Genomic DNA, 72,089 nt, shown 5'->3' on the forward strand with positions numbered 1-72,089 from the left:
CCGCGGGTTCGGATCCTATATAGGGATGGCTGGTGCGCTCACTGGCTGAGCACGGTGTGGGCAACACCAAGCCAAGGGTTCCGATCCCCTTACTGGTCACAAAAAAAAAAAAATTAGTATTCTTTGAAACTCTGCAGTTGATTTCAGTGTTCAGCTAAGGTTGAGAATTACTGGGATAGAGGCTCCTGGAGGCCATTACCAGTTCTAAAATACCATGATTGCTCATGTAAATGTTTCTTAGTCTGACCAAGGAGTTTCAGAAATATATTTGGAGAATGATTGATGAGGGCCCCTTTCAAATCAGAAAAATATTCATTGAACTTAAATGTTCTGTTTAGGAGGTAATAGCTGCTGGTAGTGGCATTGACTGTTGCTTTGGAAGGACAGGGAGCATAAGCTAAGGTAGGGTGGGGCGTATCCTTGACTCACGATATATTATATAACCTGACTACATAATACGTGAGGAAAATGGAGTTAGTTTAGGCAGGCCCTCTCACCTCATATCCGGCTGGGTATGATTCAGCATATCCATGGTAAATAAGTTATGTAAGAGTAGTGTTACTACACATGTGTGCCCATTTACCCCTTGGCTCATTGCCACTATTGTGTAGGTTGGTATATAAGACAATAGCTTTGGACCATTGGCGGTGGAGCTCGCACCTGAAATAAAGCATGTCTACTCTGCACGCGGCTACTCGGTTTTTCTTTCGCTTACCTGATCACGGCCTGTGCAAGACTGGGTATTGGGGTCTGTGACCCAGTCCAACAATGTACAAAGTCATCTAGCCCCACTCCATTTTCCAGATGTGTAATTTGAGGCCCTGAACCTGACTCTAGATTGATTCCCCCCTTAGTTTCTAAATAAATGTTTGAGTTTAGTACACTAGTCAAAGTGATTATCGGTATTTTAAGTATGTAAGCTAACATCAGGACAAGTCATGCCAAAAAAATAAAAATAAAAACCACCAATCTGCTGCTAGTTGTTTCCATCATCTGGGCCAAACCTGCTCTGCTCGACAGAATGAGCCAGAAAGCAGGCTGCTCTGGGCCAGTTGTTTTCCAAGGGCCCAGGTGAGAGGGATTTTTATTAACTGCTGAATCAGTGTTATGTGAACTAACAAAGCAAGAAATCTGTAGGCTGCACTCGTCAAGTAAAGAGACTGATTTTTTTCTCTCTTAAAGGTAACATCAAGACAGTAGAAATCTACCGATGGTTACCTGGGAGCACCGTGCACTTATTCCATAAATGCTATTACCCTAAACATGCCAGGAGTCATTTCTTCAGAGAAATGTCTTTCAGAGCTGGATTACTTTCTATATTTCTACCCAGCCAGAAGCTCTCTCACTCAGGCTCATTTTTTTTTTTCATTCATTCAATAACTGTTTGCTTTGATCTGTCTCCCAGGGCCCCTCATGCTGGTAGATATTAAAGTTTTAAAATAAACCTGTTCCAATTGAGGAGGATATTATCATGAATTATATTTACAGAAACTTACTGGAGTGTCTTACTGTCACACCAATGTACTGTCCCTGGTTGATTGTCCTTCTCATTCACATTTTGTTCCTATGAACTCTTAGCTGTTTCCAAAATCACTTCCAAAATTCCAAACAGGAATTAAGATGTAGCACTAAGGTCACCTCTAAAGATACTCAAATGTTAACAGAAAATAATAGAAAATGTAGGAGTTTGGGAAGTGAGTCAAAATTATGGTGTGATCCTGTGTCCTTCCCTGCATTATTAATGAATGAACTCAGAATGCTGGGCATAAAAGAGAAACACACATACGAAATGAAGGCAATGAGGGTAGTGAAGGGACCAGAACTCATGTCCCAGAAGCAGGGCAATTTAGAGAAACAGGTGGTTCTCCTTCCAGTATCTGGAGCTACCAGGTAGAAGAGAGATTAGACATGTTCTTGGAAGCACGAGTTCAGCTAGGACCAACAGGCAGATGCTCTCTGAAGACAGATTTTGTCTTAAATATTTCTTCATCTCAGAACTGCCCTGAGATGAATGGACTCACTTGGGTATGGTAGCAAGTTCTCCTCCACTAAAAGAGTTCAAAGACAGTGTGAAAGATCACTTAGCAACAATTCTACAGAGATGATTAAAGCATGAGGCAGAGAAGGTGTGGTCTCTAAAGAAACTTGTGCTTGTGAAACCAAAAACAAGACTGGATCAATGACACCAATGGAATAGGTGATATTTTTTTTTAAATATAAAAACTAAAATATTGCCAGACTTATTCTGACACTCCAAGTGTCATGCCCCCGTCCTCAGTCGTAGAAAAAGTAGCATGTTAGAGCGTAAAAAGGCCATCTTCATCTTCCCTTTCGTGTTGCATATCATTAAGGACATTTTTACTTTCTCCAACATTTTCTAGCCTGTTAAGAGAAAAGAGAGGCTGTCAGTGGGAAACACCAAGACCAGAAAAAATGCTGCTGAATTACAGTGTAACTACCCAAAGGCTGTTAGAGTTAAAAGAGCTCAGAGTCCACCCAGTTCAAGTTTCTGATTTTACAGGTGGGAAAACTGAGATTACAGGGAATAAAAGGCTTTTGCCAATCTATTATAGTAAGGAGATTTAACGTTTCTTAGCAAAATATAAAATCATAATCTAAATGTTTATTTATTAAGAGGATCTCCAAGTATGACCCTGGAAGGCCACCTTGTTGGGCCTCAGTTTTCCTACTTTTTAAAAAATATTGTGGTATTGATGCAATTAATTAGTGGAGGCAAAGAGTTCAACAGTTTACACCAAATCTTCTCATTCATTTCCCAAAAAGCTATAGAACAGGACAGATATTCAAAATCTCTTACCAGAGATTCTTCAAACACTATTTTTAAAAAATCATAAAAAAAAATAAAATAAAAAACTGCTCACATTGTCTAACTGGGCAGAGAAACTAAATCCCAGGAATAATATTCTACACACTATTTTCATTCTGCATAATGCCAACTCTCCTTTCAGTGAACTCCAATTTAACAATGTTCTTTTAAAGTGAATCACCTGGAATTGAAGAAAGAATTTCAAGCGCAGAGTGACACGTCACCTTTCTTTTGCATGCCATGCTTCTATTATTGCAGACCTGCCTTTGTATTTGCATTTTGGACAAACATACAATGTTAACTAAGACAGAGGTTAACGTGAGCCATATCCTCACATCTTTCCATCTCTAATGCCACATCTCTCCAACTAACTGTGTTTAATAAGAACACAAGCTCAAGTCATTAAAACACTGAGTGGTATCTAATCATCTGTAACAACTTGTACAATCGTTACAACAATCATTCATGCAAGATGAATTACCTCGTGTGTTTCTGCAAACAATTGGTTTTCATGATTTTCCCTGAAAAGACAAGGCCACAGTGTGAGGACAGTCGTTGTGGTAGAATATGTGAAAAGCTGGGGGAAGCCCAGTGCTACCTTACAGAGAGCAAAGACGGGACAAAGGAGAGAAGTGAGGGACTAGCTGTGGCAGAGAAAGCCATTCCATTTCCCAGGTCAGAATGTTTGCTTTTTTAGGCTCCTAGTCAGAGCCCATCAATGACAAAATTGTTCCAATGTTGTGGGCAATGGTGTTAAGCTGTTCCATTTCTGAGTCATTCGCCTACCTAGAATTCAAGTACTCACTTGGGTTTTAAAATACTTCTTTATGAGACATCTCCAGAATTTTCCAAAACAGTAACCATGAGTTTGTATGCAGGCTAATAGCAGGCTTCCAGTAAGTTCTAAATTTCTTTTTGCAGTATTCACCTGGGACAGGTATTGAAATATACAAGTTTCACTTCTGTTGTTCAAACCACCTGAGATGGTTATTAGTCTCATCTCCTGACTTACTGCCCTGAAACAGCTTTTATTAATGACCACAGAACAATTTCTCTCCACTTTACAATAGTACCAAGTGCCATGTGCCTAAACTTTGCATGAAAACCATAAACTCTATTTTATGGCTCCTTTTTGCAGACTTTTAAAACTTTGGGGGAGGGGGTGGAAGGGGGACAGGGAAGAACTGCAAGTTTATGAACCAGCTTGGGAATTTAATAAAATACTATGGACCCTGTCCCCTAACAATTACAGGCATGAGCATATAAATGCTTTTGTATATGATGTCCAGGGTTTCACATCTCCCCTGAAGTCCATCTATAGCCCCTCAGCTAAGAAAGTTTGCTTTAAGTAAACACGTAAGAAAACCAGGACCATCGAGAGTTTTCTCCCTGGGTCAATCCTAGCCAAAGTAAGGGGCAGGGCGGGGTTTCTGCAACTTTGGACAGTGATAATAATAGTACTTTCCACCTAAGGCAGTAATGAGGATCAAATGAATTAGTCACATCAAGAGTGTAGCATCAGCGCTGGCACTAAATAAGGAACTGTCCAATAAATGAAGGTGCTTTTATTCTATTTTTCTTTTTCCAGAAGGATTATACACAAGGCCATTGGCACCTAATGGAGAATGATTTTACCTGTTATCTCCCTGGCTGAGATGGGGATGGTGACAGACGGAGCCTCTCTGGAGAGGGGAGAAAGGGGAAGGAAGCAGAAACAACCCATTCCCAGCTCCTCCTGGAGTCGCCATATCCTTACCTCGCAGGAGAAAAGCCACGAGAAAGGCAAACAGCACAAATCCCAAGGAGGGAGCAATGATTATCAGCAGGTCAGAGTTGTTGGCCATGCTTAGCTGCTGAGACACAGGGAAGAGGATGGGTCACCCACACCTGAAGGCCATCATCACAGGAGCATGTCCCATCCCGATATCACCTGCCCATCACCAGCAGCCTGACTGCACTCCGTCACCTTTTGCCCAATGTATCCCAAAATGAAAATAAAGCTAGCCTTACAAATCAGATTTTAAAAAAAAATAAAACCCTGAGAACCTAAAATATTTACCCATATTCCAAAATTTTCCTAAGTTTTAGACCTCAGGCATATGGAGCTCTGGGGCTCAGGGACCTGAAGATAAAAAAATAATAATAATAACTGTGTCGTTAGCTGTGTTTTCCACTGTCAGATCTCTTTCTTGGCCACTGCCTAAGTCCTTTTAGCCTTGTGCAGTTCTTTTCATGGCTGACTTAGGCTTCTAAAGGAAACAGGATTAAAGAGAAGATAGAGCTCAATTTCAAATTCTCTACAGCAGGGGTTCTCAAAGTGTAGTCAGGGAGCCCATGAAATCAAAATGGTTTTCATGAGACATTTTTGCCATTTTCTTTGTCGTTCTTTCATGAGATGTACAGTGGAGTTTCCAAGAGGTTATGATATGTGATGATGTCTCACACAGAACATGTAAAGCAGATAGGAGAATCCCTCTGTCTCGTATTAAACCAAACATTAATGAGATTTGCAAAAATGTAAAACAATGCCACTTTTCTCACTAATTTTGGGGGGGCTTGGGGAAATATACATTTGCTTTAAAAAAAACTAATTTTATTAATTTTTTTTCATTCTAGGATGTTGTTGTGGAGCAGTTGGGAGGGAGGGGAAAGAGAAAAGGGGAAGGAAATGGGATGGAAGAAGGAGGAAGGAGGAGAGGTGGGATTAAGATGTGTGGCACCCCCCTCATTCCCGCAGGGGAGACCAGGGGGCTTCCAGTGGTGACTTGGTCATTGCCAGGCTGGGTGCAGAAGTCAGGGGGCTGTGGCAAAAGCCCTCGCTCCCCACCGTCCCAGTTTGGGAACCCAAGGCCCTTCTTGCCGTGGCTTGGTGGTGGTCACTGGGCTTGTTGCACATGTCAGGGGGACATGGCCGACGCCCCTCACTGCCCTGGTTTTAGAGAGCCCAGGGCACTTCCTGCAGCAGCTCTGGCTGCGGGTGTCAGGGGTGTGTGGCCAAGGCCCAAGGCCCCCCTAATTAGTTTTCATAAAAGGTATTTATGTTAACTCGTACTGGGCTTGTTATTGTTTTTTAAATAAATTAATGGATATTTTTGGAATGTCTCAGTTTTAATCAAAAGTTTGAGAAGTGCTGATCTGCAGGCAGTCATTGAGGCATTTTGCAAGGGCTGGACCATCTCCCAATGCCAGGCCATGCTCTGTTTCCTCCCTTCCTGTCCCCTGCTCCAACACACAGAATCCCAGAGGCAGTGGGGACAGCACCCAGGGTAGGACAACAGACTGCCTGTGAGGCGAGAGATGTGCAGAAGAAAGAGGGGATGGAGAACCTCCACTTTGCCTTTATAGACCTCTGTAGTGCCTGAACTTTTTACTTAAAGCAACTTTAATCATTTTTGCAATAATAAGTAGGAATGAAGGGTACCCTCAGAAAATAAGAGGAACACTGGTGGCAGCTGTTAAAGCTGCAGTATGTCATTAATTCTGGGCCACGCAGAAGGAACACATAATGATTTTGCATGTTTTTGGTGTTTTTTTTTTCTTTTCAAAGCACCTGCACCTATAGAAGTAATGATCAACGTCGTTTTTACCAAGAGTACAAGTTTACAAATTCTTTAGTGATTTCGTCATAGTTATGATGCATTTTGCCACTTAACAATATTCTGCTCTCCCTAGTTCATCTTTGTCAAACCTCTACTGTGGATTTTTATAATCTAAGACATATACTTCAAATACTTCACAGATTTTTTACCTGTTCTGATTCAACTTCATTTTGCACAGAAATTGTCATCTTAGATGCTGGGAAGGAAAAAAAGAAGAAAACGGTTATATTTTCTGTAGGAGAATAAAATACCATATCCTGAAATAGGTATTTCGAAGCTCATGTAGAATTTTAGCTGATGTCTTTAATTATTTTTTAAAAAAGGAAAGTTGGTATTAAAAGAATTTATTTATGCATATTTGTTTTGGTATGGCTTTAATATAAAGTTTATCTGCTGTCTATCCAACATTATCCCTCCTGAATATCTCCATTTTATAGATTGGTAGAGAGAGTCATTGGGCCAACAGACAGTCAGGTCTAATTTTTCTGTGGGCCCTAGAAATCCATTCAGGATTTTTATCCAAGAAGAAAATCTGTCAGTTTTTCAGTTAACAAACATTTATTGGGAACTTACTATAGGACATGCACTGCACTAGCTGTACCATGGACCTCATGGAATTTACGACTTAGTGCAGAAAACACAATTTAAATAATGTAAATAGTTGAAAAAATAATTAGCTACAACTGTGCAAAAGTCTGGGAAGAAATAGTATAGGATATCATAAGGGCATATCATGAACATGACTGATCTATTCTGGAGCGTCAAGCAAAGCTTCCTTGAGAATGTGACGTTTAATATATAATTAACAATGACTTACTGCATGTTTTCAAACGACTAGAATAAAGGAGATGAAATGTTCACATCACAAAGAAATGATTAAGTTTTGCAATGATGAATATGCTAATTACCCTGAATAGATTGTCATATTTCAATAAAGTATAAAATGTGTAACTGCACCCCATAAATACAATCAGTATGTTTCAATAAAACATTTTTAAAAATGAAAAAACAGGGGAAACATAGTGAGGATCTACCAAGAGCTAAGCACTATTCCAGGGCAAAGAATGCTGAGATGGAGAGCATGGCCCCTACCCTCAAGAAATTTTTTTTTTTTTTTGTCTTTTTTTGTGACCAGTAAGGGGATTGCAACCCTTGGCTTGGTGTCGCCCACACCGCAGGAGCGCACCGGCCATCCCTATATTGGATCCGAACCCGTGGTGGGAGCACCGCTGTGCTCCCAAGCACTGCACTCTCCCGAGTGCGCCACGGGGCCGGCTCTACCCTCAAGAAATTTATAGTACTTTAGGGAAGAGAGACAAAAAGATTATTTCAGCCTAATAGGCCAAGGATAATGAGGAAGTATGCACAGGCTGCTGGGGAGGGCGGGCAGAGGGAGAGGCATTTAGCTCAACATCCTAATTCAGTGAAAGTTTTATTAGACTAAAGCTCCATGAGGGAAGAGTTCCTGTCTGCCTGGTCAATACTGGGACCCCAACACTGCCTGGCACATACTCGGAGCTCAATAAATGTTTGTTGAATGAGTAACACCTGAGTTAAAGTCGTGTAAGAATTAGCCAGGTAAAGAATGGTGGCCAAGTCATTTCAAGTAGACAGAACCTCATCAGCAGAGCTATGGAAATGTGAAACAATATGGCACCCACGCCAAATGGCAAGCAGCTGTTCAGGTGTAAAATGAGGGGCGGGAGTGGCAGGAGATAAGACTGAGAGGGCAGACCAGTCATGCAGGGCCTTTTGTTTAATGCTGGTAATTCTCCATCTGATTCTATAGGCAGTGGGAAACCACAGAAACATTTTAACAGGATGTGATGCAGCTAGGAGGAGAAGGGAACAGCCCAGATGACAGTTATCATCTGATTCCAGATCTGAAATTCAGAGCTTGTAGAAATGATGGGAGAGAGACAGATTTCAGAAATGCTTAGAAGAGAGATCAACAGGATACTGACAAGAGTCTTAGATAACTCCACAAGCTCCTACTTGAGACACCATAACATTGCCTGAACTGTTGACTAAGATTGGGAGCGGGAAAAAGCAGAAGTGTGAGTCTGGGGGAGATAGGTGATGAGCTCACACTGGAGCCGCCGCACATTAGGTGACTGTGGGACACATGCAAACACTGTTCGCCTGACAAGCATTTGAATCTGAATCAAACTCAGGAAAAGGTACGGTTGGAGATACTGACTTGAGAGTCAGCAGCATCCAGAGAGCAGTGAAAATCCTCAGAGTGTATAAGAAATCCAAGGGCTGCATGTCCAGAGAGAAGAGCAGGAATCCTGGGAAACATCAGCATTAAAAGGTGGGCAGATGAGGTGGAGGAGGAAAAACAGAATAAACGGTCAGAGAGATCAGAAATTAGGAGCAATGTCAGAAGTCGGGGCAGGGCAAAACATCCAGGAAGGATGTAAGATCATATGTACAACAAAATCTTAAGACAGAACAGAACATAAAAACCACAGAGAGAGAGGGACTGGATATAGTAAATATCTAGACTGACAATTACTAAAATTGATCATTAAACCCTCCCCCCACTCCCCCAGCTTTATTATACTTCGGGCAAAACAAGAAAAGTGACAGTTTTTGTAAGGCTCTTAATTTGGCACCAGAGAGCTTATTTGTTCATCAAGTGATTTGTTGAATGCCTAGGAGCATAACATCCAAGGGGGAAAATGCAACATGTTTTCATATTCTACAACCAAGTCATTGTTGTTGTTTTTCTCTCTGCTATTGTCCCCTAGAGCTGGAAATTGCAGGTAAGAATTCAAAATTCCTACCCCTGTTCTGTCAAAATCCTGTTGAATTACAATCATTTGCGATGGATAAGCCTGAAACTGAAACCATCAAAGGGAAAAGCCAGCCTGGGTTAGTTTTGTCAGAGCTAATCTGTATTTTAAATTGGAATCATCTAAAGGGAAGGACATTTTGCAAATACAAACACTGCTGCATGATACCAAACAGCACCTTTTCCCATTCTTCTTCAGAAAATGCCAAAAGCTCCAATAGGAAGCACTCCATGGACGACTGTGTTGTGCACAGACGAGCCACACGAAACAAGTTGAAGGCAATTTTTCTTCCTTGTGAAAAGTAGTTACAGGACCGAGGTCAGACAACTCAAGAGTACTGGTTGCCGTGTGGTCTCTGTTCCCCCAGCCCTTAGATTCTCAAGGCCCTGAGTTCTGACACAAGTATATTCAGACAAAGGCAGGTGTCCAAGTCCTCATCTTTGGAAACTGTGAATTTGTTACCTTACACGGCAAAAGAAACTTTACGATGTAATTATGTTAAAGATCTTGAGATGGGAAGATTATCCTGGATTATCTAGTGAGCTCAAGGTAATCACAAATGTCTTTGTCAAGGTAATTACAAGAGGGAGGCAAGAAGATCAAAATCAGAGAGGAGTTGTGATAAAGGAAGAAGTCAGAGAGAGAAAGAGAAAGAGAAAGGAGAGAGATTTAATGATGCTATGCTACTGGCTTCGAAGATGGAGGAAGGGACCACAAGCCAAGGAATGCTTCTAGAAGCTGGAAAAGGTAAGGAAACAGATTCTCCCCTAAAGCATCCAGTAGAAATGTAGCCCTGCCAACACGTTGATTTCAGGACTTCTGATCTCCAGAACTGTAAGATAATAATCTGTGTTGTTATAAGCCGCCAAGTTTGTCACAATTTGTTATAGCAGCAACAAGAAACTAACACAGAGACACTAAGATCTTCCAAGAGAACAGTGGCTCTGAGTCTGGGCACAAGAGATAAAAGGAAGACTGACATCTCATTTAAAAAATTTTTGTATCCTTTGTACCTTTACCATGTAATGTGTATTATCTATTTTAAATTAATTAAAATGTAATAACAACAAAAGAATCTTAACACTTATGCCATTTTCCCCAGGTCCATGTAGTCACCAAAACTTCTGATTAAAATCAGATCTTCCCACAGGATGAGAATGTATTTCCATGAGAAATACTAACATGTGGATTCCTTGATAGCTAGAATTCTCACTGTAAATTAGTAAACTGGCTTTCTGACTTATATTTTGGTCTCTTGAGTTCTTGGTAGGCATGGGTACTCTGGCAAAATGGAATTCCAGTAACAGTCAACCCCAGATCTTAGAGCACCATCAATAAGTATTTATCCAGCTTTCCTTGCTGTGTGAATTTGGGCAAGACACTTGCCCTCTCTGAGCCAGTTTCTTTGTCTGAAAATGCTGATATTTCACCAAATAATCTTCTATGTCCTTTTTAACCTTTATAATTCTGGATGCCTTTTTACAAAGAATTTGAATGACCTGAGAAACTTACCATTACATAGTAATTTTTTATAAGGATATAAAACTATACTTAGCATAGGAAATGAGTATGTAAATTTTTAAAAATATATACAGAAAAACATGCATACCTCTTGTTCCTCAAAGAAAACTAAAAAAGAAATACTAAGACTATATACATCTCACCTTGGAAGGAAATACTGTAGGCAATTAAAAATTTTTTTATTGGTACTTCTGTATAATTTCTAAATTTTCTCAAATGTGAAATTTTTAACTGTAGAATATTCTTTGTATTGTGTGTTAATTACTAGAAATTCTCCAGGATGCCTGAGTCAAAAGCAAACTTTTAAAGTGTGTGTCATTTCTCTGAAGCAATGCCACAGTGACCTTCTAAAGTGAAACTTCCAAGATAGCTGTTAGAAACCCAGTGCCCCACAGCCAAAAAAGGGTTGGGGTGCTATTAGGAAAGAATACCCCGAGATCTAAATGTACTGGCATGGAAAGATACATATACACATCAGATATATATTACATATATAAGTTATACAACATATATATTTGTTGTTCTTACAGGTAAAAAAATGTTTAATAATGAATACATATAAAAACTGACAAAATCCGAGTAGGGTTTATGTATGTGTTAATTGTATTGTGCCAACATCAGTTTCCTGGTCTTGACAATGTACTATAGTTATATAAGATGTTACTACTGAAGGACTCTGGAGGAATATATGAGACCTCTCTGACTATTTTTGCAAGTTCCTGTGAGTCTAAAATTATTCCAGATAAGAAGCTTTTACATTTGGGAAATGCATATTAAAACCACTTTGAGATACCATCTCACTCCAGTTAAGAGGGCTCAATCCAAAAGACCAAGACTGATAAATGCTGGCGAGGATGCAGAGAAAAAGGAACCCTCCTACACTGTTGATAGGACTGTAAAATGGTACATACAGTCTTTATGGAAAGTGGAGTGGAAGTTCCTCAAACAATTACAGATAGATCTACCATATGATCCAGTTATCCCACGGCTGGGTATGTACCCAGAGGAATGGAAATCATCATGTTGATGGAATACCTGTACTCCCGTATTTATTACAGCACTATTTGCAATAGCCAAGAGTTAGAACCAACCTAAATGTCCATCATTAGATTAGTGGATAAGGAAAATGTGGTGTATATACATATATAAACACACACACAATGGAATACTTCTCTGCTGTAAAAAAGAATGAAATACTGCCATTCATGGCAACAAGGATGGACTTAGAGAAAATTATATTAAGTGAAGCAAGTCAGGCACAGAAAGAGAAATACTGCACATTCTTACTTATTTGTGGGAGCTAATAAAAATAACTAAATAAATATACAAATAAATGAGGTTGCGGGGGAAGAAGACACAACAATCACAATTCCTTGAACTTGTTAAGACAAGTGAACAGATAAGATGTTGATAATGGGAGGGAGAGAGGGAGGGGGGAAAAGGAAGAATTGGTAAAAGGACACGAAAATCAACTACACCGTATATTGATAAAATACAATTTTAAAAAAAGCTTTTTAAAAATTGGCTTAAATATCAGCCATTTCATACTGTTCAATTGAATATATGCATGGTGTATAGTCACTTTGCAGTAAAGATTTGTTGAACAAAATTGTTGAATAAATTTTAAAGTGATTTTAAAAGGACATAGAATAATTTGGGAGAAAAAAAATCTCTCGTAAAAAGTAATGATATATGTTACTATGTTATTAGGAAAATAAAAAAAGATCTAAGAGAATATAGCCCAAACTACAGGCTAGGGTAATTATCTCTTAATCCTGTTCTTGAGTGGGAGCAGTGCTGGGAATACAAGGAATTTCACTTTATGTTTTAACTTTTTCTTTTACAAGAGCATGTATTTATTCTGTAACCCGAAAAATAAAATTTAAAAGTTAAAACTATAGCATAAAAACATCACTTTACCTTCAAAAGAATTAAAATCGAGTAGGGTAGGAGACAATGTTCAGTGCATGTTCTGGAAGAGCCCTGTGGAAATAGTTTTACATCTGGCCTTTCTAAAAACCCTGTCTTATGTCTGGATGGTATAGATCAAGGGTGCGCAAACTGCAGCCTGAGGGCCAAATCCAGTCCACCATCTGTTTTTGTACAGCCTGAGAGCTAAGAATAGTTTTTACATTATTAAATGTTTGGGGAGAAATCAAAAAAGAATAATAACTCATGACACAAGAAAACTATATAAAATTCAAATTTCAGTGTTCATCAATAAACTTTTACTGACGCACAGTGGCACCCTTTTGTTTATATATTGTCTATGGCTGCTTCTGCCCCACAATGGCAGAGTTGAGTAATTGCAACAGAGATGAGACATGATGGCCTGCAAGGCTTAAACTAGGTACTTTCTGACCCTTTACAGAAAAAGTTTGCTGACCCCTGTTGCACAAATAAGCTCCATGGTGTCGAGACATTAAATGTATTATATCTGAGCACAATTTCAGTCTCAAGAGCCTCCAGACCTTCAGACCTTAGAGTGATGACAGACTTCCCCTTCAACGTGGTTATGCCTAAGGTGGTAGATCAGAACCTGCTCTCTCATCCAACTAAAACTATGTGCTACGTGCAGTTCTGAAATGGCCCTGAAATGTTAGACTAGAAGATCTTTTAAGAATCCATTTTTAATATCATTCATGTTCCCATCCTGTTAGTAGAAATTTGCTTTAGAATTACTAGAGACTCCCTCTCAGAATCAATGTATTGAGCACTTACTATGTGCCTGGCACACTGACAAGCACTTCACGTAAATTATCACATTTAATGCTTATAAAATCCATTTTACAGATGTGTCAACTGAGGCTGAAATAAGTTAAATTGATTGCTCAAGATGACACAGACAATAAAAGGAAATTTGAACCTAACTCCAAATGACTCAAGAAAAGTCACCACTCTCTCAGAAAAGAAAAATCCTATTTGAAAACACAAATTCTCTAACAAGTACACTTCCGGACAGAATTCAGCTAGATATAAAAGCACTCTATCTTCTCAGTGGGTGCATTTTAAAACAGATATTTCTTATGTTGACTCATCACTGAATTCATAGACACTGGGACTCACCTGTCTCTACTTTAAAAAAAAAAAATTAGTTCTGAAATAAGTCAAGTCTATGATACAATCTTAAACCAACCCTAGAATTTTATTTATTTTTTGGTGGCTCTCTGGTATGGGGATCTGACACCTTGGTGTCACCAGCACCACGTTCTCCCAAGTGAGCTAACCAGCCAGCCCCAAATCTAGAATTTTAAAAGTGACAACTGCAAGCCTCTGTAGTTTCTTTTCTTTCATGGGTAGCCTCAAGCTTATGCTGCCCCCTCTTGGTCACTGGTGTTATGGTCTTTAAAAATCCAAAAGCTAGCAAAAGGATCCAAAAATCACAATCTGAATATTTTACTCATAGAGTTGGAAAGAATTCAAAATTACCTCCTCCAACACCCTTTTCTTGTTGTTTTTGGCCAAAAGAGAAATTGAAATCTAGAGTGAAAGTTTTGTTTGCTTAAGTTTTCACAGTGATGAGTGAAAAGGAAATGACGAGAACCTGTATTTGCTGACCTCTACTCAGAATCCATATTTTCTTAATTTGCCTGGAAGCACTAACACAGATCTGGAATTTCAAAACTTCTTTTGAAAGTGGAAACACACATTAATTGAATTCACATACTTCCTTTAAATTCTGCAAGCCTCTACAAGTTTTTAATACATGGAATTTTCAAAAAGAGCACACTTACAGAGCATTACACATGTGAGCTAGGAGTTCCTTAGGTCCTGGAGCAAAATTGGGTGGGGTCCATTTTTATAACTTTGAAAGGGAACAGAGAGCAAGTTGTGTTGGCACCAATGTGGTTCATAAAGAGGAAGGAATAGAGATGCTGTCATTTCACGCAGATGAGGTAGACAGAAGGAAACCAGAGACTCTAGAACACCATTGTTCAAGAAGTCTCCCAGGAATGAACTTTGCCTCAACCTTCCACTGCTCCTGAGACACCCCAGCAACAAAATTTCATCATCTCTGTGACAGCCCAGAGTCACCACCTCAGGCTTGTGCTCTCATGTGCCAATATCTGAGGGTCTGGGTGAAGCGCAGATAAGATCTTATTCCTAATCCTTCCCCACTGGACTGCTCTCTGAAGGCAACGTTTAGCACTCTGCTCTGCCCACACCAGCTGATCAATAAATTTTGACTGAGGGAGATGGAAAGGTTCACATTTTACCAAGATCCCTCAGCATTATTGATAACAACAATAAATGACTACTGTATACTGAGCGCTTACTCCATGCCAAGCACAGTATGAAGTACTTTCCATGTTTCTGCTTGGCATGTAGTAACTGCTTAGTATAAGATAGCCATTTATCTCACTTAACCCTTAGAAGACACTTTGCAGGAGGCACTACCATTCTCCTAACCTCACAGTGGGGAGCCCGCAGCCTGGAAAGGTCAGGTCACTTACTCAAATCACACAGATAAGAAGGGACAGAGCAAATCTCAGAGCCAGGATTATTAACCTGCAGAGCCCAAGCTCTTATCCTCTGGGCTCTGTGGACTTTAGAAAATGTAGCAAGAGCTCACATACACTTGCTCTGAAAAGATCAGTGCTGGAGAGCAAATACAAGCGGAGGAGATCCATTGAGAATGGAACATCGGTCCTCCACTGAAGTTTCTGGAAAAGACATCCTAATAACTATTATTATTGATGATGATTATTATGAACACAATGTAAGCACCTGAAAGTGCACAAAGCACTTCCACATACGTTATCTCATTCAAGTTCAAAATCATTCTGTGAGCTAAGTAAACTTGGGCAAAACTGTTGAAAGAGGAGGAAACGAAAGCTCTGAGAGGTCCTGTATCTCACCCAGGGCTGCATAGCTAATAATGATTGCAGGTAAAAGGGAGGACAATGACATGTGATTCCAAATTCCACTCCTTTTCCCTCTACCATGCTGCTGAGCAGCACAGGGTTCAGCAGGCCCTAAGTGCAGGTGGTAGGCTCTTGCCGAAAGACAGTTTTACCTTTATTTGTCGCCCTGTTTACAGTGGGGAGAAAAGAGACCACATCACAGAACTTGCTGAATTTTACCCATTTATCCTCCCCCTATGAAATCAGAGACTTCTCCAATGCCTGGGAGCTTCTTCCTAGCTCAGGATCAAAGGGATGTTTTGGCCTGCGGAGTGGGCACCTGGCTCAGTTTCTTAACCATGGAGGAGGCCCTGTCTCAAGTCTGGCTCTGTGTTCGATTTCAACAGTTCACACCTTGTTTGCCTTACTGTGGACTCAGCTTGTCTAAAGCTTGCCAACTCTCTTTCATCTTATCTGGTTGACCTTTTTGAATGTGAGCTGTTAGATGCTAGAATTACATGGATTCAATTCTACCTTTACTAATAAAAAAAAAAATGTCATTTGCACGGTTGACAGAATATAATGCTATCGTGAGAAGAATCATAAGAATTCATTTTTGGTCCTTTTCCTTTATCCCCCAGACTGTCAGCCTACTAACCGATTCCAGGCTGTGAACAGTACTGAGCGTGAGAGATGAAACACATCTGCTAATGCCTCACGAAGATGTTGACTTTGAAATCAACTGCATCCCATTTCTTTCTTTAGAACAACAGCATTTGTGAGTAAAAACAAGTGTTGCTTCATTCCCCTGCCTTTCTCTGTTCCTTCTCAACTCGTACTGAGAATGGCAGTTCCTCCAACAACTTTTTCATGCCTTCGATCAACTAAGGACTCAGAAAAGTGTCAAGTTCTAACAAAGCTCAATTTTATCTTTACTTTAATAAAAGAGTGCAGCATAGGGAAAAGAGCTCTGATCTGGAGCCAGAAGAGTTCTACCTAGGTCTTAGTGCTCACTCCTCTTTGGACTTTTCTAATGCCTCTGTGCCTCTGTTTCCTCCTTTGTAAAATAAGGATAGTGTACCATACCAGCAGTTCGTAACTGCCTTCTTAGGACCAGGGTTGGACTGGCTTTGAAAGAATCTCTTGAGGAAGTTTGTTAAACATACGATTTCTTGGGCCCATCCCTGGAGGTTCTAAATTTTCAAGTCTTGGGTTTAGTAGGATGATCTATATTTTTACTAAGAACCCTGTGACTCCAGCCCATGGCTAGAACTTGTATTCCCTGACTGGATGGTCTCTAACTTCAAGAGTCTTATCCTACCTCTGGCAAATTTCCTAACCTCTCCAAACCTCAGTTTCTTTTAGTTATAACAATAGAATCTTCCTTACAGTTCCAACAATGCCTCACAATGAGACAATGCACTGAAAGTATTGAGCCCAGCCCTGGCATACAATAAGTGCTCAGTAAGTGTCATTTATGAGCAAGGACTTCCAAAATTATATCTTTACTCTTAACTACCCCTTTTGAGATACTACACATGAAAGAAAGCATTGGTATATTGGCAAGTCCTTATTCAGCACTTACAGTGTGAATCATCATAGTAATTATTTTGACCAGAGATGAGTGCCAGTTATCAATGACACCCACCTGGGCATCCATGAGTCACTGCAGACCCACACTTCCAACTGCCTGTTAGACATTTCTCAGAGGCATTTCAAACTCAAGATCTCCCAAACAAATTTCACTGTTCCTCTTGGGGTTCCTGTACCAGGTTAACCCACCGCATTGACCTAATCTCCCAAGTGTGGAGAACCAGTCATCCTTCATTAGTACTTTGGCTACCACGGGCTCTGAATTCTAACTCCTAAATGGCTTTGACTGTGTCCCCTCTCTATTATTACTGCTGCCATCATTCTAGAACAGACACTCATCTTTTACCTAAAGTGTTGCTGGAGGCTCCTGGGCAGCTCCCCACCCTCCTGCCACCTCTAGACTTGCTCCCCTCTATATTCTGCTTCCACACTCTTGCCAGAGCAATTTTTCTTAAAACAGAACTAAAAATGTCATTTCTTACTCAGAAAACATGAATGGTTCTTCATGACTCTGGAATGAAATCTAAATTCTTTAGCCCATTATTCAAGTCACTTAAGAACCTAGACCATTCCCAGCTTCCTGTCTCTATTAGATTAATCAGACTAGCACACAATCTCAAAAAATAACATGCTCTTATCAAGTTTCACTGTCTTTGCTCATGCTATTCTCCCTGCCTGTCTATACCTTCCTCCTCAATAAAATTTTCTCATCATTGAAGAACAAATTCAGAGGTCACTGACTGAATCATCTCTGACTCTGGCCCTCCTTTCCAAGATAGAATTCATCTCTCTCTTCTTTGACCCTATAGGAATACTGGTCAGAACTCACTCCATCCTGGTGGCCTTCAGAGCTCTGGATTCAATAGTTATGATCTTTACCCAGTACAGGTTGCTTAGCAACTAAGGAAGGGAAAGGAAAAGAATGCTATGCTTATGTAAGATAAGGAGCATAACAAGAGCAACCCCAAGGATAAGCAACAAGAAGCTGTGAGGTGCCTGGGAATCCTCCACTTCCACGACCTTTCTCTCTTTGGCATAGCTCCACTTTTGAGTCTTTTGTAATCTTCAAATCCTGCCCCACGAGGGTTGTGGAGAAAGCAACTGTGAAGCAGTTGATATTCAGCCTGATCTCTTTAAGTAATTCACCCATTAATAGTAATAGTAGTAGTAGTAGTAGTAGTAATAATAATAATAATAAACAACTCCTTGTAACCCATGTGGAGTTGCCTGCTTTGTTCATGGTCTCAGGATACCTTGTCAGTTTGGTGGTCATTATACTGTTAGCCCACTCACACTCAAACAGGCCCCCAGTGTACTGCTTTATACCTCTTTCCCAAAACAGAGTACACTGGATGATGGTTTATTAGTCACAAGCCTGTCTATCCCACTAAAGTGTGACCCCTGTAAGGACAGAGGCCTTGACTTAACTCATTTTTATATGTTCTATGCCATTTGCAGAGCATCAGATTTATCACTCATTTCCATGTGCCTAAACCAAATACCAGAGTTAAAAAATAAAGATATAAAATTCCATCTCCAACCACATTTCCCTCTGAGAATCTTTTGACTCCATGGAAAGGCCAGTTTGCTTTGGGCCATGAAACGTGGGCTGGCTTTGCAAAATATAAAGATACAGTAATAATAAAAAAAAAATGCAAAAGCATTTCTACCGAACTCTATAATTATCCTGCCCCTGGGACCAAGAAACAGTTACCATAAGAATTGCAAGCAAAGAAAAATAATATTAATTAGAGCAATGTTCATTTTCTCTCATTTTACTGGATTGACAGTGAAGTCCTCATGAGTAGTTGGGTACATTAAATTCTACTTTATCCTACAGTTTTTACTTCATGCTGGTGATGGATATAAAGATCCATTTGGGGGCTAAGAAAAAGTGAATCCTAATACTTTAGGAGTAAATATGGAACTCTATCCTTAAGGAAGCTCTATTGAGAGATAATGGCTGCCAGTCCTGGAACAAAGGCCAAATAATGCGTGGGGTCAGGAGAACTGGTCTCTCGTCTTAGCTCTCTTCCTAATTCACTGCAAGCCCTCTCTCAACTCAATGGCCTTCTCTGACCCTCAGTTTCCCATCTTCTCAGTTTCCCATCTTCTCAGTTTCCCAGTATTCCACAGACAACACTTCCCCTCAGACCCCTCAGGAGTCCATGGACACAAGTTTAAAATCCCTGAAACCTGAGTGTGAGTCCCAGTTCTCCTTTTGTCAAGCTGTGTAATCTTGGGCAAGTCACTCTACATCTCTGAGCTCCATGTCTTTGCATCCAGACAGTGCAGGTGTGGATTTTCCACTCTGGGTAGGGCTTCTTTGGATGATATCTTCAGACCAAAATTTTTTAAGTTGGAGGAGGGCATTGAACTAGAAGATATGTACATGGAGTTGCCTAATAAAATAAATAACGTGAACCTGAAAGCCCTTGGATGGCAAATTAGTCCATAGCTATTTTTCAGCCATAAGTTGATTTTCAAGCCTCAATTATAGAGTGGAGACTCCATAGACTGAGCAATGTGAGAAGGACAGGACAGGTGAGAGGAGCAGAAGATTAAAGATTAACATCCACAGGAATAAAACTGACGATTGAGCGTTCTACAGGGCCATCTAACAAGGAATCAGTGGAAAACTCACAGAATCTCAGAGTTATTCTAATAGTTAGGAGAGAATTACTACTATGAGATTTTAAAAGCTTTTGTAACTTCCCCAAGTTTGTAATTGTGTCAGTCATTTGCCATTTCCCTAGTGTGATTAGCAGATTTAAAAAATCATAAAACCAAAAAGTGTCTATGTGCTTATCAGGAACAGGAGTCAGTGAGGAGCTGGTGGAAATGGTCTCTTGTTACACCACTGCACTAACGTGAAAATGAAGGTGTGTGTGTGGGAAGAGCAGCAGAAAGGTAGAAAAGAGAGGAGATAGGAACCTGGCATGATGACTGTCATTTACGAGCCAGTAGTCATGTCCTGGGCATTTCTCTCATGCATTTCCTCACTTAATAGCCCTATGAGATAAGTCCTACTAGTATCCCCATTTTACATAGTGAGGAGACTGAAATGTAGAAAAGAACAGAATGAGTAATTAACCTGAGACTCTAAAAGAAGAAAAAAACCACCACGGAATTGCAAGATAATCCCAAACCTTCCGGCTTCCCCAGTGATCTCCCCTAACCCCACCCAGTGCTTCCCAGAAGGCTGTGAGAAGAAAGGAAGGATTTGAGATGTTATTAAGGTGTAAAAGTGAGCCTGAGATGTAATCAGCAGGGGACTTAATCCCAGGCCATTTGACTTCATTTAGGAAATGGCATAGTGATGAGGCTCTACATACCTGGCTTCATAGTCCCTACATAATAGAGACTGGGGTCTAGGGAGCAATTTGGGACCATTTCACACATTAATCCCCATGGAGGGGTGACAGGGGAGAGAGAGAGGAAACCTATGCAATATTTTCATGAGAGTTTTTTTTTTTCTTATATTATTATTTTATTTTATTTTATTATTTTTTTAAATTTTATTTTGTCGATATACATTGTGGCTGATTATTGCTCCCCATCACCAAAACCTCCCTCCCTTCTCCCTCCCCCCCAACAATGTCCTTTCTGTTTGCTTGTCGTATCAACTTCAAATAATTGTGGTTGTTATATCTTCTTCCCCCCCCCCCAGTTAGTGTGTGTGTGTGTGTGTGTGTGTGTGTGTGTGTGTGTGTGTGTGTGTGTGTGTGTGGAATTTATATATTAATTTTTAGCTCCCACCAATAAGTGAGAACATGTGGTATTTCTCTTTCTGTGCCTGACTTGTTTCACTTAATATAATTCTCTCAAGGTCCATCCATGTTGTTGCAAATGGCAGTATTTCATTCGTTTTTATAGCTGAGTAGTATTCCATTGTGTAGATGTACCACATTTTCCGTATCCACTCATCTGATGATGGGCATTTGGGCTGGTTCCAACTCTTGGCTATTGTAAAGAGGGCTGCGATAAACATTGGGAAACAGGTATACCTTCGACTTGATGATTTCCATTCCTCTGGGTATATTCCCAACAGTGGGATAGCTGGGTCGTATGGTAGATCTATCTGCAATTGTTTGAGGAACCTCCATACCATTTTCCATAGAGGCTGCACCATTTTGCAGTCCCACCAACAATGTATGAGAGTTCCTTTTTCTCCGCAGCCTCGCCAGCATTTATCGTTCATAGTCTTTTGGATTTTAGCCATCCTAACTGGGGTTAGATGGTATCTCAATGTGGTTTTGATTTGCATTTCCCGGATGCTGAGTGATGTTGAGCATTTTTTCATATGTCTGTTGGCCATTTGTATATCTTCCTTAGAGAAATGCCTACTTAGCTCTTTTGCCCATTTTTTAATCGGGTTGCTTGTTTTCTTCTTGTACAGTTGTTTGAGTTCCTTATATATTCTGGATATTAATCCTTTGTCAGATATATATTTTGTAAATATTTTCTCCCACTCTGTTGGTTGTCTTTTAACTCTTTTAATTGTTTCTTTTGCTGTGCAGAAGCTTTTTAGTTTGATATAATCCCATTTGTTTATTTTTCCTTTGGTTGCCCGTGCTTTTGGAGTCATATTCATGAAGTCTGTGCCCAGTCCTATTTCCTGAAGTGTTTCTCCTATGTTTTCTTTAAGAAGTTTTATTGTTTCAGGGTGTATATTTAAATCCTTAATCCATTTTGAGTTGATTTTAGTATACGGCGAGAGGTATGGATCTAGTTTCATTCTCCTGCATATGGATATCCAGTTATCCCAGCACCATTTGCTGAAGAGGCAGTCCCTTCGCCACTGAATAGGCTTGGTGCCTTTGTCAAAGTTCAGCTGGCAGTAAGTGTGTGGGTTGATTTCTGGATTCTCTATTCTATTCCATTGGTCAGTGTGTCTGTTTTTATGCCAGTACCATACTGTTTTGGTTATTATAGCTTTGTAGTATAGCTTAAAGTCAGGTAGTGTTATGCCTCCAGCTTTATTTTTTTTGCTCAGCATTGCTTTGGCTATGCGTGGTCTTTTATTGTTCCATATAAATGTCTGGATAGTTTTTTCCATTTCTGAGAAAAATGTCTTTGGAATTTTGATGGGGATTGCATTGAATTTGTATATCACTTTGGGTAGTATGGACATTTTCACTATGTTGATTCTTCCAATCCAAGAGCATGGGATATCTTTCCTTCTTCTTGTATCCTCTCTAATTTCTCTCAGCAGTGGTTTGTAGTTCTCATTATAGAGATTTTTCACCTCCTTGGTTAACTCAATTCCTAAGTATTTTATTTTTTTGGTGGCTATTGTAAATGGGCAGGCTTTCTTGACTTCTCTTTCTGCATGTTCACTATTGGAGAAAAGAAATGCTACTGATTTTTGTGTGTTGATTTTGTATCCTGCTACTGTGCTGAAATCATTTATCAATTCCAGCAGTTTTTTTGTAGAGGTTTTAGGCTGTTCGATATATAGGATCCTGTCATCTGCAAACAGGGACAGTTTGACTTCATCTTTTCTAATCTGGATGCCCTTTATTTCCTTCTCTTCTCTGATTGCTCTGGCTAGTACTTCCAACACTATGTTGAATAAGAGTGGTGAGAGTGAGCATCCTTGTCTAGTTCCTGTTCTTAAAGGAAAAGCTTTCAGCTTTTCCCCATTCAGGATGATATTGGCTGTGGGTTTGGCATATATGGCTTTAATTATGTTGAGATACTTTCCCTCTATACCTAACTTATAGAGGGTCTTTGTCATGAATGAGTGCTGAACTTTATCAAATGCTTTTTCAGCATCTATAGAGATGATCATATGGTCCTTGTGTTTGAGTTTATTAATATGGTGTATCACATTTATTGATTTGCGTATGTTGAACCAACCTTGCATCCCTGGGATGAATCCCACTTGATCGTGATGAATAATTTTACGTATGTGTTGCTGTATTCTGTTTACTAGTATTTTAGTGAGGATTTTTGCATCTATATTCATCAAGGACATTGGCCTGTAGTTTTCTTTTTTGGTTATATCTTTACCTGGTTTTGGTATCAGGAAAATGTTTGCTTCATAGAATGAGTTTGGGAGACTTGCGTCCGTTTCAATCTTTTGGAATAGTTTGTAAAGAATCAGTGTCAATTCCTCTTTGAATGTTTGGTAAAATTCTGCTGTGAATCCATCTGGTCCTGGGCTTTTCTTTGTTGGGAGCCTTCTGATAACAGCTTCAATCTCCTTTATTGTTATTGGTCTGTTCAAATTTTCTACGTCTTCATGGTTCAGTTTTGGGAGCTTGTGTGTGTCCAGAAATTTATCCATTTCCTCCAGATTTTCAAATTTGTTGGCGTATAGTTGTTTATAGTAGTCTCGAATAATTCCTTGTATTTCAGATGAATCAGTTGTAATATCGCCTTTTTCATTTCTAATTTTTGTTATTTGAGTCTTCTCTCTTCTTTTTTTTGTTAGCCATGCTAATGGTTTGTCAATTTTATTTATCTTTTCAAAAAACCAACTTTTTTTTTTTTTTTTTTTTTTAAATTTTATTTTGTCGATATACATTGTAGCTGATTAATGCTCCCCATCACCAAAACCTCCCTCCCTTCTCCCTCCCCCCCTCCCCCCCAACAATGTCCTTTCTGTTTGTTTGTTGTATCAACTTCAAATAATTGTGGTTGTTATATCTTCTCCCCCCCCCGCCGGTTGTGTGTGTGTGTGTGTGTGTGTGTGTGTGTGTGTGTGTGTGTGTGTGTGAATTTATATATTAATTTTTAGCTCCCACCAATAAGTGAGAACATGTGGTATTTCTCTTTCTGTGCCTGACTTGTTTCACTTAATATAATTCTCTCAAGGTCCATCCATGTTGTTGCAAATGGCAGTATTTCATTCGTTTTTATAGCTGAGTAGTATTCCATTGTGTAGATGTACCACATTTTCCGTATCCACTCATCTGATGATGGGCATTTGGGCTGGTTCCAACTCTTGGCTATTGTAAAGAGTGCTGCGATGAACATTGGGGAACAGGTATACCTTCGACTTGATGATTTCCATTCCTCTGGGTATATTCCCAACAGTGGGATGGCTGGGTCGTATGGTAGATCTATTTGCAATTGTTTAAGGAACCTCCATACCATTTTCCATAGAGGCTGCACCATTTTGCAGTCCCACCAACAATGTATGAGAGTTCCTTTTTCTCCGCAGCCTCGCCAGCATTTATCGTTAATAGTCTTTTGGATTTTAGCCATCCTAACTGGGGTTAGATGGTATCTCAATGTGGTTTTGATTTGCATTTCCCGGATGCTGAGTGATGTTGAGCATTTTTTCATATGTCTGTTGGCCATTTGTATATCTTCCTTAGAGAAATGCCTACTTAGCTCTTTTGCCCATTTTTTAATTGGGTTGCTTGTTTTCTTCTTGTAAAGTTCTTTGAGTTCCTTATATATTCTGGATATTAATCCTTTGTCAGATGTATATTTTGCAAATATTTTCTCCCACTCTGTTGGTTGTCTTTTAACTCTGTTAATTGTTTCTTTTGCTGTGCAGAAGCTTTTTAGTTTGATATAATCCCATTTGTTTATTTTTCCTTTGGTTGCCCGTGCTTTTGGGGTCGTATTCATGAAGTCTGTGCCCAGTCCTATTTCCTGAAGTGTTTCCCCTATGTTTTCTTTAAGAAGTTTTATTGTCTCAGGGTGTATATTTAAATCCTTAATCCATTTTGAGTTGATTTTAGTATACGGTGAGAGGTATGGATCTAGTTTCATTCTCCTGCATATCGATATCCAGTTATCCCAGCACCACTTGCTGAAGAGGCAGTCCCTTCCCCAGTGAATAGGTTTGGTGCCTTTGTCAAAGATCAGATGGCAGTAAGTGTGTGGGTTGATTTCTGGATTCTCTATTCTATTCCATTGGTCAGTGTGTCTGTTTTTATGCCAGTACCATACTGTTTTGGTTATTATAGCTTTGTAGTATAGCTTAAAGTCAGGTAGTGTTATGCCTCCAGCTTTATTTTTTTTGCTGAGCATTGCTTTGGCTATTCGTGGTCTTTTATTGTTCCATATAAATGTCTGAATAGTTTTTTCCATTTCTGAGAAAAATGTCTTTGGAATTTTGATGGGGATTGCATTGAATTTGTATATCACTTTGGGTAGTATGGACATTTTCACTATGTTGATTCTTCCAATCCAAGAGCATGGAATATCTTTCCATCTTCTTGTATCCTCTCTAATTTCTCTCAGCAGTGGTTTGTAGTTCTCATTATAGAGATTTTTCACCTCCTTGGTTAACTCAATTCCTAAGTATTTTATTTTTTTGGTGGCTATTGTAAATGGGCAGGCTTTCTTGATTTCTCCTTCTGCATGTTCACTATTGGAGAAAATAAATGCTACTGATTTTTGTGTGTTGATTTTGTATCCTGCTACTGTGCTGAAATCATTTATCAATTCCAACAGTTTTTTTGTAGAGGTTTTAGGCTGTTCGATATATAGGATCATGTCATCTGCAAACAGGGACAGTTTGACTTCATCTTTTCCAATCTGGATGCCCTTTATTTCCTTCTCTTCTCTGATTGCTCTGGCTAGTACTTCCAACACTATGTTGAATAGGAGTGGTGAGAGTGGGCATCCTTGTCTAGTTCCTGTTCTTAAAGGAAAAGCTTTCAGCTTTTCCCCATTCAGGATGATATTGGCAGTGGGTTTGTCATATATGGCTTTAATTATGTTGAGATACTTTCCCTCTATACCTAACTTATAGAGGGTCTTTGTCATGAATGAGTGCTGAACTTTATCAAATGCTTTTTCAGCATCTATAGAGATGATCATATGGTCCTTGTGTTTGAGTTTATTAATATGGTGTATCACATTTATTGATTTGCGTATGTTGAACCAACCTTGCATCCCTGGGATGAATCCCACTTGATCGTGATGAATAATTTTTCGTATGTGTTGCTGTATTCTGTTTGCTAGTATTTTAGTGAGGATTTTTGCATCTATATTCATCAAGGATATCGGCCTGTAGTTTTCTTTTTTGGTTATATCTTTACCTGGTTTTGGTATCAGGATGATGTTTGCTTCATAGAATGAGTTTGGGAGATTTGCGTCCGTTTCAATCTTTTGGAATAGTTTGTAAAGAATCGGTGTCAATTCCTCTTTGAATGTTTGGTAAAATTCTGCTGTGAATCCATCTGGTCCTGGGCTTTTCTTTGTTGGGAGCCTTCTGATAACAGCTTCAATCTCCTTTATTGTTATTGGTCTGTTCAGATTTTCTACGTCTTCACGGTTCAGTTTTGGGAGCTTGTGTGTGTCCAGAAATTTATCCATTTCCTCCAGATTTTCAAATTTGTTGGCGTACAGTTGTTTATAGTAGTCTCGAATGATTCCTTGTATTTCAGATGAATCAGTTGTAATATCGCCTTTTTCATTTCTAATTTTTGTTATTTGAGTCTTCTCTCTTCTTTTTTTTGTTAGCCATGCTAATGGTTTGTCAATTTTATTTATCTTTTCAAAAAACCAACTTTTTGATTCGTTGATCTTTTGAATTGTTTTTTGGTTTTCAATTTCATTCAGTTCTGCTCTGATCTTAATGATTTCTTTCCATCTGCTAACTTTAGGTTTGGATTGTTCTTGTTTCTCTAGTTCTTTAAGGTGAAGTGTTAGGTTGTTCACTTGCCATCTTTCTATTCTTCTGAAGTGAGCGTTTAATGCAATAAATTTTCCCCTCAATACTGCTTTTGCAGTATCCCACAGGTTTTGGTATGATGTATCATTGTTTTCATTAGTTTCAATAAATTTTTTGATTTCCTGCTTGATTTCTTCTTGGACACATATGTCATTAAATAGAATGCTGTTTAATTTCCATGTGTTTGTTTAGTTTCCAGAGTTTCGTTTGTTATTAATTTCTAGTTTTAATCCATTGTGGTCTTAGAAGATACATGGGATAATTCCAATTTTTTTGAATTTATTGAGACTTGATTTGTGACCTAATAGGTGATCTATCCTGGAGAATGATCCATGTGCTGATGAGAAGAATGAATATTCTGAGTAGTTGGGTGGAATGTTCTGTAGATATCTGCCAATTCCAATTGGTCTAGAGTCTTGTTGAGATCTTGTGTTTCCCTACTGATTCTTTGCCTAGATGATCTGTCTAATATTGACAGTGGGGTGTTCAGGTCCCCTGCTATTATGGTATTAGTGTCTATTTCCTTCTTTAGGTCTAATAGAGTTTGTTTTATAAATCTGGCTGCTCCAACATTGGGTGCGTACATATTTATGATTGTTATGTCTTCTTGATGGATCAGTCCTTTTATCATTAAGTAGTGTCCCTCATTGTCTCTTTTTATGGTTTTTAGTTTAAAGTCTATTTTGTCAGATATAAGAATAGCCACTCCAGCTCGTTTTTCTTTTCTGTTTGCATGGTAAATCTTTTTCCATCCTTTCACTCTTAGTCTGTGTGAATCTTTATGGGTGAGGTGGGTCTCTTGTAGGCAGCATATAGTTGGGTCCTGCTTTTTGATCCAGTCAGCCAGTCTGTGTCTTTTAATTGGGGAATTTAAGCCTTTTACATTAAGAGTTGTTATTGAAAGGTGTTGATTTATTCCTAGCATTTTATTGGTTGTTTGGTTGTCTTAGGTGTCTTTTTTTCCTTGCTTTCTGATTTACTGTTTGCTTTCTTTGTTTGTTGGTTCCTTAGGTTGTAGATAGTGTTTTTGTTAGCTTGTTTTCTCTTCATGAATGCCATTTTTATTATACTAGTGGGTTTAGATTTTTCTTGGGTTTTTATGGCAGTGGTAGTTATTTTTCAGGAACCAAACCCAGTACTCCCTTGAGGATTTCTTGTAAGGGTGGTCGTGTGGTAGTGAACTCCCGCAGTTTTTGTTTGTCTGAGAAATATACTATTTGCCCCTCATTTCGGAAGGATAGCCTTGCAGGGTAGAGTATTCTTGGCTGGCAATCTTTGTCTTTTAGTATTTTGAAAATATCATCCCATTCCTTTCTAGCTTTTAGGGTTTGTGATGAAAAGTCTGATGTTAACCTGATTGGGGCTCCCTTATAGGTGATTTGACGCTTCTCTCTTGCAGCTTTTAAGATTCTCTCTTTATCTCTGAGTTTTGCCAATTTGACTATGACATGTCTTGGAGAAGGCCTTTTTGGGTTGAATACGTTTGGAGCTCGTTGAGCTTCCTGGATCTGAAGATCTGTGATTTTTCCTATACCTGGGAAGTTTTCTGCCACTATTTTGTTGAATATGTTTTCAATGGAATCTCCATTTTCCTCCCCTTCTGGAATACCCATGACTCGGATATTTGAGCGCTTAAGGTTGTCTGATATCTCTCTCATATTTTCTTCAATGTCCTTGATTCTTTTTTCTTTCTTTTTGTCTGCTTGTGTTATTTCAAACAGCCCATCTTCAAGTTCAGAGGTTCTCTCTTCAACTTCGACAAGCCTGCTGGTTAAACTCTCCGTTGTGTGTTTTATTTCGCTGAATAACTTCTTCAGTTCAGCAAGTTCTGCTACATTTTTTTTCAGGACATTGATTTCCTTGTACATTTCCTCTTTCAGATCCTGTATACTTTTCCTCATTTCATCATGATGTCTAGCTGAGTTTTCTTGTATCTCATTCAGTTTCCTTAGAATTATCACTCGAAATTCCTTATCAGTTATTTCAAAGGCTTCTTGTTCTATAGGATCTAGAGTTTGAGATTTATTAACTTTTGGTGGTGTACTTTCTTGATTTTTTGTATTTCTGGTATCCTTTTTTTGGTGTTTATTCATTGTGGCAGGGGGTTTCACAGTCCACCGGTTTGAGACTAATGACTAACTAGGATGTTGCTGTGGTTGCCAATTTTGTATGGCTCCCTCCGTGACTGCTCAGTTGGCCTCTAGTGCCTTGTGTGTGTGGTTGCCTCGGATCTTGGCTCCCCGGAGAAGCCACCTTTCTGGTCAGCTTGGACTCTGCTGGGCTGGTGGATCACGTACCCCAGGGTGTGTGATCTCTGTTGATCTTTCACTTCCTGTGCAGGACTTCTCCCTGTTCCGTGTGCTCTGGCCCAGGCTGTTAGATCGTGCAGTGGCGACCCCACCGGGTGTGTGGTTTCTGTCGATTCTCCGCCTCCCTGGCCGCACGTCTCCCCACTCTGTGCGCACTGTGCTGGGCTGGGGCGTGTCTTCTGCACTCCTCGTCTATCAGCTGGGCCTTCAAGACCCTGCTCAGCACCGCCTCGCCCAGGAAGTCTACCAGGTTTCTGCTAGGCACAGACGACCGGTCTCTCTGGGTGCCTTTGTGGCACTGTGTAGATCTTTCTCGGGTCTTGTTCACCTTTGTATCCCTCCAGTATAAACCGAGTCTAGCGCCCACCTGCAGCCTGCTCTCTGGCAGGTTCAAGCAGGCCTGGGAACTCTCCTACCACACTATTCCCAACCAGAAATTCGTTAGACTTTTTTCCAAACTGGTGGCCGCAGAGATGGTATCTGCCTCCCAGTAACAGGAAGTTTACCGGGCCGGAGTCCAGGGTGTGGTGGAGTGACAGTCAGCCCGCCCGTACTTCCTTGCCCTCCCGACACTGGCCAGGGACACCCCCCGCCACCAGCCCCGAACCGCGGAGGGAGTGGGAGCGGAGGCCAGTCCGCAGGCTCTGGAAAGCCCTGCGCCAGGCCAAGCAAGTGGGAGGGCTCAGTGATGGCCGAGCTGGGCGGGTATGGCCGCACCTGGGAAAATGGAGGCAGCACCGGGTTGGTGAGTGGCCTGGTGATGCAGGCGGGAGCCCGGTGGGCATCCACCCCCCAAACAGAGCTGTGCCAGGGGTCACTCACAGTGCTGTGCCAGGTCGGGCGCTCGCTCTGCCTCTGGTTTGTTGCCTTCCCAGTTCTCGGCCGCTGCCGCCTCGGGCTGTTCAGTCGTGGCGCGGCTCGGGCGCTCCCAGGAATCTTCTTTAATGCTGGCCTGAAACCTCGAATCCTGAATAGGGCAGCTGGCCGCCTTCAGCGCAGCCCCGGCCTCCGGGATCCTGGCTGCATCCACAGCAGCCCTGGCGCCGTGTTCCCTATTTCGAGACTCACTTTTGCAGCTAAGAAACAGTTCTTTTCCTGCTCCACACTTCAAAGCTGTTGCCTGTAAATGAGGCAGCCTTTCCTGCCGGGGGTAAAGTGGCGGTCACCCCCCCCGACTGGCCAGCAGCAGCGGTCCTACCTTAAGCGATAGCAAGAGGAAGGTCCACAAATTTCCCGGCTGCCTGAGGCCCAGTGGCCACCTTTTCCACCTCAGCTACTCCGCGCCAGCCGCCGCAGCCGCTGCCATCTTGAAAACCTCTGTTCATGAGAGTTTTTATTGTTGTTTGTTTTTCTGTGTGATTGAATTACAGTTCCTAACCATTTGGTGCTTTGCAGAATTTTTGGAGAATCTAATGAAAGTCCTGGACATTTTGCAAGAAAAATGTGTGTGCAACATACACACACAATTATACCTACAATTGCAGGGACGTCATGCCCCCCCCCCAAACTCATTCACAGACAACCCCCATTAAGGAATCTATGGACACAGTTTGAAAATCCCAGAAACCGAGGTGCGAGTCTCAGCTCTCCCACTGTCTATCTGTGTGATCTTGATCAAGTCACTCCACATCTCTGAGCTCCATGTCCAGCCAGCCATAGTGTGGAGGTGAGGAATTGCCACCTTGAATAATGCCAAGGATTTAAGCCAGCCCTCAACCACGGAAGCCTTGCTATCCAAAAATTACATGAAGATATGGGGAATAAACCAGGGATAGTTAGCCAGGGAAAGAAACCCCATAGAGGCATGCAGGTCTTCTGGAGTGGCTTGAAAGCATTTTCATGTGAGTGAAAGAGGGGGTCCCATTCTGTGAGAGGCCGCAGAGGTGACATCGGGGGAGTAGCATGGCATGGAGTTCGAGTGGCGTCAGAGTTGAGCAGACATGGGTTAAATCCAGGTCTGCCAGTTACTGGACAAGTAATGTAATCTTCATGGACTCTAAAATGGAGGTGATAATGGTACCTATCTCAAGGGATTTTGTAAAAGAATCAAAATACACCTAAAATGCAAAGTGTTAACGTCCTCAGAAGGTATTAGCTTCTCAATAAACTCTGACATTTCATTTATTTGCCCGTAAAATGGGGATAATATCTGTACCTTCCTGTAAGGTCATTGTGAGTTTTAAATAAGAAAATGCATATAAAATCATTAGTAAAGCACCTGATACATAATGACGTTTTCAGTAGGTGGTAACTGCAATTATTACATTGTGGGGGGAAAAATGGGAAATGAACATGACCTTTTATTTTAGAATAGAAGGGCAAATAAAATAAAATAATACTTAAGAGCATTCAATCAGAGCTAGACTTCCTGAATCTGGCACCTGAGGGCTGTGTGGCCTTGGGAAATTTAGGTCAAATAGGGAGACGAGCATCTGCTTAAGAGGGGTTAATAAAGTGCCCCATGAAAACACCTGGACACTGACCCAGCACTACCATGTGCTCAATATATCCTGGTTTCTTCCGTAATGACTGATGTTACCTGGAGACTGACTGGTCATAATAAGCTCTTCTTCAGCAGTGCAGCCTGTGGATGTTCCAGCAAGTAATCTCTCTTCTAGGGTTTGGTCGAAGAGGAACAAAATGAAAATTATCAGGGATATTATAGAAGAGGCAAAATTATCAGATGACCTCTTATTCCCTTGCAATTCAATGTAAAATAGTCCAAGATTTAAATGGAATAGAGAACAATAGTTTTAGAACACTCTGCCCACCCTCTATCATCTTTCTAGTTGCTGCCTTCTCTTCTACCAGAAAAGAGGCCCCCCACCCTTACCCCATCCCATGAATGAAGAGGGTTTGGATCTTTGACACCCAGTTTCTCTCAAGTTACCAACTCCTAGTCCACATTTTCTGTCTCCCACTGTATGAGTTAGTGCATGCCAAAGCTTTTCAACATCAGATCATCCTTGCGTTTCATCTTGATTCATAGTCTTACTTCAAAACCTATCCCCTTTCTACTCACTCTTGTCTGTCCCCTCCAATTCTATCTTCTGAGCCTTTGTGGGTGACATTACATTGCCTCCTTCACAGAGTTAAAGGGTGGCTGTTTTCTGGCTAATAAACATATAGAAAGACACTCAAACTTTGTTAATCAGAACAGGAAAAGAGCAAGATGACATTTTCTTTTCAAGAGATTGAAAAAAATTAAAACAAGTGGTCCTATTAAGTGTAGGATACTGTATGGGTGGGAGAATAGATTGGAACAGCATTTCTTGAGGACAAGTTTATAGTAGCTTTTAAATTTTAAAGTGCACATTTCTTTCAATCTAACATTTCTACTTCTTGGTTACCACCCTAGCTAGAGAAACACTTGCATAAATGCTTAAGGGGGCATGCATGGACAAGGATGTCCACTGCAGCAGCATTATAATAACTTGACATTGGAACAATCCAAACGCCCCTCAATAGGCAATAGATACTAGGAGGAGCCATGGTAGGAAATACTATACAGCAATTTAACATAATGAATGGTGCAGATCTATACAGGCTGAAAAGGAAAGTGGTCTGATATATGTTAAGAGAATAAAACAAAATGCAGAAGGCTACATACAGTATGATAGCATTAAAAAAATACACAAAGCAAAACTATATATTTCTATATCTCATAATGAAATGGAAAAAAGATCTAGAATGATCTTTGCATACTCATAATGAAATGGAAAAAAGATCTAGAATGATCATCTTTAATAATAGTGATTAAGGGGAGGGGGCTGGGATTGAGGACAGGGAGTCAAAGAGAATTTTATTTCCGTCTGTTTTTATGTACCCCTAACAAAAATGCATTAGTGTCATGTTTGTGTAATTTGAAATAAATTATAGTTTGAAAAATGAATAGGTGATTTTCCTACCCCATTCCTGGCTTCAAGACAGAAGTTGCTAAGGAATAAGGGATACTTCAACAAAGGGGCTTCAGAAAGGAGCAGAGAACAGAAGCTGTCACTGAAACTCCACCGTGTTGGAGGAGTTTGTAGGAGGACATCAATCATCTGTGACACTATCATCACAGCTTGTAGGAGGACATGAAATGTGGCCACAATGGAACCAAAACAGGTGAATCCCAACACAAGCAGGCAGGCAGGCAACAGACTGTTCCCACAGCCAAAGACAAAGCACTCATGAGAACACAGCTCCCTTACCTCCGGGCTGAGAAGAAGTCACTGAATCACTCATTTTCCATGTCGAGGCCTCGGATGTTGATAGGTGAATCCGATCTTCAGACTCTGGAAAAACAAAGGAAAAAAGAAAACAAGCTCCTGTTGAGTTTCCCCAAAGACTGGTGTCTTTGGAAAATTAGGATGAGAGAGCTAAATGCCACCTAACCAAGGGTGTAAAGGTGAATACACTAGAGGTGCACCGCGTACTACCATAAAGAATTGCACAAATCCAGAAGAGCTGTGTGTCTCTGCATCTGTCTGTCTCTCTCTTTTCTCTCTGAGAGCCACAGGAATGGAGAAACCACAAATGCCCTGGTGCCAACTTAACCATTCACAAGTGCCCTGGTGTCAATTTGAACACAAGTGATGAATCAGATGACTAGAGATGACTTTGGGTCATGAAGCTTCATGGCACAAAGGACCCAAAGTCATCTCTAGTCATCTGATTCATCACTTGTGTTCAGCATTTTCTTCTCCTCAATCCAGGGTGGAGGACAGAGACTGGACACAAGTGTCCGCACACCTTTGAGTGTAAGTCCGGGTGTGTAGAAGTCACCTTGGTGCTCCTCTGAGAGTGACTGGAGACAAGGGAACTTTTGGATTATGGAAGAGAAAAAAAGTGCGAAAAAAGGCAGCTAAAAAATAAATGTTAACAGTATTAGTGGTGTGTGGTGGGATTGGGGGCTATTTTTATTGTCATCTTTGTGCTTTTCTATATATTTTAGGTTTTCCTCAAGGATTGCAGGTATTTTTAGAATCAAGGAAATGAAATCACAAATATGTGTTTTAAGATGACTATTTTAAAGCCCAAAGGAACTAAAATATACACACAAAAATTGATTGCTTTAGGGATCATGGATTTTAGGTGACTACTCAGAGTATAATAGAATTAGCCAATTCAATATCATAAAGCGATTTGAATTATCTAGGCCTTATTGAGGCAGCTGACATGCCTAAGAAAGTCTTTGAGCTATGTCATGATTGTTTTCCTATATCTTTACCTCAGAATCAGAGCTTGAAACATGGTGGGAGCCTTCACAAGTCCCCCTAAGCAATGGAACTAGACACTGAGTGAGAGGCACAAAATGCAGGGTCAAAAAGAAATCAGGGCAGAAAAAAAGAAAAGGAAAGAAAGAAACAAGGATAAAACTAGTTCACCACTAAGGGATATTTTAAGGCATCTGGAGGCCTTTCCTTGACCAATCTACAATGCCCAGCAGAGACTTAACCCTTGAAAGAATGGAACTAGAGTCTGACCTGCAGTAACCTTCTCTGGTTCTTCAAAAGGCATCTCCTGCTAGACCCCTGGGTGGTCAACTGGAGAACCCAAAATGCTGACTTTTCAAAAACACAAAGAGAAAAAAAAAAGAAAAGAAACCATAAAACAAAGAAAAGGAACAGTTTAGTGAAACCACAGCCTTTGACAAACATACACATACATGTCCCCTGTTAATGGGCTGAATTATATCTCCCCAAAATTCATATGTTGAAAAGCTAACCCCTAGTACCTCAGAATGTGACTGTATATTGAGATACGGCATTTAAAGAGATAATTAAGGTAAAATAAGTTCATATGGATGGACCCTGATTCATATTGACTGGTGTCATTATAAGAGAGTAGGACACAAGCAGACAGGCAGAGGGAAGACAGTGTGAAGACATACGGAGAAGACGGCCATCTACAAGCCCAGGAGAGAGGACTTAGAAGAAACCAACCCTGCTGACACCTTGACGTTGGACTTTTAGCAGCCAGACCTGGGAGAAAATAAATTTCTGTTGTTTAAGCGACCCAGTCTGTGGTGTTTGTTATGACAGGCCTAGCAAATTTATACACACACACGTACACACACACAAACCCAAGGGCAAGTCACTGGGCTGACCCATTCAATGGGACAACCATGTTATAATGAAACGAAGACACATCTGACCAGTGGAAGCAAAAGAATGGTCAATTGTCCCACGTACCTGCAATGAGGGTGGACCCTGCTGTGGAAGGCTCAGTGGTCAGAAGATCTGTGGCTGCCTCTGGAAGGGAGCTTGGGGTTGTTGGAGGGCACGTCTTTGCTGTTGTTGCCAAGGCAGTGGTGGCTCTTGTCTGAAGTGGTGTTCTGGTTGTGAGGTCAGGTGTAGTCACAACTGTTGTTGGAAGCACAGCTGTGGTTGTCATGACTTGAGGGATGGTGGTCAGGTGCGTGGTTGTGGTTAGCCATATGGTTGTGGTCGGACGCGTGGTTGTGGTCGTGTGCGTGGTTGTGGTCGCGTGCGTGGTTGTGGTCGCGCGCGTGGTTGTCGTCGGGCGCGTGGTTGTCGTCGGGCGCGTGGTTGTTGTTGGGCGCGTGGTTGTTGGGGCTGAAACCAATAGAAGATATGTCTGGCATTAATCCAAGATGGGGGAAAAGGGAAACAACACAAATGTATCAGGCATCGTCCATTTATTTCTATTTCACTTGCCCTCACCTCGTTCATTGGCCTGGACCACCATAATACCAACTAAAATTGGGTTTCTTGCCTCCAGTCTTATTTCTTCCATCCTATTCTTCACATATTGGCTAGAGTAATCTTATAAAGTGACAAATCTAATGATGTCCATCCCCTGCTTAAAACTTTTACCTTGCCCTTAAGATAAAGAACCCAGCCCTGCACCTAAGCCTACAAGGCTCCTCTGTCCTGGCCCTTCCTTTCTTTCCAATCTCATGTCTCCACTCCCCTCTTCTCACTTTTTCCCAGCCAACTAGCCTTTCTTCAGTTCTTTGAACACATCAGTAACCTTCCAGCCATAAGAACTTTTGTGCTTGCTACTTCCTATTTTCGCTCTTCCTTAGGCTGACTCCTACTTAACTCTCCTGTCTCAGCTAAAAGGTCACTTCTGCAAGGTGGGCATCCAGATTCTGCAATAACAGTTAGGCTTCTCTTATATGCTGTCATATTTTACCTTCACAGCATGCATTACATTACATAAATACATATTTATTTGATTGTTATTGTTTAATCTCTGCTTCTCCCACTAGACTGTAAGCTTCATGAGGGAAAGTCTGGTACTTATTTTGTTGTCTGCTACAAATCTAATACCTATCACAGTGCCTGGCACAGAGTTGGTGCTCCAAAATCATTGCATGAATGTGTAAATGGATGAATGCATCACAGAGTATGCAAGAATGGGCAGGAGTGTAGTCTCTTTAGATACTAAAAATTGTTTCATGCCAATACCACTCACCCCCTAAACTTCTGAATTCGGGTTCATTAGGCACAGTTTATTCTACAGATCTCAGCCTCTCTAGACTATGCAAAACTTCCATTGACTCTAACGGACTGGAAAGAAGACATTTATTCCACGTGAACTTGGAAATGACCCCACAGAGTATTGAGGTCAAGTATTTTATAAAATAATAGCGGGTTATGCCATGTTTGAAAAGAGAAGTCTTGGGTGGAATCATTTAACTTCAATAAATCTCATTTTCCTCTTCTGCAAAATCAAAATAATACCTTCTATCTCATAAAGTTGCTTTAAGAGAAAAATATACTAATATGTGTGCAAGTTCTCTCATTAGAAGCATCCTCGTCAGTTGTTCTTAAATTTTAGTGTGCCTTAGAGTCACCTGAGAAGCCTAAGACTCTATAGATCTCCAGACCCTGCCTTGCAAGGTGCTGATCCAGTTAGGAATGGAGCCCAAGAATCTTGCAGGTGATGTTGATGCAGATGGTATATACAGCTCACTTTGAGAAGCTCCGTTTCAGACAAGTACTAAAGGTTATTATTGTTAGCATAATTCAACCACAGGCTCAAAGCAGCTCCGATCTTTGGGAGTCCCACCATATTCAAATTTCCTCAAAAGCAACGGACAGTTACAGAAGGAAAGAGCACCTGAAAAGTGCTAGGACAGCCTCCAAATCCCATGCCCTTGCTCCTCTGCCAGAAGTCACAAACTTTGGCTTACAGGCTGAAGTTGACCTATGGACACATTTTCTTTAGATCACATGGCATTTTTCAAATTATTATTTCAAAATCTGCCAACGTGCCAAAATCAGTATAGTTCACATAAAAATCGGGAGTTCTGAAAACACTGGGCCCAAATTTCTACAAGGTGACCATCTTCCAGATAAGTAGCAGCTGCCCTCTTCAGACAGACCCAGCAATTCACTGCTTCCCTTCCCCCTGAGGCTCTGCCACCACTCATTTCTGTGGGTAGTTGAACTTACCTGCCTGCTCCATACCATACCTCCTCATTTCAAATTTAATCTCCCCACTCACTGCATAAGTAACTGCAACCTCCTTTCCATCCACTGAATCCACAACCTGCTAATCACTGAATCTCTCCTTCCACAGACGTGCACCCCTCCATGTGCTCACCTCTCAGCAGCAGGCGAATGTTCTGCTTCACGTCATTGAACCAGCCAGGCACCTCTATGCGGCAGCAGTACACGCCGCTGTCATCTTTATTGGTGTTTGAGATAGTCAAGGAGATATCGCCTGCCCAGACTCTCCCCAGGAGTTTGTACTTTGCTGATGGACTTGAGGTCACCCTCGTTCCATCCGTGTGGAGAAGCTCCTGGTTGCATTTGGACTTGGGACACGAGCCTCTGCCCCAGCACATGCTATTGCTTTGAGAAGACCAGGATGCGTATGTACAGGGCAAAGTCACCGACTGACCCAAAAATGCCATCACAACAATCTCTGATGTGGCTGGCGCTGTGAGGAAAAATGAGAAAACTAGGTTGTGCAGTGTTAAAATCTCTCAAATATGCTACACAGTTTTTGTGCAAATAGATGCTTCCAGAAAGATGAAGAGTCATAGTCTATACGTTTCTTTAGCATACATTTGGATGTGTCCTTTGGCACTGCTGAGTTCCTAACTCCACTTGTTCCCAATCCCCAAGTGAAGAAGTTGACCACTTGAGACTCTAAACTCACCTCTACAGAGAGACCTCCTTCATGATTTAAACATTCTGATCTTGAGTTCTACTCAACAGACCAACAAACTCTCAAGTGAAAAATCCTGATCCTGTAATCTAGGTCCACTAATTCGTGTGCAAAGGTCCAAAACCACACTCTACCTACTGTATCTCAATAAGCAGATATCGTATGCTCCAGATGGGTCTCCCAGCCCAGAGGGTGCTGTGACAGGAAGACGGGCTGCTAACCTGTACTCCAGTGGCCTCTCCTTTCAGTATTGGAAATGGAAGCTACTTGCTCCAGACCATTTGTTTGCTGTTAGTTAATGTGAAGATAGGTGGAGTTCATGGGTTATTTGTTTATTTTTAATTGACATAACAACAGTGTACATGTGTGAGGTACAATGTGATGTATTGATCTATGTATACATTGTAGAAAGATTGAATCAAGCAAATTAACATATTGGTCAGCTCATCAACTTATCATATTTTGTGTGTTGGGAATGTTAAAAATCTATCCTTTCAGCAATTTTGAAATATATAATACATTATTATTAACTGTGGTCACCATGCAGTGCCATAGATTACTAAAGCTTATTCCTTCAGTCTAACTGAAACTTTGAACCCTTTGATCAACATCTCCCCCTTTTCCATCCCTTCTCCTCCTCTCTCCCACCCCCCAGCCTCTGGTATAACCTTTCTACTCTCCATTTCTATGAGTTCAACTTTTTTAGATTCCATGTATAAGTGAGACTATGCAATATTTGTCTTCCTGTGCCTGGCTTGTTTCATTTAGCGTAATGTGCTTTAAAAAAAAAATGTTAGAGCTAGAAGGGCCCACAGGAATTATCCCAAAAGGGATCTGTGACATACAGCAATGTTGGAGGCTTGGACTTACCTGTTAGCTAGGTGAGATGGAAAGGTTCACCATCTCTAAAATGAAGCATCACTGTTCCCAACATCGGCTGCTCATCAGCATGACCTGGGGAGCTTGCTAAAAATACATATTTTATTGCTCAAAGCTGAGTCAGGATCTCTGCGGCCAAGGCCCATGAATACATACATTAATCAAGTTCTCCAGGTTATCCTGACATAGTTGACGACTCACTCGGTGTTTGAAAACCACTGGACAAGCTCTTCTAAGCTAACTTTCATCCCTCATAACCTGTGAAACATTGTCACTGTGCAATTGTTCAGTCCATTTGTTTAATTGAGCATCAGCAACTGTTTTAACTCCCCCCTCCACCAACTATTGAAGTGAGAGCCAGGTAGGCTGTAGCTCTCAGATCACTGGGACCACACCCTGCTCCCCCTTGTGCACCTGAGTCCCCAATTGTTTACTCCCAGGCCCCCTCCCATAAGACCCTCCATTCACTAACTTTGCTGACCCAGGTGGCTGTGTAGTGTAAGATGTTACCAGCAGTGTGAAGTTCCTCCCTGACTCAGCTGTCAAGAACATCCAGGCACTCCTCTCTAAGAGAAGGTTGCCAAGATGGCAAGCAAAACCATGTGCTTCCTTGTTTTTTCACTGTTGCCTCTTAACGATGAAAGGTCATTCCAAATTCACACCAGCCTACTGCCTTCCCTGAATTCACAGTCTCTTCACTTTGCTGCAGTGAAAATGTTTCACAGATTTTAAAGGCTGTGGGAAGTCTATTTTGCCCCCCATGAAACAAAGAGAAAATTAAGAAATTCATTGTCATCTCTCTCGGCTGTGTTAGCAACAAAGAACACATGTACTTCAAATTAATAACTACTAGATGGGCGCATGGGCCCTGGGGACAGCAGTCAGGCCTTTGTTGGGCAGTGTTGGCAGTGAATGGAGGCTGCCAGCCGTGGGGTGCAGTAGAGGCAGAACTGTGCATGATACATATGGAGCACCCACAACAGGTGGCCAGCACCATTCCAGACTGGATGAATACCACAGTGGTGAGGAGAGGCATGGCCTGTCTTCATTGAGCTAATGTTATTATGTGGGGAGAGAAATGATAAATAAAAAAATATGTCACTTCTATGTGAAGGTGGCATTTCTGCAGAGACCTAACTAGAGGGAAGGACTCAAGGAGAGTATGTTGCAGTTCAAGGAAGGTGACCACAGGGTAAGTTCAAAGACCTGCACTTCATAAAAGTGCTAAAAATGGAGGTTTTCAGAAAAGAGTCTTCTCTGCCTACACAGACATGGATGCCTGCTCAAGGAAGTGGAAAAGAAATCCTGCCAAGGATATGGAGGAACATTTGCTTTTCTAGGAAGGAAATTTTAAGCAATTGTCAGTCCCCAACATTGAAATTCCTAGTGTGGTGACTTCAGAAGAAAGGAAAGATGGCAAATAAACAATCTAACACTTCACCTTAAAGAACTAGAAAAACAAGAACAATCCAAACCCAAAGTTAGTAGACGGAAAGAAATAATTAACATCAGAGCAGAACTAAATGAAATAGAAACACAAAAAATGATAGAAAAGATCAATGAAACAAAAAGTTGGTTTTTTGAAAAGATAAAATTGACAAACCTTTAGCAAGGCTAACTAAGAAAAGATAGAAGAGCCAAATAATAAAAATTAGAAATGAAAAAGGTAATATTACAACTGACACCTCAAGGAATCGTTAGAGACTACTATAAACAACTATGTGCCAATAAATTTGAAAATCTGGAGGAAATGGATAAATTTCTGGACACATGAAAACTACCAAAACTGAGCCAAGAAGATATAGAAAATCTGAACAGACCAATAACAATAAAAGAGATTGAAGCTATTAACAGAAGGCTCCCAACAAAGAAAACCCCAGGACTGGATGGGTTCACTGCAGATTCTACCAAACCTTCAAAGAGGAATTGATACCAATTCTCCACAAACTATTCCAAAAGACTGAAACAGAAGCCATTCTCCCAAACTCATTCTATGAGACAAATATCACCATGATACCAAAACCAAAGATACATCAAAAATAGAAAACTACAGGCCAATATCCTTGATGAATATAAATGTAAAAATCTTCAATAAAATACTTGCTGACAGAATACAGCAACACTTACACAAAATTATACACCATGATCAAGTGGGATTCATCCCAGGTATGCAAGGTAGATTCAACATTTGCAAATCAATAAATGTGATACACCACATCAATAAAAACAAAGACAAAAAACGTGATCATTTCTATAGATGCTGAAAAAGCATTTAACAAAATTCAACACTCATTCATGATAAAGTCTCTCTACAAGTTAGGTATAGATGGAAAGTATCTCAACACAATTAAAGCTGTATATGACAAACCCACTGCCGATATCATCCTGAATGGGGAAAAGCTGAAAGTTTTTCCCTTAAGAACAGGAACTAGACAAGGATGCCCACTCTCACCACTCCTATTCAACACAGTGTTGGAAGTACGAGCCAGAGCAATCAGAGAAGAGAAGGAAATAAAGGGCATCCAGATTGGAAAAGATGAAGTGAAACTGTCCCTGTTTGTGGATGATAAGATCCTATATATTGAACAGCCTAAAGCCTCTACAAAAAATCTCTTAGAGTTGATAAATGATTTCAGCAAATTTGCAGGATACAAAATCAACACACAAAAATCAGTAGCATTCCTTTACTCCAACAGTGAACATGCAGAAAAAGAAATCAAGAAAGCTAGCCCATTTACAAAAAAAAAAAAAGGAGGAATAAAGTTAACCAAGGATATGAAAAATCTCTACAAAGAGAACTACAAACCAATGTTGAGAGAAATTAAAGAGGACAAAGAAGATGGAAAGATACCCCATGCTCTTGGATTGGAAGAATTAACATTGTGAAAATGTCCATATTTCCCAAAGTGATCTACAGATTCAATGCAATCCCCATCAAAATTCCAATGACATTTTTCTCAGAAATGGAAAAAAAAACTATCCAGAAATGGAATAACAAAAGACCACACATAACTAAAGCAATCCTGGGCAAAAATAATAAAGCCGGTGGCATAACACTATGTGACTTTAAACTATACTACAAAGCTATAATAACCAAAACACCATGGCACTGGCATAAAAACAGACACACAGATCAATGGAATTGAATAGAGAATCCAGAAATCAACCTATACACCTACAGCCATCTGGTCTTTGACAAAGGTACCAAGTCTACACACTGAGGATGAGACTGCCTCTTCAGCAAATGGTGCTAGGAAAACTGGGTATTCGTATGTAGGAGAATGAAATTAGACCCATACCCCTCACCATATACCAAAATCAACTCAGAATGGATTAAAGAATTAAATATACATCCTGAAACAATAAAAATCCTTAAAGAAAACATAGGGGAAACACTCCAGGAAGTAGTTGTAGATACAGACTTCAGGAATATGACTCCAAAAGCACAGGCAACCAAAGGAAAAATTTTAAAAACCCCAAACAAACAAACAAACAAACAAACAAACAAAAAAATCAACAGAGCAAAAAGACAACCAACAGAGTGGGAGAAAATATTTGCAAAATATACATCTGACAAAGGATTAATATCCAGAATATACAAGAAACTCAAACAACTTCACAGCAAAAAAACAAATAACCTAATTAAAAAATGGGCAAAGGAGCTGGATAGGCATTTCTCAAAGGAAGATATACAAATGGCCAACAGACACATGAAAAATGCTCAGCATCTGGGAAATGCAAATCAAAACCACTTTGGGATACCATCTCACTCCAGTTAGGATGGCTAATGTCCAAAAGACTGAGAATGATAAATGCTGGTGCAGTTACAGAGGAAGAGGGAACTCTCATACACTGTTGGTGGGACTGCAAAATGCTGCAGCCTTTATGGAAAATGGTATGGAGGTTCCTCAGACAATTACAGATAGATCTACCATATGACCCAGCTATTCCACTGCTAGAAATATACCCAGAGCAATGGAAATCATCATGCCAAAGGGATACCTGTACTCCCATGTTTATTGCAGCTTTATTTACAATAGCCAAGAGTTGGAACCAGCCCGGATGCCCATCATCCGATGAGTGGATAAGGAAACTGTGGTATATCTACATAATGGAATCAACTCTGCTACAAAAAAGAATGAAATACTACCAATTGCAACAACATGGATGGACTTAGAGAAAATTATATTAAGTGAAACAAGTCAGGCACAGAAAGAGAAATACCCATACCATATGTACTCACTTACTTGTGGGAGCTAAAAATAAATTTAAAAAACACAAACAAATAAGTGGGGGAGGGGAGAAGACACAACAATCAACAATTCCTTGAACTTGTTAAGACAAGTGAACAGGTATAATGTGGGAGGGAGGGGAGGCAGGGGAAGAGGAACGGGTAACAGGTCACAAAAATCAACTACAATGTATACTGAGAAGTTAAAATAAAAATAAAAATAAATTAAAAATAATAAAAACAAACTAATAACTACTAAAATATGAGCTTGTTCCTATGCATATTTGGTAAATTGATAAAAATGTGTATAAAAATCATTTCTACTGGAGATTCAACCATTTGCCCCCCCACCCCAAGTATCACAGTACTAAAGGAGATGTCCTACTCCTCAATAAGAAAAGGCCCAATAGACAAACTGGCAAAGAACATAATAGGCAATTCATAGATAAGGAAATGTGAGCAGCCAACAAATTTCACCATTAGGCTGGCAAAAATTTAGAATACTGGCAATATCAAGGGTGTGAACAAGTGGGACTCCCACACACTGCTGGGAGGAACGGAGGAAAGGACTTAGCCTTCTGGGGTAAACTGGAGTAAAATGGGAGTGTGAATAGGATAATTTGGCAGTTTCTATTGATATCCAATACACATGTGTCGTAGGTGTGCCTTAGCAATTTCTCATTTATTATCTGCCCTATGAAAACACATGTGCAAAAGTACACCTTTTTCCAAATGTTTATTGCAGTCTCTATATTATGTGAATGAAATGGACATATATACGGGGAATGGCTAAATTGTGGCATATTTATTCCATGGAATTCTAAGAATATTAATGGTATTAAATAGACCTGTATGAATTGACATGAAAACTCCAAGCCATATTAATGCATGAAGAGAAGAAATTTCAAAACAAGACATAAAATATAAAATCTTTCTCAATAAAATAGTCTCTGTTAAAATGGGGGGAAAAAACTTTTTGTAAAACAAATAAATAATAAATAAAACAGTTTGCTTTGGTGGGGGCCTCAGAAGTATGTAAGTAAATACATAGAAAGGTATCTGGTGGGACAGCCACCAAACTCATTGTGTCACTTACCTTTGTGATCAGAGGAAAGCGACTAGGACTGGGGGTAGGAGTCAAAAAGGATTTTAGCCTTGGAATATTTTTATTTTCTACTAAGAGTGTTTCTGTATTACTCATCTGATTAAAAATTAATATTTTAAAAAAGGAAGTAGGCAGCTTGGTGTGGCAGAAAAACACCCATTAGGCTTATACCATAAACCTCATTTTGCCAGTTACTGCTTTTGTGTTCTTGGAAGAAAGCCACAATAATCCCAACCTCACTATCATCATAAGACAAAGGAATAATACTTGCCTCAGAAATAGTTCAAAGGTTCACAGGAGATGAAGTATCAAATGCCACATAAATTACTAAAGTATTAGTACAAGTAACCCAGTACATCAGAACTTAGAAATAAGAAAATAAACTGTTCCTTCCAGCTGCAAAAGTATCCTGGAGGGAAGGAATCATTGGAATCAGATTAATTTCATTTCTGTGGAATTACCCACGGTGGGAACAACATAGGAACTGGTGCCAGCTTGGTTCCTTCTTCAGCTAGTGACCTTAAATAAAACCCTTCCCCAATCCAGAACTCAGTTTCACCACCTACAGAGGGAAGGATTTCATTAAGCATCTTTTTAGAGCATATCTAGCTCTGATCCTTAGTGATTCTGAGCAGTCACCTCTTCTAAGTTGCTCATGTTGGAAAAGGCAGACATGAAAACCAGGTGCTTCCTCCTTCAAGCAAGTAAAAGCAGCCCACTCAATTAGTGTCCTGCTAGTAGCAGGGACATGTAGACATAAACCCCAGGCAACTTTCAGTATCACAAAACCCTCCAAACCTCAAGTTCCCAGGACAAGATAAAGACCAGTAAAAAAACATTGCTAAAGAACCAGGACTGTCATTTTCTTACATCCAAAAAAGAAAAAAAGATGCTCACAACAAATCCAAAATGAGATTGTGGAAGTGACAGAGATTACTTTTATTCCATAATGATTATTTCTTGAGTGTCTGTTATGTACCTATCATAGAATGAGGTGCTGGAATTCAACAAGAAACAGCAGACCTGGCCTGCTTTTATAGAGCCTACAGAGTACCTGGAGAGTGAGGCAGTTAAGTGAGCAATTACTATAGGATTACAAATTCTCTGATGCAGGAATTCCAGGGAGGATGAGAGCTATAATAGAAACACCTAAAGCAGTCCAGAGGTGATGATGTGGTCAAGAAAAGCCTGACTTAAGCAGAGACCCGAGGATCCATGGAGTTGCAGCACAAAGACATGCAGAAAGGACAGCATGATACAGGTTTGAGAGGGAGAGGGAACAGCTGTTTTCCTTGGAACGTAGGGTTTTTCTCACGCAGTGTGTTTGAAAGACTCAAGCACAAATAAATATGGGCTTATAAAACTGCAAGGGCTATTAGATACTGTCTAGTCCTAGAATCATAGACTATTAAAACTGGTCTCATCCAGGTCCCTCATTTCATGTATAGAAGAGCCAGAGCCATTTAGACGCATTCCCAGTGTCGATGGTTAGTGTCTGAGATGCAGCTGCAGCTCAGGCCAGAGCACTTTGCTCTATACCCCCAGGACACATAGGTCTTCACTGGTCAAAACCGACTGTGTGCATTAGCACTGTCCAAAACCTAAAAACAATGTGCAGAAAAGAAACCTCACCATGAAGCCTCATCCCCAGCAAAACAAAACAAAGCGAAAAGCAGACACTCCTAAAAATAAAGAGAATAAGAAGAATGATAATAACAGGCAGAGGGATGAGGACAGGGTAGTCAGTGGTTACGAAATATTAGAGAGAGAGGAAGAATGGGATCTGTGTTCTATACTAACATAGGGAGACTACAGTTAACAACAAAGTACTTTGGTGTACAACAAAGTGCATCTTTGAATAGCTGGTCAAAGTGATGTTGAATGTTCCTAACACAAAGTGACAAATGTTTGAGGTGGGGGATATACTAATCACCCTGATATGATCCTTGCACACAGAATGAATGTATGTATATATTATATTGTACTCCATAAATATATACAACTATCATGGGGTCAATTAAGAAAAATAAATTAAAGAAGGGAAGAAAGAGAGAGAGAAATAGAAAGTAGCATAGTGATTACCAGAGGCAGGGAAAGGGAGGGGGCAGGTGGAGCTGGGGAAAGATTGGTAGACTGGTACAAAGTCACAGGTAGACAGGAAAAGTTCAGGTGCTGTAGGCTGATAATAGCTAATAATATTGTATTGTATACTTCAAGATAACCAGAAAAGAGGATCTTGAATATTATAACGACAAAGAAGTCATAAATGTTTAGGTAATAGATATGCTAACTATTCTGATTACATCATTATACAATATATACATATACTGAAAGAACAAACTATACCCCATAAACAGTACAAAGAAAAAAAAGAATTATAATAATGGCTCTTACCAGGATAAATTCTTTTGACTCTGACTGTACCAATAACAACTGCAGAAGAACTTTTCCCCCATTTTATCTGATCCCTTCTATCTGTGTCTCTTCTTGCCATTTCTGATATAAGCACAAATTACCCCACTGTAAAATCCCCAGACAGCTCTGGATAAACCTCCGTGTAACAAGGCAGGAGAGACACTCCAAAGAAGAAAGCTTTGGCACGGGGCGGGGGGCGCCGTGAGGCAGGAATGAAGCAGGCTTCTGCTTGACTGAGGCCCCAGTTAGTGCATAGAAGTCCATTACACAGTAACAAGCCCTCCAGGGACACCTGCATGGAAGGCTGCAGGACACTTACTCAGATAAAGCTGCACCAGCTCAATCACCAGCCAGAGAATGAAAGGCCCTTTGGACATTTTGACTGTTGACAGGTCTCAGGAGTTTGTCTGTCTGTCCAAAGTCCATTTTTTATACCCCAGTTAATGCTGACAGGGTGGGACCTTGTAGTTTCATTTCTCTTTTTGCACATAACCTTCCTTTCCCCTGCCCTGAATGGCCTCCCTCAATTTGGGATGTATAATGAAATGTGCTGAGCATTTTCTTTCCTGGTGATTAGCGTTTGGGAACAAATGTGGGGAGGGATGGTGTAAAGTAAGGTAAATTATAACTAAAGCCAAAATGTTTCATTATTTAGTTATTTTAGTTATATACTAAGATCCCATTTATACTGTCAGAGCTAGGGCTCAGACCCTTCAAACTGGTTGTACAGACTAGGTCCCCAGACGCCTCACACACAGGTCCATGTTAGGTAATTGGGAAAAATTCCAGGAGCTGTTGGCAGATGACAGGAGTTCCGTCCTCAGCAGCAGCAGCTTACTGGTCCAGTAGCTTACAGGCCTGGCGGTGGCGGTGGTCTTGCAGGGGGTCCTGGGGGACACTAGCAGCAGCAGCCTCCAGCAGCAGTAGTGACCGCCCCAGAGCCCCCTTCTCCCCAGCCCCCGCACTGGAGGCATCCTGGGGGTGGGAGGCTCCGTGGATCAGAGCCACTCATCCCTTAAACTTAAGTTCATAACCCAGAACACCTGGGTGCACGTGCGCAATTACACTAGATGATAACCAAGGAACACCTGAGCGCAAATGCCTACTTACATCAAATGCTCGGCAAGAGTCTGAACATCTGAGAGGCCCTGACCATTTTCCTATATTTTCCCAACAGACGGCATGGGCATTCACGGGCCTCTTTGTCCGCAGAGAGATTTCCCATATGTGCACCAGCATCCATGCATGCGCTCGTGCATGTGCGCATGTGTAACCTGTGCGTGGGCCACAGACATCCAGACTGCTGTGAAGCCTGTCATAAAAGGCAATGAACTCTCTGCACTTCCACGTGGACTCCTCCTGGGGTCGCTGGAAAGTTAGACTGGCATTTGGCTCCACTCCCATTGGGGGTTCTCCCTCACCCTGATCCCTGGCCCCCTTGCCCTTCACTTGTTAGTGAAGCCATGTGATGGGAAGAGCTAAAAAAAAAGATAATTCATGAACCAGTTTACACAGCCTGAACTAGATGATGTGTATGGCCGTTTTAGATTCTATGGATTCAATGGTACATCCACCATCACAGAACAAGTTAGAGGAGGAATCAAACCAATGCTCACCAACCAGATGCGTTTTCTAAAACAGGATTATATCACCACAATTATTTCTCAAATGCTTAGTTATATGTCAGGCATTCTGCTAAGTGACACAGATGTATTATTTAATTCTCGCAACCCTGGAAAATAGACATTATTTTTCATATTTAACAGATGAGAAAAATGAGGCTTAAGAGAGTTAAAACAAAACAAAACAAAACAAAAAACTAGTACCCACAGCTAAAAAGTTGTAGAAGCAGGACTCAAGCCCAGAACTTCCCAGTTCCAAAGGTCATGCTTAATCATTAGATCTTCCTTCAACTGGTGGCCCTTAGGGTAATGCATCCAAAAGAACAAGCCAACCTGTGGCTAGTTCCTATCTAGCACCAGAGAGGAAATTTGAGGAGGCACAAATGTTCTAGATTATTTTTAAGTCTTCATTTGATTGTAACCAGCCATATGAGCCTCAGAAATTCAGCATTGCTCACATTGAAGTTATCAGTGAAAATACAAATATTGGTTAAGGCTCTGGACTCAGAGAAAATCTTCCCACTGAATGCCCATAGAGCTCTGGGATCCTTTCCCCCTCCCTATCCACAGGTAACTGGGAGATTTAATCTCTGATAAACTGAATAGCCCCAATAAAACATTTTCAGACATTGATATTTGGGTGTCCCCCAACAATACCATCCAATCCCTCTTTAATAAAGTCTTCAGTGCATGAGCCTCAGCTGTGCGTGCAGAACTTCTAATTAATTTTCAGTGTGTCACTTTTAGATATAAATTGACAACTAAGGATCACCAGACATTTGAGGAAAGTCTTTAATATGAAAAAGAGACAAAGACAACAGAAAGAGTAAAAGAAAGCTTTTTAAAAAAAATTTTTTTAAGCTGATGTGTTCCCAGAAAGAAAAATTTTACAGCCATGAGAAAGAACAGAAGTCATAAAAGGGAAAAATCAGAGAACAAGAAAGAGCTCTTAGAAATTAAAAATATTATACATACCCCAAAACTTTATGGATGATTTGAAAAATAATTAAGAAAAATTTCTAGAAAGTATAATTATCTACAAAGTCAAATAACTAGTATTGTTCCAGAACATGAAAAAAGGAAATAGTAGGGAGAAAGTTATTGAAGAAATAAGAATTGGAAAAAAAAGATTCCCATAACTAAAAGACATGAGTCTTGAGATTGGGAGGGCCAACCAAATGCTAAACTCTGTGAATGAAAAGATCCCAATGAAAATAGTACATTATCATGTAACATGAGACCATCAGACATAGAGAAAATATATTCAAAGACTCCAGAGAGAAAACAAAACAAAAACATATTGTATTAAAAGGATTTGGAATCAGAAAGACATTTCCCTTCTTATCAGCAAAGCTAGAAAATAATGCAGGAAGGCCTTCAAAAGTCAGAGGAGAAAATGATTTTCAACCCAGAATCCTTTTCCCCACCAATTTATTACTCAAATGTTAGAGTATAATAACGACCTTTACAGACATAGATAGATTCAAAATTTACTCCCCATATCTCCTTTCTTAGGAACCTATGGAAGAGAAATCTGTAGCAAAACGGGAGAATTAGCCAGAAAGCATGAAGTTCATGGGATCAAGAAAATAAGACACCCAACTCAGGGAAATGAAAATTCCAGAAAGACAACTACAGAGCAACTGTTTCAGTTATCTATCACTGCATCACAAATCACCCCAAAACTTAGTACCTGAACAATTTACTTTTCATGATTTCTGGGTTGACTGTGCTCAGCTGGGAAGTTCCCATTCAGTTGCAGTGGCTGGAGTTGGAGCCATCTCAAGACTAGACTGGACTGTTTGTCCACAATAACTTTCTCATTTACATGACTGATCATTCAGAATGACTTTTTATTCATATGTCTAACAAATTGGGAGAATGACCAGAAGAGCTGGGGATCAACTGGCAACTCTCCACATTGGCCGTTCCACATAGCGTCTTGGGCTTCCTTACAGTATAGCAGTCTGAGAGTAGATACATTTTTTACAAAGTATCTGGCTTTCTCAAAAATGAGTACCTCATTTGACATGATAATTTCTGGTCTTTTGGGTATATACCCAGCAGTGGGATTGCTGGGTCATATGGCAGTTCCATCTGCATTTGTTTGAGGAATCCCCATACCATTTTCCATAATGGCTGCACCATTTTACAGTCCCACCAACAGTGTAGGAGGGTTTCCTTTTCTCTGCATCCTCTCCAGCATTTGTTATTCTCAGTCTTTTTTATATTAGCCAGCCTAACTGGAGTGAGATGATATCTCAATGTGGTTTTTATTTGCATTTCCTGGATGCTGAATAATGTTGAGCATTTTTTCATATGTCTGTTGACCATTCTCATATCTTCCTTTGAGAAATGCCTATTCAGCTCCTTTGACCATTTTTTAAATTGGGTTACTTGTTTTTTTGCTGTTAGGTTGTTTGAGTTCCTTGTATATTCTGGATATTAATCCTTTGTTGGATGCATATTTTGCAAATATTTTCTCCTACTATGTTGGTTGTCTTTTTGCTCTGTTAATTGTTTCTCTTGCTGTACAGAAGCTTTTTAGTTTGATATAATCCCATTTGTTTATTTTTCCTTTTGTTGCCTGTGCTTTTGGGGTCATATTCATAAAGTCTATGCCCAGTCCTACTGTTAAGTGGAATAAGCCAGGCACAGAAAGAGAAATACTGCATGTTCTCACATATGTGGAAGCTAAAAGTAAATAAACAAACAAACAAACAAACAAACAAATAAATGGAAGGGAAAAAAAAGACACAACAACCACAATAACTCTTTGAACTTATTAAGAGACATAAACAGACCTGAAATTGCCAGGGGTGGGAAATGGGGAAAGAGAGGGGAGAAAAGGGAAGAATTGCTAAAAGGCCATAAAAATCAATTACATTGTATAATGATAAATAAAAAATAAATAAATAAAATGAGTATTTCAACAGGCTCAGAAATTACCTGCAAACGTTTTTATGACCCAGCCTTAGATATCATTCAGTATCATTTCCATAGTATCCTATTGGTCATTACAAGGCTATGCCAGGTTCAAGTGAAGGGAGCAAGACGGGGGTGTGAATACCAGGAAGTGTGTGTAGTTCTTTGGAGTGAGAGAGGGGAGGGATCTTTGGAAACTAGTTACTGTAAGAACCAAGACAGGCTAGAGCAGAAGAGCAGAGGAATAAGGTTTGTGGTGGTGGTAGTGAATATAACTGATTATTTCCTGCATTTAGGTATTTTGAAAATAAATTCAGTAGGTCTTTGACAGATCTGTTGGAACACTTGGGATGAACTTTTGATGGATACTCAGGATATGAAGAAAAAGAAAAAAAAAAAAACCAAGGCAATTATTACAGTCAGGAAAGATAAAATGTGCAAGAAAGGAAATGTAATTATAGTACATTTGCTAAATGTGAAGATAGTTACATAGTCATAATAGTGTAAAGTCTGGCTACCGGCTTAACACAAAATTGTCATACGACTACATTGGGAAGATGGGTAGAGAGGAAGTGGGGTGGTGGGTTTGCAGGAAAGCTAAACCCTATTCACCCTTACAGGGGGTCAATAGATAGTGTCTCAAATTGATAAATTAAACAATACCAGCATAAGCACACTATGAATAATATGGAAGTAAAAAACAGAAGAAAAAGCTGAAAAGAGTTTAAATTTAAAAGGAAGGAATGAAAAAAAATCCACTTTTCTTTTTAGTTATAAACCCTTTACAATAATTTTACTTTAAAAAATGTATATATTGATCACACCTAGCTCCCAGATATTAGTTTCTAATACCACTCTCCAATAAAAACCAGGGCTCCTTAGAGAAATGGCTGATTCTAGTAGTGGAGCAGGAAATATGTCAGATGAGCTGGAGCATCTTGTAGTGCCCAAAAGGATAAGTAAGGTAGTGCTAAAAAAAAGAAAGAAAGGCCCCCACAAGGATGGGATTATTTTAAAGGGCACAGAAGACCAATGAAAGAGCTTTCAGTGACCAAAACTGGGACAATCTGAGCAACAAAATAAAGTAGATCTGGATTATAACCCAAAGTATAAAATAAATATCTATGAGTCCATAGTGATATAAATAAATGATTGAATTTATAAATAAGTGGAGAATACACAAATCTTCTTTCAGAAGAATTACAAATAATTTATGTAGAGACTCACTCAAGGAGATGAAGCATGACTCCCTCTTCCTTAGTGTGGGCTTGCCATAGTGACCTCCTTCCAAAAAGTACAGTATGAAGAGGGAGGGGAAAGAGGAACTTTACAGTGGAGAAAAGTGACAAACATAACCTCAGGCAGGCAAGCCAGGTCATCAGCAGCAGTAGTCAAGCTGACAGTACATTTCCTTGGTAGGATGTGATGTAAGCGGCACTTTACCTCTGTGGTCTTCCTCCTCAAAATGCACAACCCTAGTCTAATCACAAGAAAAACATTCATTCCACAAGATGCCTGAAGAGTACTTTTCAAAACTGTTGAGGTCATCAAAGCCAAGGAAATCACTTTCACCTGGGAAGAGGGCCATTTTCTGAGACCATTTAGTTGGGGGTAGAGACTGAGCCTCTCCTGCTTACTGTTAAGTGTGGGGGTCTACTCAGCAAGCTTCTTCTCACTCTGTGACTCCGGCATCAGCTTACTTATATCCTGTGATTTCCTGTGGTGTGGGGAATAGACTGCCTGGGTTTCATCGTGATCATCTTCCTATGTGGCTATGAGCAACTTACTCTCCTCTCTTTCCCTGCTACCCCTCTATAAAATAGGGGTAATAGGACTGCATCTTGGATTGCTGTGAGCACTAAATGAGAAGGTCCATGGAAAGCATTTAGTGCAGTACCCAGCAAATAGTGAACACCCAACAAATGTTAGTGTTCAAGTAATGGTTATCTAGGTAGTGTTAAAGGAGTGCAAATCATAGAATGACTGTTATACTGCAAATATGTTGTCATTGACTGCTCAACAGCCCTTCCTTGTGGAACCAACCCTTCCTCATTCCATGGGACCACAGTCTGGCATATGAATAGGGTGGGCACATGCTGTAGGCATAACCAGTCATTGTAACGCACTCGCTTATGGGAATGGGTACAAGGGGGAAAAAAGTAGACTCATCTGCTTAGAGAGGTTGATCCAATGAGAGACCTGGAGAATCATGAATCTTGGAAAATAAAGGCAACTAAAGCATCTCTAGTTTAACCATCCATTCAAAGCTTGATACATGTAGCCAAGCCACTGCTTGCATACTTCCTTCCAGGGCAGTCCATTCTACCTCCACACAGACTTAGCTGTTAGAGAAATGGAAAAGGAATTAATACTCACTAAGCTGCCACTATATGCTAAGCACTGTGTGAGGTCTTGTTCACATATAATCCCAACAAAACCTGTACGCGAGGTATTACCTTTTGCATACACGTACAAGGAAAGAAGGAATGGGAGACATTAAAAACTTAACTCAAAATATAGCTGTTATCGCCTGGTATATTTGTTAGGGCTTATTTCATGATGAGGACAAAGGTGCACTCATATTGCCCGGAGGAGGAGGTGATGTACGACAAGGGCACACGAGGTCTGGAATTGACACCCCTCGGGAAACTTTAAGACATCGCATGGTCTGCTCTTGTCTGGGATATCTCTTTCTGCCTTTCTCTGAACCTTTCCCCTCCCCAGCTTCCTCATCATGGTCCATATTCTACACCCCAGCCCCCAATCTGCTCCATGATCCTCAGCTCAGCTTTCCAAGCTCGCTGACTCATTCTCTCAATCCTAAATTCCAGATTCCTGTGAGAGAACTTGAGTTTCTCCAGTTCACATTTTCCATGGCAGTCCTCAACTTGCAGTTCTCTGGCCAGTCTGTTGTTGGCTACCCTGGGACCAGCCACACCCATAGAGGAACAGACTCCACTGTGCAGAACACAACCATTCCACTCGCAATTTCAGCAGTGGGGTCTTTGGGTGGGGAACAGCCACTCAGAAGTGGCTGGGGTTGGTAAGCAATGACTAACAATCCTAAAACCAATAGGAATTTTTTTTGTGAGTCTTTCACCAAAAGGGTCAGTTAAATCACTTAGGAATCCATTCAACTGAAAGTAACATAAAATCCAATTCGCAGAAGCCTAAACATAACATGGGTTTGTTTTTTTCTCTCTTAACAAGAAGTATGGAGTAGGCAGTCCAGGGACTCAAAATACCATCAAGGACCCAGGCTCTTCTCTTTCTGTTCCCACATGTTGGTTTGTCGGTCACAGGAGGCTGGTATATTTCTGCACATCAAGTACATGTTTGGGAAGGGAAAGGGGAGGCAGAAAGGCTTTCATATCATGAGTCCTTGACTTGATCTGGGAAGAGAGGGCCTTCTCAGCCCACTTCCCCTTATAACTTATGCAGAAGTAGGTCACCAGCCGACCCTCAAATCTATCCTACGAGATGATTATGGCTGATGCAGCACAGTCAGGACCATCCTCTGAGCCTGGGGTAGGGACCTAGGGTCCCGGAGATTGAGAGATGGAACACTCTGGTTAATTCAAAAAACTGGAGTTCTGTTCGAAGGCTGTTGGTTCAGCAATAGAGAGCCTCATCTTCAACAGAGTACAAGAGACCGTGCATATACACCCCACAGCTGGCCCAGTGCCATGTTGCCAATAGACCATTTCTTGTTGAGCGAATTAATGAATTGTGAGTATTTTGTCTCATTAAAGCTAGAAAATGATACAAAGAAAAAAGACGAGGGTGGCTGTCTGGAGATGTAAATATTTCAGAAATCTCTGTGAGACCTTGTCTCACCTCTGAATCTCAATTTCTTCATCTGTAAAATAGGATCGAATAATCCCTTCATCATAGAGTCAATTGGGGAATTAAATGAAACTATTTATGAGCAACTTCTTTGAAATTATAAAGAATTAGGGAAATGTTTCTATTTACGAACAAAGGAAACTATGATGAGAGGTCACCGGTATGAGTCAATTGGCCTTTAAAATCATCCTTGCAAAGGGTGGCTCCACAAACAGAAAAGGAGAAATGAAGCCTGGGTGGATGCATGTTCTGGTTGGTTCAGGAAGTCATTGTTACGTTGATTTTACTTTCTGAAAATGAAAAAAAGTTTTCACCTGAAGAAATACGGAAAGTGCTAAAATCTTGGAAACCTAATTCTAACTCTCCTAGCAAGGCCAGAGCTGTGTTTAAGAAAAGAAAAAATGGAAAATGGAAGAATTAGATGTAAGAATGAAAACATACAGCATTAAATTCCTCTGGGATATCCTAGTTGGCACAAATAAGAGTGAAATCACTACCTCCTGGTCACATGATAGCATGCAACTTCAGATGAATACAACTGGTTGCATTTGGCAATTGAGTTCAATTTAATTTCATAGAGCTTAGAGATAGTTATTTTTTACAAATATTCCAGGTATCTTTCAAGCACATGCCGGAGTAGCATGCCCCATCCCCATGAGGTTTATTTTAATACAGCCACATGACTCAATTGGCTAGTGCCCGTGAGCTGAAGTGTCATGGGTCACTTGCAGGTGGAGGCCTATAAGAAATTGTACAATTCACTACTGTCCCTTACCCTGGCAGAGCAACTGAGAGCCCCACAGATCTGGGTCCCTGCGTGAGAATAACATTAAGCACAACCCCATCCCTGACCACAACGATCCTCAATGCATGCAAGCAAAAACAAAAACAAAACTTTGTTGTTCTAAATCACTAAATTGTTTAACTACAGCATAAACTAACACATCCTAATACTGTCTCAGTCGTGTGGAACCAGTAGTGAGGAGTGGTTAGGAGCATTCTTTGGAGTGAGACAGTTGGGTATTGTAGGCTCTGACACTTACGAGCCATGTGGTCTACCATTCCACTCTCTCGGTCTAGAGCTGTGGTTCTCAGACCTGGCTTTACCACCTTAAAATCACAGGAGGAACTTCTAAAATAATCTGCTGGTTTCCACCCCCAGACAAGATTTCATTGGTTTGGGGTGGGGCCTAGGCATTAGTATTTTTTTTTTTAAGCTAAAATGTACAGCTAGGTTTGAGAATGACTTGTCTAGAATTTCTTAATCGTATTTAATTGGTTCATCCTTCAACACTCACACTGAATCTTCTCCAAAAAGTCTTCCTAAATCCAAAGTTCTCACTTGGGCTCAGTAGCAACCTAGGGACACCTTATCTCTATAACTAGAACATCATATTAATATTATTCATTTCCATATATATTTTATAACCATGGTGTGATCTCCTGGAACACAGAGACTCTACTGGAATCATCTCATAGCCCTAGGACTTAGCACAGATCCTGGCATCATACTGTATATCAAGGTATTTATCCAATAAGTATTTATTGATCTAAACAGAGAAAAGACCATTAAAAAACCATCAATGATCTTTGAAAAAACAGCTTTAAGGGAAGAGTGAAAGAAATGACAGATGTTCTAGATTGAGAGTGAGACAGATTGAGACAGTAAGTTTGAGATTAAGTTCTAGATTTATCTAGTAAGTTCTAGATTGAGACAGTAAGTTTGGTCAACGATTTGAAGACATTGTCTTGAAATGAGAAATAGAAAGTCAGATGATGATGGTCCAGAGAAGGTTTAGGATTATTTTTAGGATGGAAAACAGCAAGTTTTATAGCATTGGGAAAGGCAGCATTAGAAAGGGAAAGTGTGTTTCAGCAGAAAAGTATAATTTTTCATAGGGAAGGTCTCAGAATAGGAGAAGGAAATGGAGAAAAGATCACAGGTGTACAAAACTTCAAAAGTGGTTATTTCTGCATGGTGGGATTTGGGTGCTGTGATTTTTTCACTCCAGCAGATGCTCAATAAGTACTGGTTGAATGAATAAATTGTGTGAGTGAATGTGTGTACTTTTTCACAAATATGTACTCCAGTTTTTGTCTGATATATTAAGTAAATGTCATTGCACATACAAAGTGTCCTTGAAAGATTCACAGTATTGCTTTGTATATTTTAAATTTACAAAATATTTTGCTATAGATATCATTCTGCTTCCTTTTTCACTCAACCATACATTTTTAAAGATCTAGCTGTTTTATCATATGTATATTTAGCTTATAGCTTCTAATTGCTGCATAATATACCATTGCAGGCATATCCCCTGTTATACTCATCCATTCTCTTAATGATTAATACCAAGGTTGCCTCCAACTCCCCTCTAGACCAAAAAATGTTTCATTGAACAACCTCATACATGTCCCTGCATGGACTTGAGAAAGAGTTTATTAGGAATAGGTATCCAGAAAAAGAATTGTTAAGTCATAGGCTAGACACATGCTTGTTTTCACTAAGTGTTGCCAAATTTTTCTCCAGAACAAACTGATCAGTTTTACTCCTACCAACTCTTGAGTGTTCTTACCCACATCCTTGCTAACATTATCCCTCTTTATAATTTTTGCCAAGCTGAAGGATGTACTGTGCTGCATCACTGTTGTCGTCCTTGGATTTCTTTGATTACTGGTAAATTTAATCATCTTCATGTGCTTGCTAACTGTTTATGTTTCCCCAACTGACTTCTCACATCTTTGTGCATTTTTCTTTTGGTCTCTTTCCCTTTCTCCTCTTCCCCCTCGTTCGTTAATATCTCTCTCTCTCTCTCTCTCTCTCTCTCTCTCTCTCTCACTTTGTATGTTATGTTGTTCTGTCTTCTCTGAACACTGAAAGTGATTATTTCTGCTCCATCATTCCTCCGCCAACCTTGTCCATTGGATACTTAATTGAACTGAAATCCTTAATATCAGTATATCAAAATTCATCAAGCTTTATCTTATGGCTTCTGCTTTGGGGGTTTTGTTTAAGAGATCCTTTCCTACCCCATGATTACCATCACATCTGCCCGTTGTTTTCTACTAACTTTTCAGTTTTGCTTTCACAATTAGTCTTTAATCCCTCTGGAGTTCGCTCTTTTATGTGGTATGAGGTAGGGATCCAACTTTACATTTTCTGTATAATAATCTAGTATTCCTACTACTTTCTTCTAAAAATTCATTCTTTCTTCATTGATATGTGATGCCATCTCTATTATATGCTACGTAGGGTTTTAGATAGGTGGGTAAATGTATGTGAATGTGGGTGTGTTCTGTGCTATTTATTCTGTTGCACTGGGTTTTTTTGGTTTTGCGCCAGTATCACATTATTTATTATGATGGTTTTGTAACAAGCCTTAACATTAATAAGGGTGAGTTCAACTTCTCCCACTGCCTGTGTTCTTTTAAAACAAAATTTTAAACAATTGTATACTTTTTACTTCCATGAAAATTCTAGAGTCAGTTCTTGAGCACCTAAAAAGATCTTATTAGATTTTTTTACTGGAATTGCCTTGAATGACCTCATTAACTCAAGAACTGACGTCTTTACAAATGCTGTCATTCTGTCTATGAACTTGGTGCATCCAGGTTTTCATGAGATTCTTAATAGAGTTTTAAGTTTTTTGCCATAAAGATTTTGTGCCTTCTTGATTAGGTTAATTGCTGCATACTTTATGCTTTTTATTGCCGATGTGATTGTTATTATACTTTCTAGACAATTATCGCTGTGATAGAAAAATGCTGTTGACTTTTAAAGTATTTTCTACTCTGTATTCTATTAGCATGGATTACTTTTCCCCCCAAAATTTATGAAACAAAAGGAAAAAACAGAGCACAGATGGAAAGATTGCCTTTGCAAAAGAACAAGGCTATTTCTTCTTCTAAAACAAGATGTGAAACAGGAAAGGTTAAAGATAAAGAAAAATGTCATCAAATAAGTGAGGAACGTTGAACAATTCACTCCTTAAGTCAAATACTCCTGGGGGGTTTAAACTTCATCCCTCAAAGAGAGAAAATACTTTTCTGTTAGAAAACCCAGTTCAGTTCTTAGGAATCAAGGAGTTACTAGGGAAAGAGATCCTTTCCAAAAGGTTTTGGAAACAACGCTTTTCCAAAATAGTTGCATAAACCGAGAGTTGAAGAACTAAACCCTTACGGCAAAAAGAAAACAATGATCAGGAAAAAAATCAAAACAATATATTCTCCACCTACTTCCTCATCTATAAAATGAAAAGCCTGTACTAAATGATATCTAAGCTCCCTTCTGCCTCAAGTCTCTGCAAATATTCTTTTTAGAAAATGAAAATGTGGGGATGGAAAAATAATTTTAAGTGTGAATGAATCTCCACTATTGACTCTCTTGTTCTTTCATTTTCTCTGGCAAAAAGGCTTTGAGAATAGTTACTTTTTAAAAGAACCTGAGGGGAATAAGTTTTGTTCATATAAATGCACAGAGACGATGTGGGAACGGACCCTTCTGGAGAGGAATTACTTTTACCTTTGTCATTCTGGCTGGTTACTGAATTGACTCTTTCCCTGTCATCAGCTCTAACCCCTACTCTGATATTGAAGCTTTATTTCCACTGGGTCGATATATTTTCAGTGTTTCCTAGTTTGGGAAGAGAAAAAGGAAATGGAGAAGTGAAATTTCTGAAGTTGCATTGCTAGAGGAAGCTTGTCCTTTTAAGACTCTTCGCTACCAAATTTTTGCTCAAAGTTCCTCTTTTGTATGGTAGAAGCAGTTTTTTCCACATTCAAATTAAACTATATGTGAGATGAAATACAAAACCCATCACTTGAGTGTCTTGCATAACAGACGTGTTTCTTCACTTAGATGAATGCCATTTCTTCATATATATACTGAGTCCAATCTCCTCACCAACTTCTTTAGGGTACGTAGAAAAGAAACCAAGGTGACATTTTTGAAGAATGATGAAATCTTAAAATCAAACGATCATCTCAAAATGCAGAAGTATGGTTTAGAAATTGGTGGAGGTACATATAAATTCTTAAAAATAATATAAGACTGGTGTTAATAATATCATAAAATTCATACTAGGTCATCAAATAAAAATTTAGCAACCATTTAAAAGGACATTGTAAGTACATATTTATTGATGTGAAAAGATCTCCAGGATAGAAAAATAATCTTCATGATTGAGTGTGACAGTCAAGACACAAAAGATTATGTATAATCTGAACCCATTTTGTAAGAAGAAACACACACATATGCAGACACAAGTCTCAAATGATATAAAAAATGTTAATAATGGTCTCTTCTGAGCAGAAGAAACAGGCAATTTTAGCTTCTTTTTACTTTATATTTTCTAATTTTGCATAACTATGAACATTTTCTTGTATTAAAGCAAAAGTTTTAAAAAGAGAGAAAACGTAAAATAAACCAAAAGCCAAGTGAGCACTAGAGATCTATGTCCCAGTCCTAGCATGTCCAAGTTCAATAGTACAAAAGTCTGAGTAAATCACCAAATTTACCTTGTGCCTCAGTTTCCTTACCTGTAAAATAGGAATAGCTGCCTCTCTCTGGCACAGAGTTTTTGTGATGAGTCAAAACACCCTCCCACAAAAAGTTTAGCAATAAGTTAGATATTCATTTGCCACGAGGCCCAGCAACTCCACTCTTACATATTTGCCCAAGAGAAATGAAAACATGCCCAACCAAAGACATCTGCAGGAATGTTCACAGCAGCATTATTCTTTTTGTTGTTGTTGTTAGCTAGGATTCTTGGCCTGTGTAGGGGCAGAAAGGCGTGATATCTTTCCTTGTGTGTTACCAAGAGAAAAGCATAATGAATTTATAGAATCAAAGTTTTACATGACATGGGAGACTTCAGGTAGGAAGACCCAAAGACCCAGGGAAAACTGTCTGTTATATGCTGCTGGGATGCTTGCTTTTAAATCTACATGATAAATCATTAAACTATTCACACGCACACACACACACACACACACACACACACACACACACACACACACACACACACACAGAGGCAGTTTAGTTAATGTTGAACAACAATTATATATTATTTCTTGTTTCCTATGTGATTTTTATTCATGATAAGAAAACTTACTTTTTTAAACTTTTTAATTTTTATTATTATTTATTTATTTTTTATTGAATCATAATTGATTATACATATTTTGGGAGTTCAACATTGACATACGTTGATCAAATCAATATTGTTAGCATATATATTATTACAAATCATGCTTATTCTTTATGCCCCTTATCCAATCTCTCCCTATCCCCCTGTCCATCCCCCCTCCCACCTCTGATGACCCTAGATTTCTTCTCTTCTTCTGAAAGAGTAATGGTTACTCTGTTGATTTGTTGCCTAGATGATACGTCCAATGCTGAGAGAGGCGCATTGAAGTCCACCACTATTATCGTAGAGCAGATGCTTCTATCACTCTGGAATGGGCTTTATGGAAAGAGACATCCTCTTCTTTTCTTTGGTCTCTGCTGGTGACGATCCTTGTGTCAATGCACTCCAGTGGCTGGCGGGCCATCTGCATGGTGGTTGCGGCATCTAGCCACGTTTGCAGCAGCCGTGCTATTGTGGTGGCTGTGGTGGGCCACCTGCATGGAAGTGATGTTTTTGGTGTGCTTCTTGCCTGGTTCCAGGAGGAGGGATTATCTCTAGCTCCATCAGCAGCATTATTCTAAATAGTCAAAAAACTGGAAACAACCCAAATGTCCATACAAAAACATACCACTCAGCAATAAAAAAAAGAACAAACCACTGACACATGGCAACAAAAATGGATCTCAAAAACATTATGCCACCTGAAAAATTTAGACATGGAAAACCACATACTGTGCTATATTCCATTAATGTAAAATACTGAAAAAAGCAAAACTATTCTGATAGAAAGCAAATAAATGGTTGCCAGGGACTATGGGAACAAGAGGGAATTGCCCCCAAAGTGGCAAATGGGAACTTACCAGAGTGATGGAAATGTTCTGTATCTTGTGTGTTGTGGTGGTTACAAGATTGTATGCAATTGCCAATCTGATGTACACTTAAAATGAGTGAATTTCATTGTATGTAAATTATACTCCAATATAGCTCTTTCTAAAAGCATATAGCAGAACTTAAAAATTGTTGGGCTTTAGAAACTAACGCCACCTTAAGTGACATTACAAGTGGCTCCATTATGGGCCCACAAGGGCGTATTAACGTGGCAGCCTAAGATGGCACCCAGAGGAAGTAGGGTGGAGGTGTCTGCGGGAACCTTGCCTTAGCCCTTATTGGCCAAATACGTGCTTACGTGCTTGTGAACACTGCGTGATTGCAATAGCTAGGCATTGAGATCGGATGCATGCTCTTGTAACCTTTAAGCTGATTAGAAGATGTAAAAACCTCCCTTCCCCATTTGCCTTTAAAAGCAAGTGCTTGTGTGATAATAAACGGAACTGCTCGACACAACCCCCGCCACGTCTGAGTGTCCTTTAACCGGGCTGTTTTTGGGGCCGGCAGTGTGCTCACCTCTCTTCACAGCTCTCTTCCCCCGTCTCCTTCCAAAGGGGACAGGAGGGGGAAGAGGAATCCCGGGCCATTCGCTCGCCCACCAAAAGGAACGAGGCTAGGGCTGTTCGGGTCGGCTGGTGGCGGACCTGACAGAGTGGTGCCCCGTGTGAGGAGTTTTTTAAAATTTGTGGGTGAAAGGCGAGCAAGTGAGGCCCCCGGCTGCTCAGTCCTGAAAGAAGGTCGACGAAGGGTGATCAACCAGTGGAGTGGCCCCCGCAACCACGGTAGTCGCCGTGAAGTAATCCGCCTGCGTGTCAGGGTGAGTACCATAACAGGGGGAAGTCCCTGCACTTCTCTGCCCTGTGCTCCCTTTGTCCCTTCCCCACGGGGCAACATGGGAGGTGTGTGTGGAAAGAGTGATGAGACAGCCTGCAGAGCTCTAAAGTACATGTTAAAAAGCAGAGGCCTAGAAATATCTGACTCCACGGCCACCAATGCCTGGCGTCATGTGGTGAAGGTAATCCCTTGGGCACTTTCATCCAACTTGTTCTCATATGAGACTTGGTACCGGGTTCAGACCGTGGCCAGAAAGAATGAGATTAGTCACGGGCTAGACCCCCCCCCTTAGGGTTCTACCAAACCATCTCTGCCCTAAAGCTTTGCTTCCGTCCCAAGCATCAGGAAGGGGCAGAAAGGGATTGGGCACAGTTGGATGAGGAGAGAAAAAAGGAAACAAAGCTACCAATGCAAGGCCCTGAGCAAAGTTTAGCCAAAGGAGAGAAAGCGGCACCTGAAGAAGTGGAGGAGGCTAGTCCACCTTTAAAAACATCCCCGGCAGAGCCGCAGGTTTTCCCTATTATGGCTCGCTGGGAACCCCCAGCCATCTGCAGCCCGTGGGGGGAAGCGGCCCCTCAGGCCTATCTGGTCAACTTTGTAAAAGAACTAAAAAAGGCTGTTGCCAAGGCCAGGACTTTATCCTCAGCCTTTCAGGCTCAGACACAAAACTTAACTGAAGCCTTCAAGGTGTTTACTGCCCTGATCCGCTCAGGAAACAATACTTCCCCACCCTTCAAGGGACAATGTTTTGGTTGCGGAAGACAAGGTCATTTTAAAAGCCAATGTCCTTCATCTTTTCCAATCTGGATGCCCTTTATTTCCTTCTCTTCTCTGATTGCTCTGGCTAGTACTTCCAACACTATGTTGAATAGGAGTGGTGAGAGTGGGCATCCTTGTCTAGTTCCTGTTCTTAAAGGAAAAGCTTTCAGCTTTTCCCCATTCAGGATGATATTGGCTGTGGGTTTGGCATATATGGCTTTAATTATGTTGAGATACTTTCCCTCTATACCTAACTTATAGAGGGTCTTTGTCATAAATGAGTGCTGAACTTTATCAAATGCTTTTTCAGCATCTATAGAGATGATCATATGGTCCTTGTGTTTGAGTTTATTAATATGGTGTATCACATTTATTGATTTGCGTATGTTGAACCAACCTTGCATCTCTGGGATGAATCCCACTTGATCGTGATGAATAATTTTTCGTATGTGTTGCTGTCAAACTGTCCTTATTTGCAGATGACATGATCCTATATATCGAACAGCCCAAAACCTCTACAAAAAAACTGTTGGAATTGATAAATGATTTCAGCACAGTAGCAGGATACAAAATCAACACACAAAAATCAGTAGCATTTCTTTTCTCCAATCAAGAAAGCCTGCCCATTTACAATAGCCACCAAAAAAATAAAATACTTAGGAAATGAGTTAACCAAGGAGGTGAAAAATCTCTATAATGAGAACTACAAACCACTGCTGAGAGAAATGAGAGAGGATACAAGAAGATGGAAAGATATCCCATGCTCTTGGATTGGAAGAATCAACATAGTGAAAATGTCCATACTACCCAAAGTGATATACAAATTCAATGCAATCCCCATCAAAATTCCAAAGACATTTTTCTTAGAAATGGAAAAAACTATCCAGTCATTTATATGGAACAATAAAAGACCACGCATAGCCAAAGCAATGCTGAGCAAAAAAAGTAAAGCTGGAGGCATAACACTACCTGACTTTAAGCTATACTACAAAGCTATAATAACCAAAACAGTATGGTACTGGCATAAAAACAGACACACTGACCAATGGAATAGAATAGAGAATCCAGAAATCAACCCACACACTTACTTCCATCTGATCTTTGACAAAGGCACCAAGCCTATTCACTGGGGAAGGGACTGCCTCTTCAGCAAATGGTGCTGGGATAACTGGATATCCATATGCAGGAGAATGAAACTAGATCCATACCTCTCACCGTATACTAAAATCAACTCAGAATGGATTAAGGATTTAAATATACACCCTGAAACAATAAAACTTCTTAAAGAAAACATAGGAGAAACACTTCAGGAAATAGGACTGGGCACAGACTTCATGAATACGACCCCAAAAGCACGGGCAACCAAAGGAAAAATAAACAAATGGGATTATATCAAACTAAAAAGCTTCTGCACAGCAAAAGAAACAATTAACAGAGTTAAAAGACAACCAACAGAGTGGGAGAAAATATTTGCCAAATATACATCTGACAAAGGATTAATATCCAGAATATATAAGGAACTCAAACAACTTTACAAGAAGAAAACAAGCAACCCAATTAAAAAATGGGCAAAAGAGCTAAGTAGGCATTTCTCTAAGGAAGATATACAAATGGCCAACAGACATATGAAAAAATGCTCAACATCACTCAGCATCCGGGAAATGCAAATCAAAACCACACTGAGATACCATCTCACCCCAGTTAGGATGGCTAAAATCCAAAAGACTCTGAATGATAAATGCTGGCGAGGTTGCGGAGAAAAAGGAACTCTCATACATTGTTGGTGGGACTGCAAAATGGTGCAGCCTCTATGGAAAATGGTATGGAGGTTCCTCAAACAATTGCAGATAGATCTACCATACGACCCAGCTATCCCACTGTTGGGAATATACCCAGAGGAATGGAAATCATCAAGTCGAAGGTATACCTGTTCCCCAATGTTCATCGCAGCACTCTTTACAATAGCCAAGAGCTGGAACCAGCCCAAATGTCCATCATCAGATGAGTGGATACGGAAAATGTGGTACATCTACACAATGGAATACTACTCAGCTATAAAAACTGATGAAATACTGCCATTTGCAACAACATGGATGGACCTCGAGAGAATTATATTAAGTGAAACAAGTCAGGCACAGAAAGAGAAATACCACATGTTCTCACTGATTGGTGGGAGCTAAAAATTAATATATAAATTCACACACACACACACACACACACACACACACACACACACATACACACACACAAAACCGGGGGGGGGGGAGAAGATATAACAACCACAATTACTTGAAGTTGATACGACAAGCAAACAGAAAGGACATTGTTGGGGGGGAGGGGGGGAGGGAGAAGGGAGGGAGGTTTTGGTGATGGGGAGCAATAATCAGCCACAATGTATATCGACAAAATAAAATTTAAAAAAAAAAAAAAGCCAATATCCCAAGGCTAAAGGCAAAAAACCCCCTACCACACCTTGCCCCTGATGTAAAAAAGGATTACTTTGGAAAAAGGACTGTAGGTCCAAATTTGACAAAGCTCCCGGTGGAAATAGGCCGGCCGCTTGGTACCCCTGGGAAGCTCATGACCTTAAAGAGCTGAAAAAGGCTGTCGCAGAGGATGGGCCCAATTCCCTATGGGCAGAAACCATCCTCCAGGGCTTAGCGCACCAACCCTGCACAACCCAAGATTGGAAAATGCTCTGTAAGGCTGTCCTCCCCGCAAACTTGTTTATCAAGTTCTGCGCCTTCTTTAAAGAAGAGTGCCACGTGCAGGCAGAGAAAAATCAAGCAGTAGCGTTGCCCAATGCCACCAACCCCGGACTCACCTTCCCATGGGTCCTTGGCAAAGGGCCCCCGCAAAAGGTGCCAGACCCCAGACAGCTTATATGCAGCCAATCTTCTCCCTGGGCTTCCGGGAGCCCACATTTGCTTAGATTGTAATCCCATCTCCTCCCTTATGATACAAGTAAGGAGTACCTTACAAGGCCGCAATAACCCTATTTTTGTTCAACACCTTTGGGGTCATCAAGGGATGCCAGGATTTCTAGCCACTGGAAATACCCAGGCAGACACTCTTGCCTCTCAGGGCCCTAAAATATATACAACAGATAGTGTCAGCGAACTGCACATTTTAACTCATGTAAACTTGTGAGGTCTACATGCCAGGTTTCCAAATATGCCTATTTCACAGCTAAAAAGGATTGTACACACATGCAAGTCATGCCTTCCTTATCTGCAAGTACCCCCTTACAACCGCCAGGGATCAATCCTAGGGGACTCAAGCCTAATGTGCTGTGGCAAACTGATGTAACTCACTTCCCGCCTTTTGGGAAACTCAAATATGTTTTTGTGTCCATTGACACCTATTCACACGCGTGTTGGGCCACAGCACACGCAGGTGAAGCTGCCAAGCATGCAAAAAATCACCTGCTGCAGTGTTTTGCCACCTTAGGGCTGCCAGCACAAATTAAAACAGATAATGGGCCTTGTTTTTCTAGCAAAGCCTTACAAGAATTCTTAATACAATGGAACATTAAACATACTACAGGAATTCCCTATAACCCCCAAGGACAAGCCATTGTTGAACAGCATCACCAATGCCTAAAAAATCAATTATTAAAACAAAAAGGGGGAGTCACCAGCCCTCATCAGCAGTTGGGACAGGCACTCCTAACTTTAAACATCCTAAATTTTTCCAAAAATGAACCCGTTTGCCTTCCAGAAACACTGGTCAGCTCAACCACCGCGCCCAGAAGTCCAAGTGCAGTGGAAAGACCCCTTAACAGGCCAGTGGAGGGGCCCTGACCCATTGCTAACTATGGGTCGAGGGTTTGGTTGTGTCTTCCCCCTCAGTGAGTCAACCCCTATATGGGTCCCAGCCAAAATCTTAAGTTCTTGCCAGACACCCAGGGTACTGAGGACCCTGAGGAGTTTATTGTTTGTATGTTTCAGACTGCATTATGAACCCTTTGTGGATGCTCCAAGTGGCCGCCCTCCTCGGGTCAACAAGGACAAGGGCCTCTGCCACCAGGGAAGGTCCCCAGGAGCCAGCCAACCAAACCTGGGAGGTCATACAAGCCGCTTGGAGCTGTCTGTATCACATTTTAAAAAATCGCTAACATCACTTTTTGAAGCTGTTTTACAGAATCGAAGTGGACTAGACCTGTTGTTCTTACAGCAAGGAGGATTATGCACTGCCCTCAAAGAAGAGTGCCGCTTCTATGCCCACCACTCTGGAGTGGTCAAGGATTCCCTAGCTAAGCTTAGAGAAGGGCTAGAAAAGCACAAAAAAAAAAAAGAGCGAGAAGCCAATAGTAATTGGTTCCAAAGCTGGCTCTCAAGTTCCCCGTGGCTCACCACCCTGCTGTCCTCCCTGGCAGGCCCCCTAGTAATCATCTTGGGGCCTTACGCCATTTGATAAGGTGCAAATCTCGTAATGCTCACCCAGGTGGTAGAGGAGGTGGCCCACAATGAAAGCCCTGACAGCCCTTGGGTCAAATATGGCCCTTTAAAAAATCAACGCCAATCTCTAAGGCTCTGCCCCGCCCCCCCGCTTGGCTGGATAGTCAATGACGGGTAAGATTTCCAGAGGGAAACAACCTAAGACAGGCACAGCCACCAGAGGGAAAGGAGGCGAGGCTGGGAAGGTTAGCCACCTCCAGCTGCCTTATTAAAACAGAAAGGGGGAGATGTCGGGCCTTAAAAACTAATGCCACCTTAAGTGACATTACAAGCAGTGCTATTATGGGCCCACAAGGGCGTATTAACATGGCAGCCTAAGACGGCACCGGGAGGAAGTAGGGTGGGCATGTCTGTGGGAACCTTGCCTTAGCCCTTATTGGCCAAATACGTGCTTCCGCGCTCGTGAACACTGCATAATTGCAATAGCTAGGCATTGAGATAGGATGCATGCTCTCGTAACCTTTAAGCTGATTAGAAGATGTAAAAACCTCCCTTCCCCATTTGCCTTTAAAAGCAAGTGCTTGTGTGATAATAAACGGAACTGCTCGACAGAACCCCCGCCGCGTCTGAGTGTCCTTTAACCGGGCTGTTTTTGGGGCTGGTGGTGTGCTCACCTCTCTTCACGGCTCTCTTCCCCCGTCTCTTTCCAAAGGGGACAGGAGGGAAAGAGGAATCCCGGGCCATTCGCTCGCCCACCGAAAGGAACAAGGCTAGGGCTGTTCGGGTCGGCCGGCGGTGGACCTGACAGAAAAATATCAAAATATGTGAAAATATATTGTAAAATGTAAAAGGGAAGGGATTTTTCTTGATTGCATTTCTTTTAAAACAAAACAAGGTATGGAGAAATAACCTTAGAATATATTCAGCTAATGACAATTTTACTTTGATAAAAGTGGGAGTGTGTGTAAGCAAGGAGAAAAAGGAATAATTGCTATCTGTTCCTTTTATTTCTTTTGGCTGTGTTAAATTTTACATAACAGTTTGAGGAAAAATATACATCCTCTAAATTATTTTAATACTGTTCTCTGCTAAATACTTAGTTGGAAAGTAGAAGAAGAAAAGACTTCCTTAGCTTCAACCCAAAATCCTGCCAAAAACCTCACAAAACAGCCACACGTGTTAAATATTTGGAAAACCTTCAAGTCCACATTTTGTGTTTCTAATGACACTTTGGAGAAACTGAGGCTGACAGTTGTTAATTACTCACCTGAGGATGCACAATGATAAGTGTTAGACCCAACCCTGCAGTGTGACGGAGCCTAAACGCCCAGTCACCTCCCACCCCACCCTGCCTCAAAGAGAAGCTCTCTGCAGAATAAATGTTCAGTAAGATACAGTGAGGGAATCGCAGGAGATTCAGGAGGAGGAAGTCCTTTGGAAGTAAGACGTGGTAAAGGTGGGATGGCCACACAAAGAGAAAGAACCCTAAGTAGAAATGGTGAGGCACTGAAGTCAGGTCCGCCTTTCATAGCTGTGCCCCGGCTGGCCTCTGGTGCCCCTTACCATGCACATGGGGGAGGGGTGGCCACATGACACAATCTGGACTGGGTCTAGGGTGACTGCTCAGTGTATTTCAGTCATGGGTGGAACATTTGTGTGCTGAAGGCTTTCTGAATCTCTGGTTTGAAAAGGAGCAGCTAGCAACCCTACTTGTTAAACAGCTATATATTTACATTTTATTTCTAATTTGTCTTGTCTGCTCCTTTTTGCAGTTTTTTGGGCTCAGCCGGGACAGTAATTTGGACAGTAATAGGACAGTCCTGATGCCAATCATCTCTGGCTTTTGTTCACCAGGCATTCCTTCACTAAAGAGGGTGGTTAAGAAGCCTGCAGGCCACAGAGGTCCACACTATCTTCATACCAATTGACGTCTAGGAGATAGTTTTTTAAGAAAAATTCCATTGGTTTTATATAAGTATTATTACAAAATAATGTATGGTCATTATTTATCTCTCTTTTCTTGATTTCCTACAAAGGAAAAAAGGGCAAATAGCTTATGATTCCACCACTGATCAATAGTGTTGTGATGTAGACCCTGCCAGCCATAATCACATATAGCACATGTATGCTTTGTAACCAGCTGTTTTCATTTATTGCACCATGAATGTTTCACACTCTCAAATTTCAATTTAAACCTTTTTCTATTGAATGTTTTTAATGTCTTTATGATTGGTTGCACACTCTATGGATATGTGATCATTTATTTAAATAAGTCCCTTTTACTGGATAGTTAGATTGCTCCCTTGTCCAAATTTTTATAACATTTAATAACACCACTTAGGAATTTTTTTCCAAACATGTTAAAACTGAATCTAACCAAGCATTTAACTCTAACTTCCTGTTTACAGGAAATGAAACCATCTGAAAAGTTCACAATGTGAAACATTTACAGAACATCTAGTATTTTCGACAAGTCAATGGCGTGGAAAAAAGGGAGAACTCACTGTCCTAGTTGAGAAGAAACAGAAAAACATAACCAAGTGCAGTAAATAAGTCTTGTCTGGCTACTGATTCTGAGGAATCACTTCTAAAAAGATATTTGGGGAAGACAATAGGAAAATCCAGACATCGAGCAATATTAAAGAGTTATTAGTTTGTTAGGTGCAAGGAAGATAATAATTTGAAAATGTGACCTCCTATTTTAGAGATATCTACATACAGAAATGCTTAAATAGTAAGTGGCCATCACTTTAAGAAGTATCCTGGTCCCGAAAAATGTCTAGGATTTGCTTTACAATAATGCAGGGGGAAAAAAAGTGAATCAAATTTAGTAACTATTATTAAACCTAAATCTAGATGACTAAATCTAAAGGACAAATATTAAATCTAGATGATAGATAAATCATCTAGATTCACATCAATGCCCTTTATTATATCTGTACTTGAACAAAACAATTTTAACTCTTTTGTGAAAGAAAATTCCAAACACAAACAAAAGTAAAAACAATATTAAACGAACTCCCGTTTAGCCATTACCCAGGCTCAACAATCAATTCATGGTCAGTGTTGTTTCCTCCATATCACCTCTTACTTCTTCACTGCCGGATTATTTAAAACAAATCCTAAACCTCCTATCATCCCATCTATAAAGATTTTTGTATGTCTCTCTAAAGGATAAGGAGTCTTTTAAACATAGCCACAATACCATTACCATACCTAAAATCATTTAACAATAAATCCTTAGTATCATTGAACAATCAGTAAGTTTTTAAATTTCCCTAATTATCTTTCTGATGGTTAATTCTAGGTGCTGGTTTGACTGGATTTAGGGATACCTAGAAAGCTGGTAGAGCATTAATTTTGGGTGTGTCTGTGGGGGTGTTTCTGCAGGAGACTGATGTGTGAGTTAGTGGACTTAGGGACTTGGTAGGGAAGATCCATCCTCAGCGTGAGGGGCACCATCCAACCAGCTGGGGGCCTGAATAGAACAAAAAGGCAGATGAAAGGCAAATTTGCTCTCTCTCTCCTGGAGCTAGAACACCCTTCTTCTTCCCTTGGACATCAGAACTCTGCGTTCTTAGCCCTTTGGCTTCTGATTAAGAGTTATACCATCGGCTTCCCTGGTTCTGAGGCCTTCAGAGTTGGACAGTCACACTACTGCTTTCCCTCATTCTCCAGCTTGCAGGTGGCCTGTCATGGGACTTCTTAGCCTCCTTAATTGCATGAGCTAATTCGCCTAATAAATCTCCTTTCCTATATCAGGATACTTCAAAAAGTTCATGAAAAGATCT

At 40.5% G+C, this 72,089-nt stretch overlaps 1 protein-coding gene across 1 annotated transcript; it reads right to left on the reverse strand.

Annotated features, from left to right (window-relative positions):
* Positions 1-2,297: 2,297 nt before the first annotated feature.
* TIMD4 (T cell immunoglobulin and mucin domain containing 4) lies at positions 2,298-47,273 on the reverse strand. Its single transcript, XM_063087672.1, has 9 exons — positions 47,216-47,273; positions 37,697-38,035; positions 35,575-35,697; positions 35,314-35,517; positions 33,331-33,414; positions 6,576-6,622; positions 4,584-4,677; positions 3,309-3,348; positions 2,298-2,382 (listed from the first exon to the last, which is right to left on the reverse strand). The coding sequence occupies exons 1-9, from the start codon at positions 47,271-47,273 to the stop codon at positions 2,298-2,300; spliced, it is 1,074 nt and encodes a 357-aa protein (XP_062943742.1).
* Positions 47,274-72,089: the final 24,816 nt, after the last annotated feature.

The sequence above is a fragment of the Cynocephalus volans genome, chromosome 2 (assembly GCF_027409185.1).
Source record: "Cynocephalus volans isolate mCynVol1 chromosome 2, mCynVol1.pri, whole genome shotgun sequence".
NCBI classification, from domain to species: Eukaryota; Metazoa; Chordata; class Mammalia; order Dermoptera; family Cynocephalidae; genus Cynocephalus; species Cynocephalus volans.

Bases quoted from the DNA above. Each gene is read 5' to 3' on its own strand.
- TIMD4 (XM_063087672.1), bottom strand. From the start codon at position 47,273: ATGTCCAAAGGGCCTTTCATTCTCTGGCTGGTGATTGAGCTGGTGCAG. The intron at 35,518-35,574 runs GTCCGACCACAA...CCATCCCTCAAG, and splicing joins GCACACGACCACAACCACGC to TCATGACAACCACAGCTGTG. The intron at 3,349-4,583 runs GTAAGGATATGG...TTGTCTTTTCAG, and splicing joins CGTGGCTTTTCTCCTGCGAG to GGAAAATCATGAAAACCAAT.